Below are 60,948 nucleotides of genomic sequence, written 5' to 3' on the forward strand. Positions count from 1 at the left end.
TTGTTATACTCATTTCAGCCACAGGACTGCAGAAAAACTATCTAAATACTTAATCGCCTCCCATTGCTTATATACATAAACAACAAGTCGTGAATTTTTTTTTTCCTTTTTTTTTTCTTTTTTTTGAAAAACAATATTCATTCTAAAACAAGAAGTAAGAATGTGTAAATATAACAGAAACAAACCCTATTTATAAATATTACACCGAACAGCTCATTTTGCTTTTTTTTTTTTTTTTTTTTTTTTTTTTTAAATGCAAAACAGTTTGTGATATATATATATTTATATAATCATCTGTTGGCTAGAGGCACCATCTCCCCAATCGCAACATCGCAGAGGTCGAGCCGAATTAGCCAGCATTCTGCTACAACACTGCTACAAAAGCCACCCACACCAATGAAGCACGGACGACAACGACTGGCCGATCAGCTTGACGCCAATTTCGACTCCTTCGTGAGTACGTTTGAAAAAATGTACCGTAATTCGGACAAATGACGGTAGTTAAAAAGGATGTTTTGTTAGTGGAAGTTCATTTATTTAATGGGTTTACCTCCCTGTACTGGTGCTGATAGGCTGATGAGAATCTGTATTGTTTATTTTTACGGAACACAAACCGAGTTAAATGATGTTCGATGTATCGTAAACATCCAGATTTGATGAGCTGCTCTCGCTTAAAATATGTACAAATAGTTGTGTGTGTGTAGGCTAAAGTAGGGCTGCAGGTAACGCCCCCTGCTAAGAAAGGCCGTACGTTTTTGATTTGCAGAGAGGTAGGGAAGAGATTATTACGCTTTTTTTTTTGTTTGTTTGTTTTGTTTCGCGTTTGCATGACACTGTGTGTCGCTAAAAAATGAAAAAAAAAAAAAGCTACAAAAGAACAAAAAAAAAAAGATTCAATTATGAAAAAAAATATGAAAAATATATATGGATATATAAATGAATGATTCAGTCATGTATTCAAAATAATAAAAAAGAAAAAAAAATCTGAATTTTGAACACAAATGTCTGATTTCCACAAACCACTGTGTAAGTAGGGAGGTTAACTGGATAATACTTTTTTTTTTGTGTGTTTTTTTTTTGTCTCCTGACTACGCTCGAATATAATATCGAACTTTCTCCGAGGATATAATTGCGCCGGCTAAATTAATCACCAATTTAACGAAGGGACAATTTCTCCCATCCTGTTGTTCTACCCATGGTCAAGTCGTATTCTGCACAACTCGATGGCAAAAAACAGACCCAAAATAGAATGCGATCCTTATTTCAAATGCAAGAAATAAGGCATTTAAGGACTTTTCACACAGGAGGTAACATTCAGCTCTTATACCTGCATGTTCCGTTTATCACAAAAGAAAAAAAAAAAAAAAGCTCTGCACATATTGAGTCTTATCGATGGCAGGAAGCAGACATTTTGAAGGGACGGGGCCCGACTCGCCGCCACCGCCTGTCAGATCGCCTGCGCCGATCCGGTTCCCGTGGAAAACGAATTACAAATGTCAATCACCTTCCGTGTGAAAAGGCCTTAACACCTATATGAGTTGTTTTTTGTTATTTTTCTCTTTCCGCAAAAGCTTCAAGGAATGAGGATGTATGTGGACACCAGCAGGAGAAATTACAAATAAGTTTTTTTTTTTTTTGCAACTAAATAGCTGTTTATTCTGCTAGTGTAAAAGCACACGGTTTGTCACAGCCTTTCTAATTCGCTCACTATTTAATGTCATTTCATGCATGTTTGACGTCCAACACTTTTGACTGTTTTGCTTTCTCTTCTATGATGGATACATACAGTACCATCGCTGGAAGAAATTATGCTTGTGAGACTGATTTATCGACTCGGTTCTCCATTTCATTCCCCTTTTTTTTTTTTTTCCTCCATCCGCTTTTTTTTCCTAATTTCATTGGGTAACAAAGGTCTAACAAAGCGATCATTCCACTAAAACAAAGACTAAAAAAGGTATCACTGCGCCCTCAAAAAAATCCAAGAAAATTTAGACAAATACCATAAATTGCATTTTCCACAGCAGCATAACCAACATGTGTGGATATATTTCCGATAAAAATAAATATAGTATGAGAAGCCTTAATCTCAATTTTTGTAAGCAACTTCCATGATTGACCAAATATTGCTTTTCTGTCTTAGATCAGGGGCGACAAGCTGCATGACGTTAAAAGCGAAACCCCAAATTAATTACGTAATAATATTTTAAAATGAAGCTCAAGCCGTGACTCTTTATTTCCTGAAAGTCCCGCATGAGTAGAACAATCCCGTGTAAGTACACTACCGTAACTCATGAGTCCACATATAAGTAAAGGCTCGTTCTAAAACACACTGAAATAATACATCACTTAAAATTCTTGTGTAAACAAAGGCTCTGGCTCACTCACAATAATGTGCACTCCACCAAATGTTAAAAATACAGGTAATATGTCCAATAGAGAAGGTTGACCATGACAAAGGACAAAGGGAAGGTGACTCTTGAGTAGTTGTCTATGTGGTGGGGGTTCTCCACGTGACAGCAGCTTATGTAGCGCAGCACTTTCCGAAGGGTAGCCAGAACGGTGAGGCACCAGTTGGTGGGCTCTGGAGGGGTCGCCTCTGGCTTGGGCTCGCTGCCCGAGGGGCTGGAAGGGCTGACAGAATGTTCTGTGGAAGCGGGAGCCACCGAGGGAGAGTTGGCCCGTTCCTTGCGTCTCTTGGCTCGGGCGGAGTTGATGGAGACCGTGGTGACGATGCCGTTCATTTCGTCGTCGAAGTCGTGCATCGGATGGCCGTACTGCGGGGGGAGGGGGGACACACACACACACACGGAGGGCATAACGTTTTTGTGGAAAAAACGCCGCTTACGGGATGTTTAAACAGATAAAAAAACAAAAAAACAAAAACTGTGCAATATTTCATTTCATTGTGCAATATTCAGAAATGTGCAATATTTCATCTCATAACAGCTACACTACAAGTTTCTCTTCTATCATACTATTGTGCACTCCTTACCTCACTTGTTACTAAGACACTTATAGTTTTATCACTGTTTACTAAGACACTTAATAGTTTCACTGAGACACCTTATAGTTTATAGTTTATCTTTATTTCTAATTCTGCCTTTTCTTTTATTATTTATTACTGTTATATTTTCTGTAACTCTGGCATAGCAATTTCCTTCGGGATTAATAAAGTTGTTCTTATTCTTATTCTAAAAAAACAGAAGGGTTGGGAATGTCTCACCATCAGAGTGTGCGGGTCTGCATATGTGAGCGTGCAAAAGTGGGCCACGGCGTATTCGATCAGGGCGCCGAAGATGAAGCTGAAGCAGATTCCCAAGTAGACGTCGATAGCCTTGATGAAGCAGTTGGCGTTGGGCAGTGACGTGCGCGCCCCCATCATCAGGGTGGTCATGGTCAGCACCGTGGTCACGCCTAAACAAAACAGACATGCACAACACAAAGGCACCAGACAGACAGATTTGGCACCAAATAGACAGATTAATACCATATAATATAATCATATAAATGCTGAGGCTTTTTGTACCTGAAATTAATTGATATATATATATATATATAAATATATAAAAATTATATATATTAATTGATAATCATATAATTAATATATAATTATTAATTATTAATATATATTAATTGAAATAATTGATATATATATACACCTGTATTTTTAACATTTGATGGAGTGCACATCACTTTTTATACCTAAAATTAATCGGTATATATACATACCAATTAATTTTAGGTACAAAAAGCCTCAGCATTTTTATATATATATATTTCTTTTTTTTTTTTAATAATTTAATTTTATTTTTTACAATTTTAATTTTGATGCTGCTACACTTGTGCCCCAACCAGCGCCATTGCTTGAGTCCTACTTAGTGTTTTGCTAATGCTAACTTTCTTTTCCCAATGCAATTTTAGCACGCTGTTGTGAGGATTGCAATCACATCACTGGAGGCGTTGAGTTGTTTTTCTGTTTATTTTTGGCGCCCTGTCCTCTAGACATGGGGTTGATCTGTTTTAGAGACGCGGTTATTGGACCAAATAACATCAGGTGGACTGAAGTCAAATCAGAACTATATTTGCTTCAAAATATCCTTCCATCAGTGTGCTTTTTACTTTAAACTAACAGAATAGGGTTGTTAATGTTCAAGATACAAATGCATTTAAATAATATTTTGGAAAAAAAAAAAATTGTTACAAACTTTCATTTTTTTTTTTTTCTATCTAAAAATGTCATGAAATTGTACTGGATTGTAATCAATGCACAACCAATCACGGAATAATCAGCCTTACAGTTAGCCAGCGGATGTTATTTCTGTTATCAATAAGTGAACATCAACATGAAAGATAGTTTCACACCAGCAGGAGGGGATGAAATTCGAGCGTCACTTGTGTATTAATATACATTTGGCTGAGCGACTGGAGGCCATGTTTGAAGAAGCTGCATGTTATGGCGTAACTTGCCAAACTAACTGGGATACATACTGCTCTAATCCTTTACCAGGTTAATTATTTAGTGAGTTGAACACCCAGGGAGGCAGACAATTAAATTTGAAAAATGCATTTACATATGACAGTGCAGAATCCAATGAGAGGTTGAATCATTATTATGCATCAGATAATAAACTCTCCGGGCCTTAATGTGCAGTGACTATAAATTGAGACGTCAAGTTTTTTTTTTTTTTTTTTTCCATAACACATCCCTTCAGGTGCGAACTAGATTTCTAGGCAACCAGCTTTTTTTTTTTTGTTTTAATGAAAATTCCGGATGATGCATTTTACGTGTTTGGCGCAAGTGAGAGCTAGAAAATAAGCTTAAAATATAGCCTAAAAGGATCTATTGCAGGTAAACAATGTACGTTTTTGTTTATAAGGAGGGAACAATGTCCTCACTGACATTGCGCAGTTGCCTGGCAGCGTCACATCGATGACAAAACTCCAGAAGCTGACACAGAGCCCTTCCGAAACGCACCTCTCTCAAACGAATCGCCGCAGATCCGGCGTGTCATGAAAGTAGCACAGATTCAGGATCTGTTTGTTTAGCATTCGGGCCCCCCGGGCGTGCGGTGGATATAATTCGACAGAACAAAGCTATGCTGGGATAGATTTGCTAAATAACACTGTCACAGAGATTCTCTTCAACTTGTTTGACTCGGGACTCTCAAGAGGGAGGGACGGAAATCGGTTTAAAAGTGCGAACTATGATGCGACCGATGTGTAAATCGCCAGATGCGAGTCTGAGTATAACAGGAATCTAGGGATCTAATTACGTACAATATATGAAATGGCGAGAGGTGCGACGTGTCCCATTAAGAGGGACTTTTTCTGGCTGTACCTATACAAATACGAGCTGGAACAGAAGACAGGGAGATCCAGAAGGAGACCCAGGAGAGGACAACAAGCAGGCTGGAGGGGACGTATGTCTCCAGGATGAAGTACAAGATGCTCCTCTTAAGCTCAAAGTGGAAAACCAGCTTTGGGTAGTGACCTTTACCGGAAAGGAAGAGAACTCAGTCAGGTGTTTTTATGATGGAAATCATCGGCGAAAATGAAACGAGCATAATGACGGTGTTAGACAAATATTCGATAAATATTATGTTTTCTGTTGGTCCCCGCGACGATTGACCACGGTTGGTCACCGCGCGCCAAATAGCTCTGAGAAAATGCTTTTCTCGCTAGAAAATGCACTTTTCGACACAGCTAGCCTCTTGCCGTATAAACGGAACGGCGATCGAAATGGCATTTTGACGGACATCCCTCTCGTTTGACATTTTTTTTTTAAAGATAAAATGCGTGTCTTTCTTACCAGTTTCGTAGATGGCCTCTGACACGGAGGTGTAGTGGTCCTCGACCGTGTACTGAGCCAGCTGGAGGGTGTCCAGACCGCTGACCGACTCGTTCCCTCTCGTCCAGTAGAACATAACGTCGTTGATGTTGTAACCCCCTGCAGAAAAAAAAAAAAAAAAAAAAAAAAAAAAGGTAACGACAATGACTTTTGTAAGAGGAAAAACAAACGCGCCGACAAAATGCATATACAGAGACAAATTAAAAAGGAAATTCTCTGCTCTGGATTCGCGGTCCTCGGCTCTCCCTCCTTCTTCCTCCAACGAACCGGAACCGTGCTTGCAGATTAATTGCCGACCGGCGACTCCGAAATCGTCTGCAGGCTAGAGAGGGTGAACGTCGCGTCTCGGTACGTGACCCCGCGGCCCGACGGAAGCGGAGATCGCCTTGCGTGCAGGATTAGCCGCGGACGACGGGCCGACGACTTCTAATGCTACAATGTTGTTAATGAAAATTCTATTAATTATTTGGCTACAATAGTTTTACATTAGCAATAGCTGTGTCATCTTGGGATGCTAAATGGCATATTAATGTCTGGCTCTCTCATGGATGACTTGTTTGGGAATACAAGTCACGCTCATGCAAAATATTAGCGAAAGTTGTACGTTTGGCATGAGTGAATTGGAAAGCACAGAAGTAAAAGGTTATGTTGGGCGGTTAAATAAATAGCAGGCACATTTGAGTTGAATATGCGACGGTTTAGGCCTTTCGCTGCTAACGCGTCACTACGTTTGCCGTTAATAGGGCGACCGAAACCAGCGTGGCATGTCAGCACCAAAACACAGCTTTTAAAAAAAAACATGCTTAATCTTTAATGCATATACATATAGTCATAGTCCGAATAGAATATTCTCCCAGTGTTCACGTTGACATAGTTTGACTGGAGGAGAACCAACAGAAATCACAAATGGAAATGCATTTCTGGTGTTAACTTGATTCTTCAAAGGGCGAGGAAAAAAAAAAAAGAAGTCCTGATGAAAAGCTAAGCTAACTCTTGCCTCGTACCATGACGGGCTAATCATGCATATTGCACCGGGCCCTAGAGAGCCTAGATAACCCAAATAAAACTTGGAATGAGAGGGCATGCAGAATTAATCCTGTCAAATATGCCACGGCAAAGTGTTCTACGCTTCTGAATGTGCTATGTAATTACGCTGTAACCGTATCAACAAATAAGGAGTGCGGCGGTGGTTCTTCTCCAAGATCCAGGACTCGCGGCACGATCCGGAGATGAATGTCTCTGGTGCATTTTTGAAACACATCTGCAGAGGGAGCAAGAGAATAAGGAGTGTTTGCTGTTCCAACTTCGTAGTCTAACCGCCTCAGTTACATTTGCTTTCCGTCTGCACGTTTTATTATCGACGAGAAGGCGCCGACCAACTCCGAGCGCGGTCTGGTCTTCTTTCACCTGCAGGGAATCTTCAAATCTTTGCACTGAAGACATTATAACAATTTAAAGCCTTGACTTTGACACTTTATAGTTTTATTTGTATTTCTTATCCCCCCACCCCCCTTTTTTTTTTTTTTTTTTTTTTAACTATTTATACAATTTCCTACTATTATTTATTATTGTTAAGTTTTACTTGAAGCTCTGGCTCAACAATTTCCCTCTGGATAGATAAAGATATTCTTATTCTTATTGAAGAACATTAACGCCGATCGGTCATGAGAATCCATATTTCTCCATCACTTGCCAGAAGAACTCGTTATTTTCCTGACCCGAAGCCTTGACATCATCTAGAAAGTAAGGAAATATAACTGATTGCAGCTTTTAACCTTCTACTCTCTTTTGAGTCCTTGAATTAAAAACAATTTGACTCATTTACCCCTGATAAATTTGAAAAAAAAAAAAAAAAAAAAAAGCTCAAAACGGATCGTAACCGTCCACAAACTCAAAACGCACTCAATATTTCACCGCAAATGTGAGCTTTCCTCCTTCATAGATCCCCTCCTGTGCAAAAGGATCCACTTTTGGCACCGGTTTAAAAGAAATAAATCCTTGAATGCATCTTCACATGGAGACCGAGAGTAAAAACAAGGGGGGGGGGGGGAAAGAGGACTGGAGCAGAAAAGAAAGAGAGCGAGAGGAGAGTTTGATGAGAGCAACTGCGGGACGGATGGAAGAAAGAGACCGATATGCAGATATTTAGCTCGGAATAATGAAAGCGGCAGAGAAAGGATCCGTCATCCTTTCAGTTACCTAACGTCAACCTCCAGATGTCTTTTTGTCTGCTAAGTAGGGCTGGTGCTCCTGTTAAATGTTTTATTTTGGCACCGAGGTCCTGGTGGGCTTCTGTCAGGGATCAGAATTAGCTTAGCGTGGCGGGTTGTCATTAAAGAAAGGCTGAAAAGCAAAGATGGCAGATGAGCGAGGGAGGGAAGACGCAGAGACGGGAACCTCTTCGGCTTCACAATCCTTGCCTTCCTCGGCCAAAAAAAAAATCAATCGATATCGCCGAAATCATCATTAAACCGAATTGAGGTAAATCACTCAATATCGAGCTGAGAATTTTTAATTTTTTTTTTTTTTTTTTTTGAAGAAAGATTAAGCAGATCTCACGGCTTAGGAGCAGAGAAGTTTGCATTCTTAAAATATTCATTTGATTTTGAGGGATTTGTAGGATTGAGTGGGTTCCCTATCAGGAACAAGGCGAGTATTTAAATATCCTGCACTTTGAGAAGAACTTTGTAGGTCAACACACTGCAACCAAAGAGGGGTAGATACTCATAACCAACAGAAGAAGTCAATATATCCAACATGCACAATTTTGGGATAGAATAAAAACATGAAATTACAGGAAATCAAAATTGTACTTTTTTTCAAGAGAATTAGAGCAGTTTCCATTCAAAATGGTGGCGACGTTGATATTTTCCAATTAAATATTAGCCAAAAATATTGTTTTGTGTAGAGAAATCTAGCGGTTGTTTTCATTTGTTGTCCCATATATAGAACTGTCTCAGAAAATTAGAATATTGTACAGGAAATCAAAATTGTACTTTTTTTTCCAAGAGAATTAGAGCAGTTTCCATTCAAAATGGTGGCGACGTTGATATTTTCCAATTAAATATTAGCCAAAAATATTGTTTTGTGTAGAGAAATCTAGCGGTTGTTTTCATTTGTTGTCCCATATATAGGACTGTCTCAGAAAATTAGAATATTGTACAGGAAATCAAAATTGTACTTTTTTTTCCAAGAGAATTAGAGCAGTTTCCATTCAAAATGGTGGCGACGTTGATATTTCCCAATTAAATATTAGCCAAAAATATTGTTTTGTGTAGAGAAATCTAGCGGTTGTTTTCATTTGTTGTCCCGTACACAGGACTGTCTCAGAAAATTAGAATATTGTGATAAAGTTCTTTATCTTCTGTAATGCAATTACAAAAACAAAAATGTCATACATTCTGGATCCATTACAAAACAACTGAAATTTTGCGAGCCTTTATTATTTTAATATTGCTGATTATGGCTTACATCTTAAGAAAACTCAAAATATTAGAATATCATGAAAAAGTAATTTTTGGTTTTTAATTGCATGACAGAAGAACTTTATCACAATATTCTAATTTTCTGAGACAGTCCTGTATATATATTCTATAACTATTATTTATTTTTTCACTTTTTAGCAGTGTGATGTACTCACGGTGCATCTCATGACGCGCTCGGGATTATCTAATTAATCGGGTCATTTTGTTTCAGATGTGCTACCGCTAGTTCCATTTTTGATTTGCTACATTCATTAGTTTTGCAATTGTTTATTCCAGGCATGTCACAAAGCTAATTACGCTGATTCATTTGAAAACAAACGCAGGGACTGGAGTTTTACAGGTTCCTGTTTGTCTGAAAAATGTCCGGCTACCGCATTGCGGGGATTCCTGTGAATTCTTCTCCGGCCGGAGAGACCGGGAATTCATAGTTAATTAATTGTAAATAGATCAAATGTAAAAATGCAATCCCTCACAAATAACAACAACAAACTGAATTTCTTAAAGCCTATATTCCCCGGTTCAATATTGTTTAATAAATAACTGCAGCAGGCAGTTGTCAACCAGGGTTCCGATATAATAAAATGTATTTATTTACTTATTATTTTTAACCCATTTTGGTTGAAGCCGGAGTTATCGCAACTGAGGCTTATACTGTTGTAGCAAATGTCCTCTTCATATGCCTGTAGTCACTTTTCTGAATAGTCTAAACCCTGTATTGTTGTGTATCTTTGCGTAACAAACACAAACACAATGGACTCCTCCGAGTGTAAATCCCGGGAGCGAGACGAACAGTAGACGGGAACACGAGGAGGAGCGCGACATCATGCCCTGAATTGGCCCTTTTTTTTTTTTTTTTGTCCGCCTGTGTGACAGTAACATGTAGTCGTCTACGCACAAGCGCTTGCGAGCACTTGCGCGGACACAATTTTTTGGAAGATGAGAGAAAATGATCTTTTTTTTGATCCTTTAGTTTGATCAAATTCATTTGAAATCTCGCCCACCCACCAAGTCCGCTGCCACGGTTTCATAATCGAGTGTGAAGTGTCCTTACAGCTTTCCAATTGTAATGTACAGGTCTGCTTGTCCATCGGGTACTTGGTCAGGTCCATGTTGCAGGCCACGGTGGTGGTAATCCTGAAAGGCATACATGTATTGGTTATTGATCAACCTGAGTAGAACGGAGTAGCTAGAGCACGAGTTTGTAAAAAAAAAAAAAAAAATCGGGATTAATGGGGATTTCTAAAAACAGTCAGGTGATTGCTTTTATTTCATTTCCAGGACAGGATTAAATCGTGTTGCAAACTCTCCATGGCAACACCAGACCCTATGAGATAAAGACAAACAAAACTGTCTTGTTGCTATGCAGAGACAGATGACTGAAAGGACAATGCGCCTTTGCATTTGTGATTGCACGCGGCGAAAAAGAAAATATAAATGTGACACAATGGGCCAAGATATTTGTGCAGAAAATAAATGGATAAATAAGTAAATAAAAATACAAGATTAAAATAAATAATAAAAATACTCAGTGACAATGACCCAATAACTACCGAGGAAAACACATACAATATAAATAGGTAAAGACAAAAAAAAACAGGGCTAAAACAGCAATGTTACTTACGTAGTCTTTTGAACTTAAGACACTTTATAGCCTTGACTTGTTACTTTGACACTTTATAGTTTTATTTGTATTTCTTATTGCTCGCCCTTTTTTATACTGTTTATACAATTTCCTACCATTATTTATTATTGTTATGTTTTCCTTGAAACTCTGGCACGACAATTTCCTTCGGGATAAATAAAGTTATTCTTATTCTTACCTACCTGCATCTGAGAAGTTGATGGGATGGAGTTGCTTTTATATCATCTTGATGGAAAATGACACTCTCTATCATGTGTTATCATTAGAATTACTACTATCATATCGAATGTATTCTTTATTTACTTCAAATTGACTAAAGATGTGGGGGTTTTTCCAGTACATACATCCAGTATGTTTTGGAAAAGTGAAATGATAAATTGATGAAAAAGCTGTCCTAATGATCGCAGCATCTGGTAACAACAAAAAGGCCGTAAAACATGATGGATTTTAGCAAGACTACAACTAGACATGGTCCACTTGCTGCACCTGCCAGGGGTGTCTACCTAAAGTAGCACAATCATCCTCACACCATTATTCAACCGCCTCTCCTCGCTGCCCCTCTAATACAATAAAATGTCACGAGTCACAAAATCCATCAAGGGAAAGAACAAATATTGGAGATTTTGGGGAAAATCAATAACACAATATGGCTGCCGGAGGAAATGAAAGAAAATTTTTTTGATCATTTCCTGAATGAATCACCTTTTCTTTTTGAGGAATTGGCAAATCTATTTAGACACACGAGAGCCGTTAAGCCAAAATCGAAATTAATAATTCAGCGTGGCTGAAATGAAAAAGTATTGACGTTACCTAAAATTTTACGAACATGTTTTTAGAGCGAGTGAATAAAAGATAAACAAGATATAATCCATGAAATATACAATGTGTGGGTATTTAGTTTACATGCAACGTGTTACAAGAAATGGTACACTTACATATATTGTTTTGTTTTTATTTTTTATTAATATATTGCTGACGGGGTTTTTCACATCAAATTTTCATCATTATCAAAAATGTCATCAACACTTTACTTAACTAATGAACTTCTCATGATTTTCGCCAATCAACCATGACACCATCTTCAAATGCGTTACTTTTTGTTGATTCATTTGTTTATTTATGGTTAAATATTTACCTTACATAGCTAAATCATTTTTTATGTGATCCGCTGGTTTAAAATGTTTTTTATTAAGCGCCAATAAGTGCTTGAGGGAACTGTATTTTTAGCATTTGAAGCGTTCTTCTAACTTCTATTAGAATAATCAAGTCTCATCAAGATTCATACTATTGAACTATATTTCTGATTTTGTCAGGAAGATCAATAATTTAAAGTTGCCTTTTGGATAATTCTGGTAATATACACTATCCTTTTTCAATTCATTTTCAATCTTTAATGTGTTATTTGGAAAAACAGAAGCGATTATTCTAAACTACAAATGTCAAATGTGAATATTCTTGGAAGTGAATCTTCATTTTAAACTGCTCCTCCCACGGTCGTCTCAGTGCTTTCTCATGTATTCCCCCCCTGGCAGAGCACTGAAACATTTACCACAGCTGTCCTTTTCCTCAAACACTTCACATTTCTCACTTTATCCTGTCCCTTTCAACGGCCCAGAATTCCCCAAGCTGGCCATCTCTCTGCTGACCGTCCTTTTTGGCTTGTTTTACTCTCTCTAGTTTCTCAGAGATGACTTCACACCGCCCTCCCTCGCGTCCTCTCAGCCGTAGTAAAGCTTGTTTTGGTTGCAAAGGTTCAGCACGAACGCAAACCAAGAAAGAATAACAGATCAACGAATGGATACTGGAGGATGAGGCGATGTCGCGCAATAACAAAGACACCCAAAAGTCGTAGAGCTGCTTTCCGAAAAGTAAGGATGCGTCACGAGCCACATTTTCGTTGTTCTACTGTAAAGCTTATACAATCCATCCATGATCTGGGGCTTAAGAGTGTGAGCTGAACGTAATACAGGACTGTCTCAGAAAATTGGAATATTGTGATAAAGTTCTTTATCTTCTGTCATGCAATGACAAAAACGAAAATATCATACATTCTGGAGTCATTCCAAATCAACTGAAATATTGCAAGCCTTTTATTATTTTAATATTGCTGATTATGGCTTACATCTTAAGAAAACTCAAAAATCCTATCTCAAAATATTAGAATATCGTGAAAAAGTTTTTTTTTTTATTTTTTTTAATTGCATGACAGCAGATAAAGAACTTTATCACAATATTCTAATTTTCGGAGACAGTCCTGTAGCACAACAAATCCCATCATCATAAGCTTAAAACACCTGAACAAAACCCCTATTCAGATAAGCTTTCCATAAAACATGTGATCGGTGTGAATTCTCATCAAAATGTGCGTGTTATGCACGTTTCTGAAGCTTGCAAAGTATTTCTCAGATGTTAAACCCTAGCTCAGACAGCAATATACAAGACTATCTCAGAAAATTAGAATATTGTGATAAAGTTCTTTATCTTCTGTAATGCAATTATAAAAACAAAAATATCATACATTCTGGAGTCATTCCAAATCAACTGAAATATTGCAGACTATTATTTTAATATTGCTGATTATGGCTTACATCTTAAGAAAACTCAAAAATCCTATCGCAAAATATTAGAATATCATGAAAAAATATTTTTTGTTTTTTTAATTGTATTACAGAAGATAAAGAACTTTACACCTACACAATATATCCAGACTGTTATAATCCGCTGAGAAATCATTCATACCAAATATACCATTCACATTTTGTGCCTACATTTCCATGAAATGGTATATTGTGAATTTTGGTATTACTAATTCAGGGTCTTTTTTATACAGGACTGTCACAGAAAATTAGAATATTGTGATTAAGTTCTTTATCTTCTGTAATGCAATTACAAAAAAAAAACAAAAATGTCATACATTCTGGATTCATTACAAATCAACTGAAATATTGCAAGCCTTTTATTATTTTAATATTGCTGATTATGGCTTACATCTTAAGAAAACTCAAAAATTCTATCGCAAAATATTAGAATATCATGAAAAAGTTTTTTTTTTTTTTTCTTTTATCTTAGCTCTGCTGTGTTTGAGCTTCAGGCATGTTTGGAGAACTATAGCCTCTTTTTGACACTTGGTAAAAAAGGACATTTACTGTTTGATGCAGAAAAGGCCGACGCTGCCGCCATGACAAAGGAATGTGTTTCTGAAATTGTAGCGCTGCTTCCGCACGACTACTGCAACATATTTGCAACTAGTAGCATGTAGCAGATCAAAAATGTCTTGATTTTTTTACATTATGTTTCTCTATTTTTATTTTTTGCGATAAAGGGCAGCGTTTTTCGGTCGGTAGAAAGTCAACACCGGTAGTAACCTTGGTAAAAAGCTTGCATAAATAGTTAAAGATGAGTACCCAGATATACGGGACTGTCTCAGAAAATTAGAATATTGTGATAAAGTTCTTTATCTTCTGTAACGCAATTACAAAAACAAAAATATCATCCATTCTGGATTCATTGCAAATCAACTGAAATATTGCAAGCCTTTTATTATTGTAATATTGCTGATTACGGCTTACATCTTAAGAAAACTCAAAAATCCTATCGCAAAATATTAGAATATCATGAAAAAATATTTTTTTGTTTTTTAATTGCATTGAAAGTCCTGTAAGCTGCAAAAGTATTGACAAATGACTTCGTCCCTCTCTTCACTTCACGATCAATGAAGAGAATTTACCCGACCGTCTGCTTTTGCAGTCGTCCCATCTAAAGTTCAACCCTCTCTTTTATTCCTTTACCCCGCGGCCCACTTTTACGTCGAAATACAAAATGATCAAACGATACACCGACAGTCACGATCCTACCTCAGTGCGTAAAGGACGGTCCCGTTTGGGAAGATGCGAATCAGACGGTTTTCCACGGTGATGTCATGGAGAAAGGACTTCTTGGAGTCCACGATGAAGGTGTCGGGGACCCAAAGGAGCTCCACGAGCCGCCCATCCAGGCTCAGGCTCTTGTTGCCCTCAAACACCAGACGTTCGTCGGTCCAACGCTGGCGGAGGAAAATAGTAGCCGTGTAGTCCTGTAAGTTTTGGGGGTCAGAAGGTCACAACATTGTTAATGGAGTATTTAAACACCCAGGTCTGTAACATGCTGACACCCCATGTTGTTTTTTGCAAACCATGACAGTTCTATGTAATTGTATTTCATCAGTCAGTCAGTCAGCTTGGGGCATTTTTTTTTTTTTTTTGCATTGTTGTATATTGATGGCGTCAGGTTTCTGAGCCCTTCTGTGCCTGAAGCATAGTAATCCACGGTATTTATTCACATCAGCAAGGCAGTTCTCAATCTCAGGACACGGAACATATTTTGTGTGCGGGGAGCCCATTAAGGTCCCAATGTCATATCATATAAGGCCTATGTAATCAGTTTCTTCCATTGTGTGGCAACAAGCTGTGAGAGCAATTCCCTCACCTCACTCAAACATTTCCAGCTCAACAGCTAATAACCACCTTTTCAATCCATTAAAATGGCCTACAGAATGAACTACTTCCTGTCTTTTGGCCAAACATGTGATACTACTTTGCTATTAAAAATGAACGTGACTATTTTTTTTTTGCAGCTGAGATTTTACCCTGGTATATGATGTTGTCATGGAGATGCAAAACTGAACATTTTAACCTTTCGATAAAAATGGTGAAAAGGTGTTGCGCCGAGCTAAATCCGGAGTGAAAACATCATTAGCAGCGGCAGAGAAGCGGTGCGCTATGGTAAATAAATCGAAGTATGGGGGTACCAAATCATCCAAATGCACAGTGACAGAAATAACACAGTTGGTCGACAAATATTGAAAATAATGAAGGAGTGAATTTAAAGTAGCATCTCACTGATGGAGAACATTCGGCAGACTTATTGGGTAAGGAGAGAAGAGAATGGCTATGAGGCGGATGAGGTTTGATCATTTGAATACACCCATCTGAACAGCAGACGGGAAGTGCGACTAATAAATACGCACGAGGAAAGTGCACCTTAACAGAAAACAGCTCTATTTAAAAGATGGTTTTTCAAATATAAAGTGAACCAGGGGTAAACAAACAAAATAAATCAGGGATCAGCTAATCCAGTGTAGACCAGACCTAAGAGAATTGTACCATTTATCTATGACTCCTTGATTGTCATTCACTGATTATGCAAACCGGACCGGGCGAATGGAGATGGTAGGCAAATGGGAATCTTGGTCACTTGGCATTTTGCATTAAATTGGAAGTGGGCAGCATGAGATTACTGAGAACTGGGTGTGAAGTTACGAACGGGGAAAAATACAACCACAAGCGACCATTGCGATTAGAAGCCAAGGCAGGTGTGCTCTTATTAGAGTTTGTTCTCACCTAAAGTGTCAATGGTATTTGACCCTTTCAAGGGGAAGAAGCCAAACTGAGTCTGCGTTGAACGAGTGAGCAAACTCATTGTTTTGTTGTTGTTTTTTTTTTTTTTTTGTATATCTATTGCTCACATGACTCTTACAGGCCCTTTGACTCTTCTTTGAAGCCCAAGGTGTTTGTCTGATGAGTGTCTGCGTTTCACTACCCCTTTGTTGTCCTTGTTGTGGGTTAATGACTTGTATGCTTCTGGCTGTGTTTATGCAATTTCTTTTCTCATTAATCCTCGGTTCACTGTAAGATCAAATTAAACGACACACACAGTTTTCGTGCTCGAATGGTTCCCATGGCTGTGGTAGGGTAGCGAATTATTGGCGACAGTTTGTTTTCACGCCGTGATATAGCTGGCTGGTAAGGGAGGTCAGCAAGGAGCAGCATTGCCTGAGATCATATTGACCTCAGGTGATGGGTATGCATTGTGATGTTCCTCGTGCTCCTTGGAAAGCAACACATGGAGCATCCAAGAATTGAATTGCTACCGGGAGGGTTACATCAAAAATTCAATAATAAATAGGCTAAGAGATCTTCACTGCCACACCACTTCAGACGTGGGCTTCATGTAGAAAACATACTTTGGCCTCTTGAAATGTTTTGTGACACCTGTAACTGCAAACTCGAGAACCTACTAAAGCAATTACAGCAATAATATATACACTGTTTTAGCCACTATTCACAAAAGGCAAATATTAAATTCACCGCTTTAATCAGATCAGCCAGTTGCAGAAAATCTACGGGTTGCATTCGCTCTCCGTTGAGGAAAGTTGGTATGTCGACTCCTTGTATCGAGAGTTTAACTTTCGCGTTTGATACCGATGCTGCAGGGGATTGAAATGTTAAAGGTGGCATAGTCTCTTCAGCTTGTCCTGGGGCTTCTCTTGGACCTTCTCCCGGTTGGACATGCCTGGATCGCCTCACCGGGGAAACGTCCGGGAGGCATCCTAACCGGATGTCCGAGCCACCTCATCTAACTTCTCTCCCCGTGGAGGAGCAGCGACTCTACTCGGGAGTCTGTCACCTTGATCTTTTGGTCCCAACCCACAGCTCGTGACCATAAGTGAGGGTAGGACGGCTCCTTCTTCACCGGTCTGCCTGTCAATCTCCCGTTCCATCCTTCCGTCATTCGTGAATAAGACCTCAAGATACCTGATGTTCTCCACTTGGGGCAGGACCTCCTCCCCGACCAGGAGTGTCCACCCCACCTGTTTCCGGCTGAGAATCATGGAACCATTTGAAGGTGCTGATCCTCATCTGGACTGCTTCGCATTCAGCTGAATGCTCCTTCCAATACCTCCTTACCAGATCTTTCTTCCCACGGGAGCATCGAAGTCCTCCAGTAAGATGAGGGAGTCCCAGACAAGCGTGCTCTCAGGCAGTCCCTCTAGGAACCCCAAAGAGGGTGGGTAGTCTGAACCGCTGTTGGGTGCATTGGCACCCACAACAATCAGAACCTGTCCCCCAACATAGGGGTGGAGGTAGGCTACCCTCTTGTCCACCGGGTTGTACCCTAACATGCGGGTGGCAATCAATATGCCCAAATCTGCCCGGTGCCCTTCACTGGGGGCAACTCCAGAGTGGAAAAGTCAAACTTCCCCCAAGAGGCCTGGTTCCAGAGCCCAAGCCATGCGTTGAGGTGGGTCAGACTATATCTAGTCGGAACCTCTCAGCCTCTTGCACAAGCTCAGGCTCTTTACCCGCAAGTGAGGTAACGTTCCATGTTCCTAGAGCCAGCTTCTGCAGCCACGGATTGGACCGCCAAAGTTCGCCGCTCCGGCCACAAACCAGCTCACATAGCACCTGACCCCCTTACCCCTCCTGAGGATGTTCAGCCCAAGGGAAGGGGGACCCAGGTTGCTCTTTTCAACTCAGCCCGGCCCGACCACCAGGTGCTCGCCCCTGGGCTGGCTCCAGGGACGGGCCCTGGTGACCCACAACCAGGCAAGGATAACCAGGTCCATTTGTCTTTTTCATCATTTGGGAGTCTTCTTGACCCTACCAGGGGCATAAAGCCCCCGAAAACATAGCTCCTGGGGATCTCCGGGACACACAAACCCCTCCACCACGATAATGTGGCGGCACGAGAAGAGAAGAGGGTTTTTTTTAGGGCACTTTGTTGAAAGTTAGGATTTCATGATGAACAAAATGATGCAATTTATTTTTAACAAAAGATGTTGCGGTGCAATTTGTATTTAAATCATTTATTCACATACTCACGCCTAGCAATTGGAAAATTAATTTCCCTTCCAAAATACAGTTTCTCATTTTAATTTATTAGGGGAGGTTTTCCAAAGTAAAATGCTGCCAAATTGCTCATATTTTGCCAGTTATTTCAGACCAATGTTAGACACGGAAAATCAATTATTCCTGGCTGGTCTAAAAACAGTATTTGCCAACGGCAGCATGGCACAACTTCCTGTGTACGGTTGGTCTTTGAGTGGGGAAAAAAAAAAAAAAAGACTAAGTCATTCCAAGTGTGTAATCGTCAGACAGTCAAAACAGACTCATAACTTGAAAACCCCATGGTCGCTGCGAGGGCTACTAAATTAGGAAGTATTAGCTGAGTGCATGCACTTGTAAATTTAGAGATCCCATTTTCCCCTTCAGCACCAGAGACATGTCATCGTCAAGAATCACCGGTTCTGTATTTACGTGTTTTCTAAAAATGTCAGTGATGGGGTGAGGGCTTTGACGGGAATAAATATTAAGTTAAGTTGCGGCACCGCATCATCCTGATACTGGGTAATATTTACCGGGTAAATGTATCCTTGGGAATGACTTATCATCAGTTTACGCCATGGGGTAAAGGGCTTAATAAACAATATAAAGAGACACAACGCATTACAAAATAAAAATACAAAATATAACACCATCCTCTTACCATGTTGATCTCTGAAATGGTGTCGATGCTCGCGATATCCAGGCTCATGCCGACCGTCACGGGCCCATCTGAAACAGACGCTAATATGTTAATGCTAAACGTGTTAATGCTAAACGTTGAATTAGCTCAGGTTACATCGACGGCGCGCCGCGAATGACGACGAGCCGGGCGCAACGAACCGCGCGTCAAGGACAGCGTGTTTCAACTTCTCAAGACCGTGCATTGTCAGCACCGACGTCAGACAGTAGAGTGTGCAAGTCCTTGAAGGAATTAGCTCGCTGATTCCTCATCAAAGGGGACTAACTTTGCCATTTTCCTCTGTTTCATCTTTTCATGCGCCTTCCCTCTCATTTATCAATCTCCATTCCTCTGTGAGAGATTAATGAGCCTCTTCTCACAATGCAGATAAAGTACATGCCCGTGTGTGTGGATCCACCGTAGGCCATGCAGGAGAGCCGCTGGACCGTAGCAAGAATATGGGTACGTTATCGTGGATTTCTGCACATTTTTTTTTTTTTCCCCCCCTTTGAGAAGCCCGGCGCACTGCTGGACTTTGCTCCTGCTCTGTGTCGGTGACCTCAAGGAGGAAGGATTGCGGAACTTATAATCTCCCTTCGTCTTTTCAACCGATTTCTGCAGCGGCGACGTCACAGGGCACAGTGACCAGGTCTCATAGAATAAATTGTCCAATTGTCTGTTCCAAAGCGCCCTGTGCTTTAGACCGAGCTAAACTCAGCTTGAATTACCAATTATTAGTGAATTACCAATTATTAGAGATGAATTTCCATCTCAGATAGACTTTCCTGAGGAGAATAGATATGTATGTTTAGTAGAAAAATCTCTAAAAAAAAAAAAAATGTTAAAATTAGCGGCGTGGCACACGGGGCAGAGCGAATGTCCTTGGAACCGAAAATTCCTGTCGAACGGTTGTTAAACAAGACGCCGAACCCCTAATTGCTCCCTTGGCGCCGCTAGACGGCGGCCGACTGCTTGCGGTTGACCCGTGACGGGTTAAATGCAGAGAAGTAATTTCCCGCAAGGGATTAATAAAATATAGAGAAGTTCATCCTAAAAACACAAAGGACGGCAAAGCAGATATGATGTGACTTTTCTGTGATTCGTCTTAAGTTAAACAAACCTTGTATTACAACACTTTATAGCCTTGCCTTTAACACTTTATAGTTTTATTTGTATTTCTTATTCTCCCTCCTTCCTACTATTATTTATCATTGTTACGTTTTACTTGAAACTCTGACACAACAATTTCCTTCGGGATAAATAAAGTTGTTCTTATTCTTATATTTGGCACGAGAGTCCTAGAATAATGACAATTAAGCGCTCCGCTATTGTATATGTACTAATACTTGGGTTTATACGTTCTATCAGTATGTGACTCGTTCTTTTTTCCGATGCAGAAAGGCCAGTAATCACACTGAGCTGTGATAAAGTGCACGTTGGTATTAAGGATGAAACAGAGAGTAAATAAAACCATAATCAAATTGTGACGGGATCTCTGCTCTGCAGCGTTAAGCGGTAGCAGGGGGGGGGATTTTCAGGGGAGTTATATAACATCTTCCCTACCAAAGCCAGATAATCATTGTCTCATTGCCGCAAATAAATTGCGTTACCTGCAGACGACCGGGATCTAAATCGGCTCCGGTGTTGATTTTCACCATTAGCCTCATATACATATTAGCATTCAAAAAAAAATATTTTCACACCATAATGAGAGTCTATCCTAAAGTGCTGCCTCTGTTTTTTGTTTTTTTTTTTTACTCACTGTAAAATGAATAGTTATTCTAAAGACAAATCCACATCCTGTTTATATTAAATATCCATTCGCAGTACATTTCGCTGAATGCCAGACTACGTTACTCAGCCGGGACACGCAGGCAAGAAATTGCTACACGAGCCTCTCGCTCTCTTTCAAAGACACATTTCCCCCGAGTGTTTTGTCATTTCTGCATGTGACTGCAGTTTCCTTACTGTCAAAGAAAGGCCTGAGGTACTTGTTGTATCCTTTCATCAGCCGCTGTATGGTCGGAGGCAGAATCTCACCCTCTTTCATTTCGGCGTTGAACATGGAGCTCTCTAACAACCTGAGAAGATGGAAAGTATGGAAAAAAAAAAACAAATCAGAATTTTTTTTTTTTTTTTTTTTGCACACGAAACCCAAAACAACCTCACCGGTCAACGTTACAACTCGGTTCTGAAGCTTATCTGGCGAACACGTGCTGAGATGAATAAACGGGAGATTAAAATGGAAAACTTTGATGCGAGAAAATTAGAGAAAAGAAACAAACGTGAACGTTTTCTTTTTATAGATAAAAGGGACGGTCCGATTTCAGAACATTTTACATCCGCCACCGAATCTCTCCAAAAGGTCTGTTTACTCGTGCCTTCGGAATTACCGGTAGCATTGGAGAGACGTTATATCTTTCCCTCTGAAAGCTTTCCTTAAAGGCACATTCAAGTGTGGGAAGACAATTATATTGCTGGCAATTGCAGCAGGGAAAAAGAACGCTCATTGCGCCTTCCCAAGTGGTAAGTGTGTGTTTGTGTATAAATCAAACTCTAAATACAGAAAGCCTGCTTTGTAGAGAGAAAGCCCCAGGGCACATGCCATGATGTAAGAGAGGCTGAAGCAAGGAAGATCAAGCCATGTGCAGAGGCAGAACACGTTCTCCATACGCTGGCAGCATCAGAGTCCCCTCTGTCACTTGTACGCTGCTGTAGTCAAATGTGTGACAAGGAGAGCAAGAATATAGAAGGCTGATGCATTTGCCTTCTTTATCGCACACAGTCATCAAATATACACACGGTCATAAATCATTCATCGCTGGATCGGAAAAAAAAAAAAAAAAAATACGGGTGGAAAAAAAACAACCGAAAATCATCGCGTTTCATTCCGGGACGTTATTTTAGGTTAATTTAATTGGGTCAAGACAAATATACCCGATAGTGTACTAGTGTTGCTCTTGTCGTACTTGCCAGGTATCGTGTTTGTGTTCAACAATCGAACAAAATTAGGTAAAATAAAAAAAATTTAAAAAAAAAGTGCCGGTCGTTCGATTTGAAAAATAGCATACGATTGTCAGATCCGATGCCCTGAAGTTGGCGGGATAAAATAAAACCTAATTCCATGTGTTTACACACGCAACCACAGGCACGCTTTATTCAATTTTCTCTTTTTAGATGTTAAAAATTGGGATGATATTAATTTTAAGTAAACTGTTTATCCCTTTTAAATAGAAATCAAAGGATTAAAAAAAAAATAAATAAATGATCCATAATGATCATCCAATAGGAGCTGCTTGTGGCTGCACAGAAAGGATGTTTTAAACACTTTTCCGTCTCGGTGGTTTGCATAAGCTGCAGAGTTGCATGCGTCTTGATTTGTAAACAAGTAGAAGTCTAGTAGCAGAGCAGGTCGTAGCAGAGACGCCCTTGTTTGAACCAAAGAATCCCATGATAAAGCAATAATTTATTGATAATATGATGTAATATTTTGTAGTGGGGTCGCTGTTTTTTTTTTCTCTTTCTTGTACGTTAACAGCCGAGTACTGTTTTATGCAACTAGAGACTTAACAAAAGCGCTGTTAGCGTTTCTGCTGCACTTAGTTCGGAAGAGAAAAATTTACGGGAAGCCGTAGGAGACTCCGGCGGCCATGTTATGCGTGTATCCTGCTTAGTCAGAAGCGCGAGGGCGGCAAACGCCATCATTGGGGTGAAGCAGGTCCAACTTTTACTGTTTCCCCAACTTCTGCCAAGACTTATCTCTAAAACCAGACTTAAGTGTTGCACGGAGCTCCACGGGAGGTCCCTCCTCCCCATCGGCCGTTCACAAAAACAACCTTCTCTTCTTCTGTTGAAGATCAACTTTTTTTTTTTTTTTTTTTTTTTTCCCCCCAAAACACCCACATTCTGCAGCCGCTCCTGCTAAGTTGCCCTGAAGTTAGTGTAAATCCCTTTATTCTCGCTTTTAATATTTTACAATTAATTTTATAATTAACATGCAGCACCGGATGAAATTCCCACTGTATTTTTTTTTTTCGTTTTTTTGTCTTCCTTGCATAATGAAGTCCGGATCGTTGCGAGACTTCGGTTTTAACTATTTTGCACACTTCTATCATTTCTGTATTTGTTTACCTTGTTACAACCATATGTAGTGCATGCATTTATATATACAGTGTATGTTTGTGGGTGTCTTTTGTAATGCATTTCCTGAATGGAAAGGGAGAGTCATTTCAGAAAATAGTGAGGAGTAAGAAGAAAACTCAGTTGTTTTTCCAATAGAATATTAGTGATAATTACTTTATTATATTATGAAGAAGTTATTGGAATTCAATAGCAACAGTTACATAAAAATTATTTTCCCTTCGAGGGTTCATTGTGACAATACATTTGTAATCCCTGTTAATTATTTTTGGTAAGCACTTTTTCTTTTTTCCTTATTTGATTCATACTTCCTAATGGCATGTTAAGTAATTATTAACCAAGGTATTGCCTGCAGGGATTTTTTTTTTTTTTTTTTTTCTCTCTTTTTGGGTAAAAAGCGAAGTAAAATGCTTGGAAAATGTCTTCCCCGTGAAGATCTGCATTTGTTTCACCTGACTGTGTCAAATCAGTTCCATCACGGAGGATATGCGGCCCCAGAGCAAAGTCCCTGAGCAGGACGAAGTCTCACTCACATGGCTTGCAGCCTGTAGTTTCAGCTGGCATCGGCTTCGGATGGGAAAGCCGTGTTAGTGACAGCGGCGACAGCAGCCCACCTGCAGCGCTCTGCATTATCATCGCGGGCCGCCCCGCGTGACCCTCGTTACATTCACAAATGCTTCCGCATGAGTTTAACAGTGAACGCCGGCGACTGTGTGTGTGTGTGCATTTATGAACTACATTTTTTTTTTTTTTTTTTTTTTGTGAAACAGAAATGACGTTACAGGCGAGCGCATTTAAAAATTAAAAGAGCAGATTATTATAGGGAGACCGACTGGAGAGAATACAGGACTGTCTCAGAAAATTAGAATATTGTAGTAAAGTTCTTTATCTTCTGTAATGCAATTTACAATTGTAGCGCTGCTTCCGCACGACTACTGCAACATAGTTGCAACTAGTAGCATGTAGCAGATCAAAAATGTCTTGATTTTTTTATATTATTTTTTTTCTATTTTCATTTTTTTAAATCAAGGGCAGCCTTTTTCGATTGGTAGAAAGTCAACATCTGTAGTAATCTTGGTAAAAAGCTTGCATAAATAGATAAAGAAGAGTACCCAGATATACAGGACTGTCTCAGAAAATAAGATTGTTGTTATAAAGCTCTTTATTTTCTGTAATGCGATTACAAATGTCATACATTCTGGATTCATTGCAAATCAACTGAAATACTGCAAGCCTTTCATTATTTTGATATTGCCGATTATGGCTTACATCTTAAGACAACTCAAAAGTCCCATCTCAAAATATTAGAATATCATGAAAAAGTAATTTAGTTTTTTTTTTTTAATTGCATTACAGAAGATAAAGAACTTTATCACAATATTCTAATTTTCTGAGACAGTCCTGCAGGATGAAACCAGCATGGGAGATCATTTGGTTGAACAACCTGTAGGAAATGTATCTTAAACATAGAAAAAAGGTTGTTTTGGTTCTCTTTGTGGGAAAAATATACTAACAATAGTGGAAATGAATCACGTAACAGGACAATTAAAAAAAAACAATCCCTCAACATGAAGCTACTTAGTTCGATTCAAATTCTGGCCTTCCTGTGTGGAGTTTGCATGCTCTCCTCGTGGCTGCATGGTTTCCTCCGGGTTTTTGCGTCCTCCCACAATCCAAAAAACATCCAGCGAGATCATTTGAGATCCTAGGTTACCCAGTGAATGAGAGAGCCAAATGAGTGTGTCTCTATATGTTGCACCGTGATCAATTGTCGACCTTTCCTGCATATAGGATAACCTAGGATAACCTAGGATAACCTCCCACACACACACACACACACATACACACAATCACACACAAACTATAATCGATACTGCATGCTGTCACAATATGAAGGAATGCACATGAGGGATGCTCATTTATTCATTATCTGTACACTTAATAATGAATGAATAAACACCCATTTTATATAAGTTTGATTGTATGTAGAAACTGGTTGTTTCCTAGACAGACTCTTAACAGCAGCCGCCATTAGCTTTCTCTCTGAATCCACCCGAATACTGGAAATTTCAGGCACTAACACAAACAGTACACTATATTTATATGTATAGGTATATGTATATGTGTGTGCGTATGCATATGTGTGTGTGTGTATATATATAAAAATAGTAAGACAGCGAAAGCCCAAAACATACACTGCTCAAAAAAATAAAGGGAACACTTAAAAAACACATCCTAGATCTAAATGAATGAAATATTCTTATGAAATACTTTGCTCTTTACACAGTTGAATGTGCTGACAACAAAATCACACAAAAATGATCAATGGAAATCAATTGTATCAACCCATGGAGGTCTGGATAAGGAATCACACTCACCATTAAAGTGTAAAAACAAACTCCAGGCTGATCCAACTTTGATGTAATGTCCTTAAAACAAGTCAAAATGAATCTGTGTTGCTTCCTGAGTGGACACTATGATTTCACACAAGTGGGATTGACTTGGAGTTACATTGTGTTGTTCAAGTGTTCCCTTTATTTTTTTGAGCAGTATATTTTCATCTTTGAATGACCCAGGGTCAGAAGATACCAGGATGCAATTCACAAAAATAGAAAAAAATAATACATAGTTTAAGGATCCAAACTAGTATCTATTGGTGCCCGCTACAATAAGAAGCCATTGCTATCTTGAAGGTGCTTTATTGCACTAATAATGCTGCCTTCAGCTCTGATAAAGTACTGAATGGTTAATAGATTTGCAATATTTATGTTTTTGTTTTGTTTTTTTCACCGTCTGACAGGAACCCCTCCCCCCCCCCGTTGCTCTCCCCCCTTTTCCAGGTTAGCTCTGTCGAAAGAAGAGTAACCCGTACACTGACGTGAGACCTCGCTATCCACTCAGCCCTGTCAAAAAAAAAAAAAAAAAAAAAAGAAAAGAAAAAGGAAACATAAAACCCCCCGGATTCACATAGGCTACAATCACTGACAGCGTCTCATCTTTGTCTGCAGAGGAACAGGGGGGTGAGAACAATAACGTGTGATTTTACGGACGACAACACACGGGAACTCGCGGATTCAGTAAAAGCACGTTTGCAAAAAGGTTGATATCAATGTAGTTTAAGGTCTGTCTCTTCATAGATGAGAGCAGGATGTGCAGAGTGCACATTTTCCTAGTGCACGCTGACAAACTGACACACCGGCCCAGCGGGCTGCCTATCAAGAATAACAAGATGACACGTTGAATGCCCACATCTGTGGTGAAGTGTGCTTGACCATGACTTCAGTCTTAGCATAATATAAAAAAAAAAAAAAAAAAATGTTTTCAAGGTCAACGCATTCTTTGTACATTGTATTTTTTTTTTTTGTTATTATTTCAAATGTGTTATTTTAATTTTATAATGTACAGATGTGGTGGCGCTAAACAGAAAAACGTTGCTATTGGTCTTTTAATCATCATATATATTTAGATCCATTAACGGGAGAGCTTCTGCATGCGATGAAGTGTATGGAAGTAGATGAAGTAAAGTAAATGCATCATCAGCGTACGTTGTTTTATATGTTTTCAATTGTTTCAATTTGATATATCCGCACTGAGTATAAACATTGTAAACATACTTGGATGGCAGTGGGGAATTCTGAAGAAACTGAGAAATTTTTGCATAAAAATGACCTGAATCCAATTCAATTCCATGATTCTATTGTAGCCACTGTGTTTACATACAAGTCTACAGACCAGAATTGCAAGTTTAATAATAGATACTATTATCTAACTCTCCATTTGATAGAAGTAGACATTGAAATCCAGAATTCTACCGGTACTCAGATCAAGATCTACTTCCTTTTTCGTAATTGTAAGTTTAACTTTCAACCAAAGCAAACCAGATTGAAATTATTTATACCCGGTGCTGTGTAAAATTGCAAGGAGTAATCTCGCTTTCTGGGTTAATCAGCAGGTGGTCTGTTACTGCGGGTCTCCAATCCGTTTCATGTTTCAAAAGAACTCCAGAACCGAGATGTCGGGGGAAAAAAAAATAAAATAAAAATACCGATTTGACTGGCAAGCGATATCTGGGAAGTGCAGTCCAGTCACCGCGGTAAGGGATACGTGTGGTGACACGTCTGATATGCAAAACAAGCATCTAGCAGATTTCAACTTCAACAAACAGTTTACACGGCGAGCAGGAGTGCGAGCCACCGGCTGAAGGCTTGATCTGTCAGGGGAACGTTATCGGTAAAGACAGATGACACCGCGAATCTAAACAACACCTTCTAATATGCTAATCGCTCGGTCAGAAGTGATTGCTTCTCGGCCCCTCGTGGAGAGGAAGCAGCCAGCGGGAAGCAATGATCACTCCAATCCTACGTCAAGACCCGATTCTGCAACGGCGGCGCTGCTTTCTGTTCCGCTCCTCCTGTCCGAAACCCCGTTCTTTTTATCGTCGTCTTGTCATCGACTCGTCGACAGCGCAGTCGGACCTTCTCGGCGCACCGCTGTGCAAAAAAAGCCGTGAGGTTCCGGGGAACAGAGATGTAGACTTGAGCATTTCCCCCGATAGAAAAAAAAAAAAAAATGTTTGTTTTTGTGGATGACTTTATTTGTTTTGTGTTTATTTTCTTTTCCCTAGTTTGCCTCTTTTCATCGCCATCAAGATTATGCCAGTTCTTAATACAATACGCGAGGTTTAACTCTGACAACCGAGTCATCATAATAAAGGGTTTTTAGTTAAAAGAAAATCATCCGTTCATATCATTACGTATTCTGTTTCAGCTTTCACTCAGTGTGCCAGGCATTGAACTCAGCTTTGAATTTTGGCATTCACCCTTGAAAGTGACACATAACTGCTATAGAAATGCAGAAAGGCAAGAATCTTTTTGTTTTTTGTTTTTTTTTTTAGTCCCGTACAACCTGGTGCCGATTCAACAATATGGCAAATACTGACATTTAACAGGAGTCAAATTACGATGCTTTATCAAGCAAGCATCAATGTAATCCCATTAAATTACACTACAATACACATATTTTTCTTTCCTTTTCTTTTTTCTTTTTATCTCAATAATTGTGTTTCTATACCCAAGGCTAAATTCTTTGAGAATTTAACATTCCATTTATCCAATTATTTCTTTTTTTTTTTTTTTTTCCAAAACAAAGATAGCTAGGAACATGACATAGCAGCAGGGAGTTCATATTTTAGCAGCTCACCTTATACAAATATGTATGTATATATATATATATATATATATTCACATTTTATTTTATGCTGGTTACATATTTGCAAGTGGGTCCAATATATAGTCCAAATGAAGAGTTTCTATCAGAAGTACAGTTGTGCACTTTGATGATTTTTGAGAACTTGCACAGCAGCTGTACTATGAAAACTTTGAAAGTGTGCTGAATTTTTTTTTTTTTTTTTTCATTTAATCATTAACGTTTGTCATCACTTTTTGATCCATAGCAGTTCTTTTTTTTTTTTTTTTTTTATCTCAGCTCTGCTGTGTTTGAGCTTCAGGCATGTTTGGAGAACTGTAGCCTCTTTTTGACACTTGGTAAAAAAAGGACATTTACTGTTTGATGCAGAAAAGGCCGACGCTGCCGCCATGACAAAGGAATGTGTTGCTGAAATTGTAGCGCTGCTTCCGCACGACTACTGCAACATATTTGCAACTAGTAGCATGTAGCAGATCAAAAATGTTTTGATTTTTTTTACATTATTTTTCTATTTTTTTTATTTTTTGCAACAAAGGGCAGCCTTTTTCGGTCAGTAGAAAGTCAACACCGGTAGTAACCTTGGTAAAAAGCTTGCATAAATAGTTAAAGATGAGTACCCAGATATAAGGGACTGTCTCAGAAAATAAGAATATTGTGATAAAGTTCTTTATCTTCTGTAATGCAATTACAAAAACAAAAATATCATACATTCTGGATTCATTGCAAATCAACTGAAATATCGCAAGCCTTTTATTATTGTAATATTGCTGATTATGGCTTACATCTTAAGAAAACTCAAAAATCCTATCTCAAAATATTAGAATATCATGAAAAATTAATTTTGTTTTTTTAATTGCATTACAGAAGATAAAGAACTTTATCACAATATTCTAATTTTCTGAGACAGTCATGTAATTATACTTGCAAGAGCTGTAAAAAAAAAAACAAAAAAAAAACAGTTATTCAATTTTTATTCTTTAATACTGCATTTATCTGTAAATACTGCACATTATGTGCATTTGCACATCTGCTTTTGTACTTCTGATGAGATGCGATTTCATTACTCTGTATCCTCACATGTGTAAATTGAATCTAATCTCAAATCTTAATTTAAAAAGGAAGGGATGCAACACCTTTGACGCATAATCCTGTGTGTTTGTATATATAAAATATATGCGTGAAGCCAGATTTTATTTATTTACTCACAAACCAAGTTGGCTCACGCACTTTCCATTTAGTGCAGACATGAAACACGCTCCTTAAATTGGGTTAAAAAGACCCCAATTTCCCCCACGAGCAAGGATTTGCCCCCAAAAACTATAGTGTGTATATATATATATATAAACTATAGTGTGTGTATATATATATATATACTATAGTTTTGGGGGGGACTATATATACTATAGTATATATACTGCTCAAAAAAATAAAGGGAACACTTGAACAACACAATGTAACTCCAAGTCATAGTGTCCACTCAGGAAGCAACACAGATTCATTTTGACTTGTTTTAAGGACATTACATCAAAGTTGGATCAGCCTGGAGTTTGTTTTTACACTTTAATTTTGAGTGTGATTCCTAATCCAGACCTCCATGGGTTGATACAATTGATTTCCATTGATCATTTTTGTGTGATTTTGTTGTCAGCACATTCAACTGTGTAAAGAGCAAAGTATTTCATAAGAATATTTCATTCATTTAGATCTAGGATGTGTTTTTTAAGTGTTCCCTTTATTTTTTTTGAGCAGTGTATATATTTATATATACACACACACAACTCCAAGTCAATCACACTTGTAGTTAGCTAGTCATCATTCTATCCGGATTTTCATTCCAGCCTTTCTTATATTTGACTCGTTCTTTGCAGACGCTCCTTCAAGGTTCTCGCCCGCTGCTCAATGTTACACAGAACGTATACGACATCTGGCAAGCTGCAGCGGTGCAGCTATAAGCACCTTCTGCCCACCACTCCATGGCCCGGATGCCTCCGTAGATTCCGCATGCTAAAGGCTACACCGTGCACGGTGTTTCGATGCTGGACGTGTGGGCGGAGGAATCGGTTCAGGCAGAGAAATACCGGGGTGACGGCAAGGCTAGGAATGAAGGACTCAACCCCTGTGGGAAAATTTGTCTTTTCAGATCCTGTTTCATGACACAACCTCCCCGCGGATTTCCCTATACTAACCCTTACGCTTCTCCCCCCGATCTCCCATGCAAATCCGGCGTGGGTCCGCGCGAGCACTTGCACATTTCACAACAGATTAATTTGGTTGAACGTATCCCCTGCAGAGAGCTGAGTAACGCTCTCTAAGGTCCCCCCCACTTTCTCCCCACTTCCTCCCGCTCAGCTGTACATTCAAGTCTAGCAGCTTCCAACTCCTCCGCCATTGATTCATGCCAGTCTTGCTTCTCCGAGAGCTGTAAGTTAGCCTCTTCTCTTTAGAGAAATCCCCGCAGCATTTGGCATGACATTATGCGCATTCTTCGCGAAGTTCAACATGTGTTCTTTATACACGCGGGGAGCAATTTGATTGAATATTCAGCATTCAGAAGTGCGTAGCTGCGGGGTGCAGTTCTGCCAAAGATGGTATTTATTAATTCATACATTTATTTTGTTAGTTACTCGCCAGAAAAAAAAATCACTGCACGGTTTGGAGCAACTTATGAATTTTAATGAGCTAAGAATCATGATTTAGCCCAACAGTCATTAAATCACAAAGAGGCACTTTATATCGCATTACCATTCAGTTTGCACTGGCTTTCTTACACAATCAATCAAATTAATAATGTAAAGTGTCTGTTATCACTTGATATGCTAAATGGTTAAACTCCCTGTTGAAGTGATTTAAAAAAAAAATGATATGGATCAATTCATTATGATAAAGTTACCGGACTCTCGCATGTCCTCAGCTGACTTTCACGTTAAAGCGTAATTCATATTCAAATGGCGTTCGCGGGATTCAAATCGGTGGAGAAATCAGATATCAAGTCATTTTCTCTCCGCTGATATTTGCCAGCCTTCAGGCACGTTGACCCTCAACGTTCCTTCGATTTAGTTGTTCCTGTCAGTAGAGCCCTCCATTGTCTAGTGACAGGCTTCAGTGGAGAACCAGGTAAAACATTTTGTATTAACTCGCTCCTCAAGGTGGGCTCGAAGCGTGAGCTGCCTCACTTGTCAAGTTGCATTAAATGTCTTTTTTTTTTTTTTTTTTTTCCGAGAATATTCTTTTTTTTTTTTTTTTTTTGGGCTGTGTGAAATGGGATTTTAGGAAAGTAGCTGCTGCTCTCATATGCAGAGATTATTCTTTCACTCATGAGACGGAAAGCGCTCAGCCACTCCAGTCTTGAGGATGCATAGGCTGGCAACCAGGCGTACCGACAAAAAAAAAAAAAAAAAAGAAAAAAAAAGAAAGAAAAAAAAAAAAAGTCCTCCTGAGTTCATGTTTCAGGCTTTGTGGATAAAAGCAGCTGTTTCTCCCTTTCATGCTTTCCCAGGCAAGCGGCTCCCTAAGCCCCTCCACATAGGACAATAGAAGAAGCCCCTTCTGCCAAACACAGAACATTTACTGTCTTCATAAGCCAAGCGAAGTCTGAATCTCATAAAAAATATGACTCCGGCCGTAACGATGTGACTTTCTTTCAAGAGCACGTTTTATACAGTATGTGCACTATTTTTATGGCTTGGGCTGATTTGGCCCTTTATAGAGTCGAAGGATGGCCAGTGTAGTGGTAATTATCCAGATTTTTCATTTTTTATTTTTTGCCTCAGTGAAAACTCCACTGAGGCACCCATTTTTTTTTTTGGATGGAAAAAAAAAAAAAAAATTCAAAAAGTAGATTTAAAGCGCTCTTCTTCTCCTTCCACTGTTTTAAATGTGAAGGCGCAGTTTGAAGCTCATCAATAAAAGGCTGTTTTCAATCATCCCCCGACCGATTACACTCAAGTATTGCTCACTTTGCAGTATTAGCTTGTCATGGCCCCGTTACGCCCAGACAGCTTCAGATCCCTTACAGCGCCCACACAATCAAAAATTAACCAGCGGTTATTCTAAATAATCAGATTTAGTCATGCAAGATTTCATTCAATCGTATTTATTGTTTTAGGTGCCGTCAAATCAAAGTTGACAGGAAGAGCTGTCGAAAGTTTACGCCACATTTCTGAAAATCCATGTGTGTTTTTATGTGAACGAGAAAAAAAAAAAGAAAATATCACTTTACTGATAACATTCATCTTGACAAAAGAGAAAGTAGAGGCACTTACGGTTGTCTGGACCCTAAACGTTACACGATTTGACAAGCGGGATTCAGCAAAACAATATCATTCTTGGATGAGACTTTCAGAGTGATTAAGCATGACTTTTACGAGCATGCAAGGAGACGAACCAGCTCTCTTCCTGATGTTTATGGATCCCCGCCTTCCCTCGCTAACCTCACTTTGGAAAAGCGAGACACCGATTCGGAGAGAATCGACCGTGACTAATTGTTCGACGGTACGCTCCGACTCCTCGTGCAGTCGGACCGGTCCTTTTCGAATATTCAAACAAATCCGGCCGCTGTCGGCCGCGCGACGGGATGTCCACCGATTGCTAAACATCAGCGCGAATGTGATCTAATCTTGGATGATTGATTTAACCGACAAGGAGAAATACTCACTTATTGGAGTCGCGGTGTGGAATCATGCTGTTTGACTTGACTAATCCCTTACCTGCTGACTCTTTTTGGGGGGTGTTTCTAAGTCGATCAGTTTGTAGACGATCCGAAAGCTCACGAGCATTAATATCGCCTTACAAAAATAAGTAATCAGGCTTGAAATCCCAGTGTACCACTGACAGCGCACCAAATTGTTTTGATTGTCTACAAATCCGATATACAGATTGTCTACAAATCCCGTATAACTGCTGACAAGCAGGGTTAGCATAATCATGGGATTTGAAATCCTTCAAATGTGAGGTGTGAGTTATGTTTTTGCTATACATATTTTTTTTTTGACATAGCCCACTTGAAGGTATTAAGTCACTATATTCTGCAGTCATTTTTACCCCCAAAAATTAACACCAGTATCACAGAGGATATTCTAGTGTTCTTTGTCTCCATTAGAGTTATTGTATTCCAAGAGTCCCCATTCACAGGAGATAAGATTTGTCTTTCACTGAGAAAACAATGAATTTGAGCATTGAGATCGAGTGGAAATGGGATATAAAAATACATATTGAGGTACAAATATATATATATATAAACTTTGAACACAAATTTCTTATGAGGCTGAATATCCACACAAATGATAATGTGTTTTATTATCAAAAATGAATAGATGCTGAAATGCTACATTTAAGCAGGTGGACAGTAAACTATCAAATTCTTTAAAATGGAATTTGGATGCACCTTGCAAATAGTAGGAGACCAACTAATACAATCAGAAATTAAAAGCAAACAGAAAAGCAAACAGGACTTCTGCATATTATAATGCCTTTCCAGCAGGACTTTGGGGCGGCAAGATAGCACAGCAGTTAGCACTTCTAACCCAGGATAAGCGGAATAAATAGTGATGAAATGGTCGCACACCTTCCTTTTCATCGCAACAAGAGGCCAATCATTAAATTACAGCCTTTTGGCAAACACTTTTATCCAAAGCAACTTAAAAGAAGTGCAATTCAATCACCGAAGATCCGAAGTACCGGTTGGAAATCAGAAGTGACCGCTCAAGCGATTAGCCATGTCAGAACCATATACATACATACATACATACAGTCAATTCATCGTTCATTATTTTTTTTAATTTTTTTCGGTTGGAGGCTAAGTGCGATTAGTAGGGTAGTGCTTAGTGAAGATGTATGTTTTCGGCTCTCGGCAAAAGATGGGCGGTTCGTTCCACCATTGAGGAGCCAAGACAGAGAAGAGCCGAGACCGGTTCGATCGGCAGCCGGGGGCTCGGAGCGAAAATATCGCGAAAATACAGGTGGCAGATCGGAGGGGACGGGTAGGGACATGTGGCTCGACCATAAACTGGAGATAAGACGGGGCCGTCCCATTCACCGCCCGGTACTTGATGCGGGCGGCTACCGGGAGCAAGTGAATGAACATAAGATTTGGGTGCCACTTTCTGGGTAAGCTCCAGAGGCCTGATGGTCACCGCTAGGGCACCAGCAAGGAGGGAGTTGCAGTCGTCCAAACGAAAGATGACTAGAGCCTTCTACATCTTCCTGATGTTGTACAGGAGGAATCTGCAGGATCGTGAGACGTCTGCTGAGAATGACAGCGTCCGTCTTTCAATGGACACATGGTACACGCAGTCACTCTTCGTTTAACTACGATGATCCGTCACAACGACCACGTCGTGAAGCGAATTTGTCTTTAAGAGAAGCATCGCCTTTATGTCAACTCAAATTGTCATATATAAGTAGTATACCGTATAGCCTTACGGTAGGCTAGCCTACTGTAGCCTAAAAGTTAACCTACTGTCGGTGAAAAATGACAAGTTTGCCAAGCGTAATGTTGACGATAGAGTTGGTGTTATCGCTATAGATCTTTTATTATAACCATTTTTGCTTTTCCTTTCTTATACCTGTACTGTACTCATGCTCCCTCAAGAATGTTATCAACAACTGCTACCAAAATGTAAACAATCAAACTCTCGACGGCGCTACCACTGTATTTAAATTGACGTTGAGATATTTTTGTCTAATAAACATCGGTCAAAGTTGTAACGCCCGTTTGAGTTGTCATAAAGTGAGGAGTGACTGCTTAAGTAAGTTGCACTGAATTACCAGCTAATATTTAACACGAAGCCAAATGGCTGGACTTACTCCACATTCATGAGTCAGGGTGTAGTTTTCAGAGAATAAATTTTAAATCAAAATTACAAAAAAACCCTTTCAGCAATAGTTATTGCCAAATTGTTGTCGCAATTGCAATATCATGATCATTTGGATTACAATTCAAATGAATCCAAAAGTACCATCAAGACATTAATGAATGGTAAGTTTTTGAATGTGTTTTCACAAAAAACAAACTTGACAACAGAACAACTGTCTTTCTCAAATTGGGAAAAACATCCAATATATATATGGATCACAATGTTGTTGGGAGGAAGGAATGGAAAAAAAAAAAGGAAAAATGAAGCAATGCCTCATGGAGACACTGTTGTCTTTTCAAAACATCTTCACCAACATTAATTTCCATCAAGGGAAATCATTTTTTTTTATACCTCTGAGAATGCTCTATGTTAAGTTTTTCATTTTAATTTTTAGCGATTTCCCTAAAGTCAGTCGAATATGATTACTAAAAAAAAAATAAAATAAATAACCACAGGGAAAATCAGAATAATTAACTGTTTAAAATACCAGATGAAAGAATTGCATGTTGTATCAACCTGCCAAACTGCATGTAACTGACAGACCAGATGCAAATTTATGTTTGAGTCACCAAGCTGAAAAAAAAAAAAAAGCGTCTCCTCTGACAGCATCTGAGCTTAAAATAGTCAGAAAGACAAAATACCTACAGCTGTGAACGCTATATATGTCAGTACATAAAATCGATTAAAAAAAAAAACAGTTAATTAAAGCTTGCCTTGCATAATGATGATTCACATATTGCACTGTAGATCAACAGCAAATTTACACGCTTACTATTAGACCGAATGGTCGATCCAGACTTATCTAAATGTTAACAACCCACCGAAACCGCAGTTTTAAGTATCCTCGTCGCTGTACCGGCCAACAAGCGCTTCCTCCACCACCCCCAAGTCTCAAATTAAAGGGTGTTAAAAGACTGTTAAGCTGCTGGCAGAAAACAGAGGAATTAAAAATTGCTGGCAGAAGTACTGTCACATCCATATGATGGCAAATTAAATCAAGTCTCTGGAGGATCTCAGGGTTTGTCAAGCAGTTCTTAATGGAGTTTTTTTTTCTCAGTGCAGAGTCGCAGAATCACAGGTGTGAGGATGTCTGCGGGGCTTTGGAGGTTAATTGTATTCTTAAAAGGCCACTAAACCTGTTGTCAGTGGGAACACTAAAAAAAAAAAAAAAGGGGCAATTTTGTTCGTTTTTTTTTTTTTTTTTTTTGCGGACGTTTTTATTATGAAGGAGGGCATATCATTACAGTTACATGCTTCATTAAGCCTCCATTCAGCGCTAAAATACTCGTATTTTGTGAAGAACAATGCGCACCTGCATGTTTTATAAGGAGCTGGTACTTTATTTTATTTGATTTTTTTTTTTTTTTTTTCCATTACACACTGAATACACCTAAGCTACATTCCTGCAAAATAATCCAGAAACTGGGATTTGCTTCATGGTGGCCAGAACCCTCACCAAGGGAGATTACATTACAGCTTACCAGCATTGCAGTGAAAAATCACTGCCTCCGCCAGGAGAGGTAATTAGCTGCTCAAAAGGAACATGATCAGAGTTTGGCTTGAAAGAAATCTGCAGACTGCGAACTAGAGGGGGAACTCACACTTTGGATGACATCAGGTAAAAAGTTTATGAATACCCCTGAAGGTACTGCACAATGCATAAAAGTGAGTGGGGTTTTATGGATACCAGACGATGAAATACTGTTATAAAAATGAAAATACGGAAATCAGAGAAAGCGATGGAATATTCTCTATTTATTCCCGTCATTGCCGTAAAGCTTTACTAATGCATATAGTAATTAAGTCTACACTAATCACTGTTCACAATGAATATTTTCTGCTAAAACTTTTTGAATTAAAATGTGTTTCTTGTACCATAGAATTAGTTTGGATGCCAAAACGTTAAAAGCTTGTATAAGAAACATATCATAAATCAATGGTAATACAGGACTGTCTCAGAAAATTTGAATATTGTGATGAAGTTCTTTATCTTCGATAATGCAATTAAAAAAACAAAAATTACTTTTTCATGATATTCTAATATTTTGAGATAGGATTTTTGAGTTTTCTTAAGATGTAAGCCATAATCAGCAATATTAAAATAATAAAAGGCTTGCAATATTTAAGTTGATTTGTAATGAATCCAGAATGTATGATATTTTTGTTTTTGCTATTGCATTACAGAAGATAAAGAACTTTATCACAATATTCTAATTTTCTGAGACAGTCCTGTATATATATATATATGGCAAATTTAATAGCCCAGAAGTTTATTTGAGCTACTTACTTCTGTTGAGTGTTTTATTAGAATGTTGACCAGTGTTGCTGATAGTAATAATAATAACAATAAAAATACATAGGTTCTCTATAGCGCTTTTCATGATACTCAAAGATGCTTTACAAGTGAGATTCAGATGATAGTGCTTTTTTTCACTCATTTCGGTGGAAATTTATCCAAAGGTAGTTCACAACTAGCTGGGATAATTAGTTGTATTGCATGCAGTGTGTTTGCAGGTTGCATATTAAAATGCAGTGCGTCAGAGAAAGCAGGAAAAAGCAGTATATTAGCATGTAGTACGTTAGTCTTGCAATATTTCAATATTTGATTTGTGATGAATCCAGAATGTATGACATTATTGTTTTTGTAATTGCATCACAGAAGATAAAGAACTTTATCACAATATTCTAATTTTCTGAGACAGTCCTGCAAATGCATTTGATCAGGAAGAAGCAGGAACAGCCTAAAGGTGCTTAAATGGCTGATAAGTATTTGCTGCCACTCGCAATTGGGGTTAATATTCGGGAATAAAAAGCATTTTCTGGAGCTCAGGGGGTTTTAATTGTGTAAAAAGCACTTTTTTTTTTTTTTTTTTTTATCATAATCATCATGTTTTTAACCTTTTTTTTTTTTTTTCACAATTTCATCAGTCCAACTACCTCAAGAGAATAAATCAATTACGCTGATACCCTGAACTGTTATTTTGTTTTGTTCACGCGGAGGTGGTTTGAACACGGCTTTTAGCCCAGAGTTACGCGTTCAAGCAGCGAGGCAGCTGGAGAATACGCCTCTGTGATGTGAAGTTTAGGGGTCATGATGGAATAAGCTATCCGCTGGTGTGATACCTCTCAAGGCAAGCATACACTTCTTAATTAATTTACGTAGTTCTGAGGTTTTCAAAGCTCAAAGGAAGACTAAATAAGATCTCTGGGTAGTATTAATTAAAATGACACTACAAAGCATTGTCGTATGCACCTTCAGCTCATGTACTTTAAATTGGACCTCAGAGGGGTTTCACGGCATTATATCTTAAATGAATTAATTGAAAAATGTATCACGTCCAGATAGTGGAAGAATTGTTTATGCGTTGTAAGTGACACCTTTCCTGATTATGTGGCAGGAATGAGTGAGTCTAACCAGCGCAGAAAACATGATAACCTTTCCGATCATAATATAATGGTTATATGAAGATATATATGATATTATCAATGTGTTTATATTTAGCGTGTGAGTCTACTGACCTGCACCTCATTTCATAACTATGATCAAAAATGTTAAAATGTATGAAATGCATGACACATTTGTGATCTCCAGCAAGGAAACAGCTATTTTGAAAAAATGAAATACCGGGATCCATTTTGATTTTCAAAACTATCTGTCCAAAGAGGCTGTTTTTTTTTTCTTTTTTGGCCTTAATTATGTCAAGGCCAAATCACTTTGGGCTATTTTGAATTTTTTAGATGATCCAAAAGAGTTGTCCTTTATTAATTCATGAGTTGTATTTTGACTGTGTTTTGAGCAAAACACTGATAAAATCAATCAATATTTAAGCTCCCGTACCCTGAAAGCACCTGTTGTCCCAGAAATGTAGTTTAAGTGAGGAAGATGTGAGCCTCCCCAAAGAGCTATGATTGTCTTTCAGGTTTTAATAACTCAACCAAAATACTACAACTGCCCCAAAACACACATGAAAATGAAAGAAAATTGACATTGTTATCTGTGTTTTTTAGTTGTAATTTTATACGCACACAGATATACAAACATAAATATGCAATAAAAAAACATGTGTGATATATATATATATATATATATATATATATCTATATATATATATTCTTTTATTGTTTGATTTATATATATATATATATATATATATATATATAAATATACTGTATATTGTATATATTTTTATTGCATATTTGTATTTATATATCTGTGTGTGTGTGTAATTTATATTTTTTTGTTTGTTTGTTTTTTTGTTTTTTTGCCAAGATGGAAATGTCATGATTAATCATTTTTTTACTTTCAATAATCAAGATCTTTCTTTTAATTAACTTCATTTTTTGTCTGCTTCAAGCTTTCAAAGAATTAAAAAATAATATCCATTTGTCATGATTATGTTTGATAACATGTCCATGAAAGCTGGTCAGATGTCAGTCCATTTTGCGTGTCTGGTAATGCGTGATATTAAGTGTGTCATCTTCCTTAGCAGCTGGGTTTGGGGTCTCAAGTTGCTCCAAAGTAAACTATAAATTATGATGCAATACGATAAAAAACATGCAAAGCAGGAGGGGCAAGAATTAACAAGAACAAAATATGTTTTGTTTGATAATGTAGATGAATGTGTGTGTGTTTTTTCGTCTCTGTGAGCATGTATAAATCCAACTTCATTTAAGTATGTGCTTTGGACTTTGCAATTCAAAACAGTGCCACCTTGTTTATTCTCAAAGTCCCCTGTTTCATCATGAATATTCTCAGAAACCTACTGAATCAGGGTTTTTCCTAAATGCATGCACTTTATAGAAAAAAACAAAACAAATGGTGGAAAATGGTTTGAACTAACACTGATCAAACGGATCAATACTGTACCTACTACGCTGCATATAATTCCATGTGGCTTTTTACCATTTAACTCGCATCAGACTAAACATCATTCGACCGAAGTGATCGAAATGCAATTTTTCAAAAAATTATTACACATTAGCATGAATACAAACTAGTCCCCACTTGACATCGGGACAACCTTCAACATTTGTTTGCAGAAATGCAAAAAATAATTTGGGGAAAACTACGTTGAATTCATGCTTATTCTTGTTTCGTATTTTCATTGAAACACAAAAAAAATGTGTGTTTTCTGAGTTTATACCCAATCATCAGAACACTGGCCAAGGAAAATAAAATGAAATAAAATAGAATAAAATAAAATAAATGGATGGATAAATAAACAAATAAATGGATATAATACAATAAAACTAAATTAAATTAAATTAAATAAGTAAAACCCTTATAAGTATGCTGTGGCCGCTGCTTAAACCAGGAACTTCAAGCAAGCAATGCGTCATAGCTTGAAAAAAATATTTTCATATATTCTATATCATTGTGAGGGAAAATATAGGGTTCTCTAAAAGTCTGGAAGGGAGTAAACACTACTTCGGTACTTCCTGAAAAGGTCCCCTGCAGTGGAAGTGTGCAGAAACTGCTTTAAATACATTAACCTTCTCATTCATACACCTTATCTTATCTCGGTGCTGGGATGGTGACAAGCTTCTCTTGCAACAGATAAACAGGCCATTGAATATACATGAAGCCTCTTGTTCAAAATGAGTAGCATTACAGAAAAATAGGCAGAGCAGCATGAAAATCCCATGCTGGGGAAACAGATTAATAACAATGGTGCCACACTGTGAAAAGTAAAATTGCAGGGAAATAGAAGACTATAAAAAAAAAACAAAAAAAAAAAACATGGGGCCAACAATTAAATATAATGAATGTTATTTGTTGGCTCTGCGGCAGCAAAGAAATATATAAATTATAAATGATGAAGCTTTCAAATTGGCGAGACACAGCAATTACTTATAGCTGTAGGAATAAAAACAGGAAGAGGGTTTGACAAATAAAAGAATCTCAAAAGGCTCCATGGTTAAACTTTGAAGAAACTGTTTTTTGAGAAAAGAATAAAATTATCATCCGTGCGAGAGACATTTTCCAGTTCATTTACTAGATTATTTCAAATGATTTGGGAAGATTTAAGAAATGTCAAATCTGACCTCAAATGGTGTTGTAATTAAAAAAATAACAAAAAAAAAAAAAAAAACTGGTGCATCGTTTCAGCGCTGAATGTCTCTAACTGCTATTTTTAACACATCCGTCACATAAAACTCATGGAAAGTCTGGTGAAATCACAAAAAAGCAAATGGGAACGTCAATGGAGGTCCTCTTTGTGTTTCTATGGCAACAAGGATTGCAGTTTTAAGGCACTTCGCTGAATTCGGACCTAATGTTTTTAGTCCTCAGAAGATTTTTAAGACTTCAGCTCTTCACCATTCGCTTAGTAATCCTTGACAAGTCAACCGCCTCGAGCGTTAGCGTGTCAAAGGCACAAACTGCTAACCGTTGTTCTTGTAAATCAATGCGCAGCCCGAACACTGTTGCCTCTATAGAAATAATAAAAAGATTGTAGACGCTCACATCGAATTATAGGATACATCCCCGAGGCTCAACTCCCAGCTCCTCATGTACATAATATATACGATCCATTTCATCGAGGGATCTATCACAGGCACCTTTGAAATGTTCCCTTTTTCTGGTATAATGGAGACAATCCAGCTTTTCAAGCGTGTGAACTTGGGGATACACTAATCTCTCCAGCGACAATCAATAAAAAAAAAAGAAGAAAAAAAGCTGACAAGAAACACGATTTCCATACTTGAGCAAGTCGTGCCACTCCATTAACAGCAAGGAAAGCGTAGTGTAAGCCTCTAATCTGCCTGTAATAGGCTTCGGTAAAATATGTATCCATGCTTTCAGTATCCAGCGGTTTAAAAATCATCGGTTCACGTATAAAATATCATGGTGCTACTTTGTATCATTAAGCCTCTATTGAGAGAGGTTACATAAAAAAAAAAAAAAATCAATCCTGACTGCTTTGGCATTGAAGGCTGTGTTTGAAAATGTGTGTTTGAACATGTTTCACAACATCGGTGCAAATAAAATAACCAGGAAAAAAAAAAAAAAACAGGCGTAAAGCTAAAATTGACATTGATAGTGAATGTGATTGAAAAAATAATAATACTCATGAGTAGCACTCACTGCAATAAATAACATCGTATTTGAATATTTCTCCCATGTTGAAAGTAAATTCATTTTATCAATAAATTAATATGGTTGACGCCCGAACTGTAGAAAAATTATATGTTAATATCATTGGCTATGTTTTATACCAGACCAACACCAGTGGCTAAATAGGTGAAAGGATTCTTGAAGTGATCCAATAAACTAAAGTCAATCCAAAACAACCAATAATCTTTCTAAAACACAAGTCGTCACTGGTCACGGATCAATAAAGACACGTGAAGGCAGATCCGCGCAAGAAATGATCTATATTTGCTCAAACCCAGGTTCTTTTCCCCCAAATGCCAAACATTGCTATATTTCTGTTAACATCCCGTCATTTGGTTGGTAAATGTGGTCACGTGGAGGTCTTTTAATATGAACTAAACAAACTATTAAAAAGTAAAAAAGGTGGTTCGATAGGATGCGATAGATAGAATGATGTGCTCGATTATCACCCGTCTCTCTGTTCACGCTCTCGTGCCCAGCAGGGTGCACGCTAGCGTGCAGCCTGTTAAGCCGCGAGTTTAGTCTAATTAAATACAACAAAAAGCCTCAAGAAACCGATGCAGCTTGTTAACATTCATCCGCGTTTTAGCTGTCGATTAACATCGAAATAAGGAATAACACAATCAGAATGAAATAATTTAATGCAGAGCATGAGTGCGATAATTCCTAAATTAAAAATATGATCCTCATCAGCTATTTATTAACTTTAGCTGCATTATATCTGTACATATGTATATGTGTGTGTGTTTATATGATGTTTTCTATGCTGTATGGTGATGTTGCAGCTGTTGGTAAATGCATTTCTGCAGCCTTATTGTGCAACATTACTCAGTTAAAGAGGTTAGAGACAGCCATTAAAATAAAAAAAATAAAAAAACGACGGCTCAGCTGAGATGCTCAGCCTCTCCTATTTAATATCTGGCTTTTGGTCTTTTGACAATGCTTCAATGCTAACCGGGTATTCGAAATCATGGGAACATAAGAGGAGGAGGTTATGTAATACTGGATTAACACTTAAGCACTCGCCAATGTGTCTCTCATGAATTTATACCCATTGTTGGTGCTTTTCTCAACATGAGGCAAAACGTCAGCCCTTCCACAAGTCATGCATGTTCCCGTGAGCCTTTAATACCAGATGAAAACATTAATTAAATGACCCTCATCGCGCACGGCGTGTTCACACGATGTACAGTTCAACAACCTGAAATCCCTCCTGATCGCAAACTTAAAAAAAAAAAAATGATACGGACTCTCACGGAGAAAAGAGCCGTCGGGTACACATCAAAAGCAAAGTCAAAGCGAGACAGACATAAATATGAAGAAAACATCAATCGAGCGGCAGCATTATGCTCTTTCAGGAGCAGTGATTTACTGTTAGCACACACACTAAGGTATTATCTTTCCCGCTTCCTATCCTCGCATGACTTGGCTATTGTTGTGTCGCTTCTAAATAACATAATTCCTAAAAATGGATTCATTTAGGTTTTTCAAAAAACAAACAAAGATGTAACATGTCACGACAAAAAAAAAAACAAACTCTTAGTTACAGAACGCTAGGACAGTAATGCATAGGTATCGGGAGAAATATTGATGACACTATTATAATGCACAGAATTATTTTACTAAAAATTGCATGATCAGTTGTGTATCTTTTCTTCTGTGAATAAATATGCAAAAAAAAAAAAAAAAAAAAAAACAAATCATGAACATGGACAAGAAACAATAATTCTCACCACAACAAAAAAAAACCTTTAGTTACAGAACACTTGGATAATAATGCATAGGTATCAGGTTTGAGAATGCGAAGGATGGAGTAATATTAATGGCACTATTATAATGAGCTGATGAATACATGGAAATAATTTTACAAAAAATTGCATGGTCAGTTGTGTATCTTTTCTTTTGTGAATAAATATGAACAAAAAAAAATTTCAAGTCATGGACATGGACAAAAAAATAATAATTCTCACCACAACAAAAAAAACTCCTACTTACAGAACACTTGGAAAATAATGCATAGGTACCTGGGTGGAGAATGCGAAAGCTAGAGAAATATTAATCAATGGCACTATCATAATGAGCTGATGGATATAAGGAATTATTTTACAAAAAAAATTGCATAATCAGTTGTGTATCTTTTCTTCTGTGAATGAATACGAACAAAAAAAAAATCTTAGTCCGCGGCATGGACAAAAAAAAAAATTCACACCACAACCAAAAACTCTTAGTCACAGAATGCTAGGACAATAATGCATTGGTACCAGGGTGGAGAATGTTAAGGTTGGAGAAATATTAATGGAACTATTATAATGAGCTGATGGATATACAAAATTATTTTACTAAAAATTGCATGATCAGCTGTGTATCTTCTGTGAATAAATATGAAAAAAAAAAAAAAAATCTCAGTCAAAAAAAAAAAAAACATGATCGATGTAAAACGAATCAGCATGTGATCTTCAAAAACCCACAGATTCATGAAATTAATTTATGCTTGAGCGATCCAAGTCTGGCATATGGCGTTTATACTCATAGCAGATGCATTTGGCAACATACTAGTGTAGCAGACAACCTGCTACAGCACATTAATTCCAGAAGTGATTGTACCAAGAAATGCAGCACCACACAGAGAATATCCTAGAGCAGAAATTCAGCAAAACCCAAAGGGATATGGCATATCTAAAATGTATTGCTTTCTTAGCTTTGAAAATAAACTAAAAAGAGAAAGGGCTCTTCTTCATGGTAACAGACAAACGTGGACCAAAACATCCCATCAGTCTCTCTGTGTGACCTCTGCAGGAATCACCACACCGACGACAGATACATGTGGCGCCGGATCCCGGCACATGGCGTTTGCTCTGTGGCTTCACGAATGCGTCAGAGGATTTTCCGTGCGTGTCGCTCTTCCTCGAGCGCCGACGGTTTCGCACGAAAATTACACAACCGAGTTTCTCCCGAATCTCCTTTCGTAGCTGGCAAATTAGAATCTGACATGAATTGATTATGTTCCCCGCCTTTCCAGATAGCTTTGCGGCTCCGCGGCCCTGTGGTTGTATTTCTTCTGCCATAAACATTCTTACCTGCTAATGAGGAGGATGGTGAATAGGGTCCCTCCAGAAGCAAAAGGACCCATGGCTGCCAACGGGGGCGGAAAAGGTGGGATGAAGTTTATCTGCGGCGAAAGAACACGGAGAAAATTCAGGAAAAAATACGATGAATTAATCGATAAAGACGGGCGATGAGATTATATGAGAAAATTAAGAATATATTGGATTGGGCAGCAATGTTCTTCATTGTTGATGCATTTTTGCATAGCATTTTCTCTGAGTAGTTTGAGAAAATTAAGAGAAAAAATCAAATTTAGGAGATTAGGAATAATTCAGAAAATTAAGAGAGAAAATATGAGAAAATTAAGAATTTATCCAATTGGGCAGCAATATTCTTTATTGTTCGATGCATCTTTGCAAAACATTTTGTCTCAGTAATTTGAGAAAATTAAGAGAGAAAATTAAAAATTAGGAGATTAGGAAAAATTAAGAAAATTAAGAGAGAAAATATGAGAAAAATAAGAATATATTCAATTTGGCAGCACTTTTCTTAATTGTTCGATGCATCATTGCAAAACATTTTGTCTTAGTAGTTTGAGAAAATTAAGAGGGAAAATTAAAAATTAGGATATTAAGAAAGATTAAGAAAATTAAGAGAAAATATAAGAAAAATTTGAATATATTCAATTTGGCAGAAATAGTCTTCATTGTTCGATGCATCTTTGCAAACTATTCTGTCTCAGTAGTTTGAAAAAAAATTAAGAGAGAAATTTAAAAATTAGGAGATTAAGACATATTAAGAAAATTAAGAGACAAAATATGACAAAATGACAAATATATTCCATGGGGTATCGATATTCTTAATTGTTCAATGCATCTTTGCAAAACATTTTGTCTCAGCAGTTTGAGAAAATTCAGAGAGAAAATTTAAAATTAAGGGATTAAGAAATATCAAACAAATTAAGAAAATTAAGAGAGAAAAAATGAGAAAATTAAGAATATATTCAAATAGGCAGAAATAGTCGTCATTGTTTGATGCATCTTTGCAAAACATTTAATCTTAGTAGTTTGAAAAAATTAAAGAGAGAAAGTTCAAAAATTAGGAGATTAAGAAAATTAAGAGAAAAAATGAGAAAATTAAGAATATATTCAAATAGGCAGAAATAGTCGTCATTGTTTGATGCATCTTTGCAAAACATTTAATCTCAGTAGTTTGAAAAAATTAAAGAGAGAAAGTTCAAAAATTAGAAGATTAAGAAAATTAAGAGAGAAAAAATGAGAAAATTAAGAATATATTCAATTTGGCTGCAATATTCATCATTGTTCGATGCATCTTTGCAAAACATTCCGTCTCAGTAGTTTCTTCAAAAGTCATATTCCTGTTCCTTGCCTGAAAATCCATCAGATGGTGAGCATCACAGATGGTCCTTGCCCTCCTTCTTATTTTTAATCTTTACAGTCTGTTGTTTTAAATATACCGAAGCAAAGACCGTAGCTATTGGAGCGGTAACTACAGTTTTTTTTTTTTTTTTTTCCTGATGTACAGTACTTTCATAGACCATCTCATCGGAAACGATACCGGACGCATTTCTAAATCGCACGGTTGCGTGACGCATTGCCGAAATGCCTCGGGGACGGCCTCTAAATGGTATAATGACATCTTTTTTAATGACTTCCCTCCGAGTCCGGGTCCGCCACAGAGCTCCTGAGTTGTTTGAAAGAGAAATAAAAGATATTGCGGTGTTGCCCGGATCTCCCCGCACTCTCTGCCACTCTGAAGATGAAAGCTGACAGAAAACCTTCAGAGACCAGAATCACCAATGAGACCAACTACTGCGGACAGCGAGCGGGGCTAAGGAAATATTTAAAGTGAAGTTGAAAGCAAACGTGGGGTCTGAGTTTGAAATACGGTAGGGTGCGTTGACGTTACGTCACATCGTCTTAGATAACGCACAATGGGGCTTTCTTTTTCGGTTAAGAATTTTTCAGTTCTGAGATTGATACCCTCACCTGCTATACGATTTAACGCCGAGAATATAAGCCGTTCATTCAGTCGTTCTATACGCTTTACAATGCGCCGGGGGTTGCGAGGAAGTCAGCGCCGATTAACACCGGACGGGTCCGCAGCCGATCACAGAAGCAGATAAAAAGACAAATACAACCACTCGCTTCTTGGTTCAGGGTCTGTGGGAAGAAACTGTGAAAAAAAACAAAAAACCCATGCGGACGTGGAGTGAATATCGCATCGGTAAGTCAGCATCTGAATGCGGTAGAAAATTGTTTACGAATGTTTTACCCCCCTAATCACTCTTAAATGGATATCTTAGGATGTTGCAATGTTATTTGGAAACATTACCGAATCATTAAAATCATAAGATAAGATAAAGCAAGATAAGGTGTGATAAAATGAGATAAGATAAGATAGAGTAAGATGAGATAAGATAAGATGAGGTAAGATAAAGCAAGATAAGGTAAAATAAAATAAGATAAGATAAGGTAAGATAAAGCAAGATAAGGTAAGATAAAATAAGATAATATAAGATAAGATATGATGAGGTAAGATAAGGTCAGACAGGGGTGTCAAACTCATTTCTCATGGTGGGCCACATGCGGCCTAGGCAGATGTCAAGTGGGCCGGACCATTAAAATAATAGCATACTCAGCAATAAATAACCAAAATATCAAGTCTTTCCTCTGTTTTGGTGTAAAGAAGTACAAGGACATAAGGAAAATGTTGGAATTTACAAAACATTTATGAAACACCTCATATTTCCTTAGACAAAAGTGCAATTTACTTTTATCATTCACATGTATGCATTGCAATCATGTGATCATGCGGTCCCACTGATCTTACAAAGGCACAAAACTTTAACAAGTAAATGGTATTGAAAAATATAGTAATGCACTTTAAGATTAAATGAGACATATAAAGAAAGGGATTTTTAAACTATTTACACATGTGCATATAAAATCTAAATTGAATCCCTGCCTACACCCTCCAAACTAAAATGAGTGCTATTAAATGAGTAAGGAAGACAGTATTTACCTGTCCTGGAAATGTGTAAACTTCATCCATGAAACATGCAAACACATACAATACAAACTGAAAACGCATGGAGTTGCATGAACAGTAGAATTCCAACATACTCGTTTGTAGTGAAGCTGGTGACTAACGTTAAATTGCACAAGCAGCAGGTGGTGCATTGATAACGTCTGCTGATTGGTCCGTCTCAGTGACGCGGATTGTCGTCTATTCTGACCAAAATAGTGCGCCCCCTAGCGGAAGATTCTTGAATTGCATTTAATTTAAAAAATTAAATCCTTGTCTTTTGTGCATTTTTTCACTTTCAAATTATGGTATCTTTGGTAAGATAAAATCAGTTATAATGTCAAAAAATAAAAAATGTTAAATAAATATGAATATAAAAGTAAATATAAATAGAGACACAGAAGATAGCGACAACAACAACGGCAACAATATCGGGGATAATAATGGACAACATTAAGGAACAGTAAAGGTGAAAAATACTCAAGCGGAACAAAATGAAAATGTAAATAGAGTGACAATAGCGATGACAAGAATAAGATGAATAAACAAAAATTGTGAATAGGGTAAGGTAGCGAGATTGCACAAGTAATGTAATGGAATTAGTCATTTAGGGCTTTTAATACCGACTTGTTTGTCATTATTTCTGGATTACTACTTTACTCAAGTCAATGACGGACAGTTTTAAGCTTTTTCTTTTCTTTGCTTTTCTCTTTGGGGTTTTCTTTCATCATGGTGGGCAAATGAAATCACTGGTTTGGCATGATGCAACAGGAGGCAGCCAATGTTGATTTTAAGTTTAGAAAAGAAAAATTACCATATCATTACAAAGAATTTCTTCAACTGACAAACCTGCTTATATATATATATATATATATATATTTTTTTTTTTTTTTTTTTTTTTTGATGCATGTAACACATGCAAGATTGGATTTGGTCTCGGCAAAATACTGCACCCAGGCTGAGGTTTTGAAAACCCAAAGGTTTAAATTAAAGCTGTGAAACACCAGTGAAATCATCACAACTCAAACAAATTCAAACACCCATCTCTCACTGCAATGTGATGGTTAGAGAAAGAAAAACTCCTACAAAACTATGAAAACCATGTGTTATGTACAAAATCTACACGGACTTGAACCCCCGTCTCCCTCTGCAAGTTCTGGCGCCTCAACCTTTCGCTCGGATGCAGACTTTCTTGTACTTTTCGTCTTTTCTATCGATAAAAATCTTCACCTTGACTTGAAATTACTTTCGTTCACGTCTCAACTTCTATCAAATTTCTATTTATCGGTATCGGTATTTTACGTCATCTGCCAATTCATTAATTCATATGAATACAGTGTACGGTGGAGATATAATGAGATAATAAATACCATATTTAACAAGATAAAAATTGATTTTTACCAGCAGTGTGTGAGAGGCGAAATAAAGTACTTGCTGACGTATAGAAAGAAAAAAAGGGAAGAAATTCCCTGCTGTGTTATAGGAGGAAGCTTTATAACTGCAAAGAGTATGTTTTGAGTTTTCTACTGTTTATTTTATCAGGGACAATGAGAGACAGATATTAATCCCCATTAATCGGGGGAGATGCATCATGCAGGAATTTAGCCACAAGCTAGTTTCCATCTGCAGCCCCTGGGCAGACATACAAAACACAAAACACAATTAAGCTATAATAAAACCACCTTATATCCACATTACTAAAGGCTCCCTGCTTTTCCAACACATAAAAGATTGCTGCCATTTGTTTACAGCCGTACACAAGCAGACAGGGATAAACACACTTGAAATGTAAATTTGTGATATTAACAGCTGTTTTGAGGGCAATATATCCTACAATGGGTTTGGAAAAATAATATGGAAAGTCATTAATTTTTTTTTTTTTTTTTTAGTACTTTATTCCCAGTCTTACTGACCTCCAAGTCACAGAAGACTGACTTGAAACTTTTTTTCTGCTCCAGAGGAGCAGGGAAAAGGAGGTCTTTCTCTGAGAAAGGGGAAAAGAAATAAGAAAAAAAAAAAAAAAAAAAATCAGTAGCAGCAAAGCTGGAAATTGGAGGAGATGCGTTTGGGGAAGGTACAAGCGAATAATTGGATAATTCGATGCAGTGTCACCACTATATTTAAGACTTAACCTTCTACATAAGTGATGCCTGTCTTTCTGCTGTGACTTCAATAGCGGGCGTTTTGATTTAAAGCCGACTTGAAAAGGGCAACAACAAATATAAAAAGATATGTCAGCCACAACTGAGTCACTTCATTTAAGTCCCTGGCTTTTCTGCTCTTTTCTCCAATTTCCAAGCTTGGATGAGTCACATCAATATAGCATCTCGACCTTTATGGCCTCATTGTTGTTGGTCCGTTCTCGACCCCTCATACCCAAGATTTATTCTTCTTGCTATCCTTCTGACTGAATGACGCCAGCGTTTGCTCATATTTCGCCAACCTACAGTACGTCACACCGCAAGACAATTTTTTTTTTTTTTTTCCCTGCAGGGATGATGTTGAAATGATGCTAAGATACTAATGGCCGACAAATGTAATGACAAAAAAAAAGAAAAAAACATGTAAAAAAGGGAACACTAAAATAACACATCCTAGATTTAAATGAATGAAATATTCTTTTTAAATACTTTGTACTACTCTTTATAAAAATAATCAATGGATACCAAATTGATTGGAAAATTGATTGAAAGTGGAAAAATACACTCCAACTTTGATTTAATGTCCTTAAAACAAGTCAAAATGAATCAGTGGACACTTTAATTTCACACAAGTGTAATTGACTTGGAGTTACATGCTGCTGTTTAAGTGTTCCCTTTATTTTTTTGAGCAGTATATATATTTATATATACATATATATATATATATATATATATATACTATAGTTTGGGGGGCAAATCCTTGCTCATGGGGGAATTTGGGGCCTTTTAACTCAATTTAAGGAGCGTGTTTCATGTCTGCACTACATGGACAGTGCAGACAACTTGGTTGTGAGTAAATAAATTAAATCTGGCTACAAACACACATGATTATGCCTCAAAGGTGTTGCATCCCTTAATTTTTTTTAAATTAAGATTTGAGATTAGTTTCAACTTACACATGTAAGGATACAGAGTAATGAAATCACATCCAATCAGAAGTGCAAAAAGCAGAAGTGCATATGCACAGAATGTGCAGTATTTACAAAATAAATGCAGTATTAAAGAATGAAAATGGCATAAATGTTGTTTTTTTTTTACAGCTCATGCAAGTATTGTGGATAATTACAGGACTGTCTCAGAAAATTAGAATATTGTGATAAATTTCTTTATCTTCTGTAATGCAATTAAAAAAACAAAAATTACTTTTTCATGATATCCTAATATTTTGAGATACCATTTTTGAGTTTCTTAAGAGGTAAACCATAATCAGCAATATTAAAATAATAAAAGGCTTGCAATATTTCAGTTGATTTGTAATGAATCCAGAATGTATGACATTTTTGTTTTTGTAATTGCATTACAGAAGATAAAGAACTTTATCACAATATTCTAATTTTCTGAGACAATCCTGTATATAAATATTTGGCAAATGTAATAGCCCAGAAGTTTATTTGAGCTATTTTTGTTGAGTGTTTTATTAGAATGTTGACTGGTGTTGCTGATAGTGCTTTTTTTCACTTGTTTCGGTGAAAATATATTCAAAGGTAGTTCAGAATAAGTGGCTTAATTAGTTGTATCGCATGCAGCACGTTTATAGGTTGCATATTAAAATGCAGTGCATCGGAGAAAGCAGGAAAAAGCAGTATATTAGCATGTAGTATGTTAGAAGAATGTACAAAGTGGAATACTTCTAGCAAGTATAATTGGAAGCGATATCTCAGGAACATGAAAAAAAGTTGGATTTTACTTGATGTATCAACACTGATTAGTTTAATTTTTGTTAGAAGCCATTCAGATGCTTCTAAGAATATTTCTAAGTGTTTCTGAGCTTTAAAATAGTAAGATATTACAAAGCCAGGCTCTATTTCTAAGACAGCCACGTGGTCACGCTGACTCACCGCATTGCTCACATCTTTAATTCTGGCTTTTGTTGTGTCCTTTTTTTAATTAAATCAGCTTCGAGGTGACGTTTCTGTGCAGACAGGACATTTATTCTAGTGTTTTCCACTCTGCTGCTTTCAATGTAGGTGGTATTTGTTGATATGATATGAATGACTCGGTTATTTTGTACACAACCTTTAGCTGCCGTTTACTGGGCGTACTCTTTGGGCATATTATGTCGAAAAAAAAGATTTGCATGCTAACTTCTGCACCTTTTTCAACGTATTTATATATATTATCACTACTTGTTTCCGTTCCGTAACTCCCAACTACCGTGCATTTGATGCGCTAACATCTCATCTGGATACAGAGGCTAAAAGCAAGCCGTGATTATTGAGTATCATATTTCATTTTTCTGTTTTAGATATTTGACCCCGCTTAACTGTTTTCACACTCTGCGATAAATTGAGATTATTTTTTTTTTTTTTTCATTTCTCTATTTTTTTTTTTTTTTTTGCTGAGATGAGAAGGAATTTACTGCGCAGCATTTCAAAATTCAAACACATCCACTTAGATTTTACTCAGAATGAACAGCATTACATCTTGGAAACAACTAAAATCGGGAAGAGAGAGAAATTCGTAAAACTCACATTTTTGTCAGGTAGGGTAGAAGAACTACTATATAAAAATTGAAATAAAATTGAAATTGCTCATAATTAATTTACCGTCAATTGTTAATTTTTCTTAAATTAACCCATTCAAATAAATCAGTGCTCAACACTTTAAGTCCAAAAGCAACACTAAAACCCGGGACAACACGGGAAACACATCAATTGTGTTTGTTTTGTTTTTTTTTTGTTTTTCTCCAAAGAATTGCTAATGTGAAATTGACTGAGCGAAATGAAGTAATAGAGATTGTCGGTGCCAGAAGACAAAATAGCTCTTGCGAAAAAAAAAAAAAACAACAAAACAAAAACAAAATCATTCATCGCCTCAAAGCAGCTTCGACCGATGCACTAAGTTTATCTCCGTCGTTTTCTCCGGTGATGAAACGGAGTCTCACGGCAACGAAGGCAAAGACTCAGTGGACTTCACTTAGGTGTAGATCTCCCATTTCTTTGCCTGGTTTAGAAATGTAAATTCAGGCTCTTGAGAGACTTCCATTCCTCATCATCCCGGCCCGATTCTCCTGCGTCTCAAAGCTTTATTACGGGGATGATTTAGCAGCCCTGCTCACCCCGTATGGAGAGGAGATCTGCAGTCGCTGGACGATTTCTCTGTCGGAAGCCGTAATTTTTTCTACCCTGGCGAGGGAGGTTTACGCTGAGGTTTTACGCCGGGTGGAAACATTTGTAACTGAGACTTATATACTTTCCACTATTTCAAATATTGTTATCTAAAGGCTAAAGGGGTTACAAAAAAAAACTAATAATGATAATATCGGCGGTCCAAGCAAAATCAAATTTGCCATGTGAACATTTTTAAACAGATTATAACAGCTTATTTTTTCTTTTCTTTTTTCAGATTTTTTTAGAAGAGCCAAGAATTATAAACAGCTGATTTTCTCTTTTTTCTTTTTCTTTTTTTTTTTTTTTGACTAAAAGATGGATGTTGCTTTTTTTTTAAGAAGAGCCAAAAATCAGATCGTAAATTGCCTCACTATTTTTAAAAATGCAATCAGAAATATTGCACTATGACAGTTAGATCATGTGTTCATAAAACTAAAATAAAAAGAGCCAAGAATTACAACAGCTGACTTTCTCTTTTTTCTTTTTTTTTTTTTTTTTTTGACTAAAAGATGGGCGTTGTTGTTTTTTTTTTTAAGAAGAGCCAAAAATCAGATTGTAAATAACCTCACTAATTTAAAAATGCAATCAGAAATATTGCCCCTTGACAGTTAGATCATGTGGTCATAAAACTAAAATAATGACTGTCAGTGTCTCCCTGCAGCCCATTAAAATAAACTTACAATAAAGTACAAATATATTCAACGCTGTGCTCGAAATGAAATAAATACTAAATAAATAACACATGTTTACACATCAACCCGTCACATTTAATAACATCAATCTAATCATTGGCACATTTCTGTCAGTTTGCATCAAATATAGACCTAACGTGATGGAATTATAAGGTCAATTCGTTGAGCGTCTAATTGAAGCAGTATCTGAAGACTATGTGTCGTTATTGTAACACTGACATTTTCTAACTTAAAGCTAAACCAAGTAAGTCACAGACACTTTTGCCCCAGGAACAACTGAAACATCACTAAAACTACTACTTAGGAAAAAAAAAAAAAAAAGATAATATAATACAGCGATACCATCAGCAGGTTGTAGTACACTGGTTTAAAAGCCTGCAATGCTTGAGTACAGCTTGAAGTCAACATTATCAATGTTCTCATTTAAAAAATGAGACAATGTCCTACATGTCACATGTCCACTCACTGAATGCAGTATCCTTGAGGAACCATAAGGACGCAACAGGGAAATGTTCACCATCCAAGATCATCACCTCACTGATCATTGATTAGAAAGCGTTGCCGAGTCGAGCCGTGATTAAAAGATACCGCTCGGGGCCTCGTACATCCCATGGTAATGGGATAGCTTTCCAGCGCCATGTTTCCGTCTATTAAACCCTGTGGAGTTTCTTTACTGAGGTGCCGGAATAAGAATTATCAATCAGCCTGGTTTCTGAAGCCATTTAATGGGTTTATGGTTCATCTCTGTCTGTTTGAGTATAATCATTTTTTTGGTTGTCTATTCTCACCCTTGCTGTTTTTTTAATATTTTTTATTTTTCTGTTGTCTATTCTTATCATTGCTGTTGTTTGGGTTGTCTATTCTCTTGCCCTTGCTGTTTTTTTGTTGTTTTTCTTTTTATTATTATTCTGTTGTCTATTCTTATCCGTGTTGTTTTGGTTGTCTATTCTCACCCTTGTCACCCTTGCTGTTTTTTTTTTAATATTAATCTATTTCTATTCTTATACTTGTTGTCATTTTGGTTATCTATTCTCACCCGTGCTGTTGTTGTTTTTTTTTTTTTTTATTATTATTCTGTTGTCTATTCTTATCATTGTTGTTATTGTTTTGGTTGTCTATTCTCACCCTTGCTGTTTTTTTTTTTTTTTTTGTTTGTTTTTTTTATTCTGTTGTCTATTCTTATCCTTGTTGTTTTGGTTGTCTATTCTCACCTATGTCACCCTTGCTGTTTTTTTTTTTTAATCTTTTTTTTTTTTTTTATTCTGGTGTCTATTCTTATCCTTGTTATTGTTTTGATTGTCTATTCACACCCTTGCTGTTTTTTTTTTTTTTCTTTTTTTATTATTATTCTGGTGTCTATTCTTATCCTTGTTGTTTTGATTGTCTATTCTCACCCTTGTGACCCTTGCTATTTTTTTTTTAATATATATATATTTTATTATACTGGTGTCTATTCTCATCCTTGTTATTGTTTTCGTTGTCTATTCACACCCTTGCTGTATTTTTTTTTTTTTTTTTACTATTCTGTTTACTATTCTTATCCCTATTTTTGTTTACTCTGCTGTCTCTTCATTTGAGGACGTCTTTTGCTATTGTAATCATCACTTTATTTATATTTATACCCATATTTATCAATACCGTCATTATTGCACTGTTGTGACAAAAGAATTTCCCTTATGGGGATTAATAAAGAATATCTTATCTTAATATAATGTGATATTATGATGAATAGAATAGTTTTATTATTACTATTGTTATTGTAATTGTTATTGTTATTGTTATTGTTATTGTTATTGTTATTGTTATTGTTATTAGAGCCTGGTAATTACCATGAATATGGGTGAAATGTTTATTGTCATGTCAGAAACGGGGTCTGATCCAGAAGTAAACCGAGCTGCTACTCCAATCCTGGCTTATTATCATCTCACTTTTTTATACTGTGGGAAGCAGAAGGCTGAGATGAATCCGGCAATATAAATCATTTGTGGTTTGACATAAATACAGTGAGTCACAAAAAAGTTTCACTGCATAAAATCCCGCTCTTTCTTGGACTGTGTGCGGCAGCGGGGAATTGTGTCGATCTACTTAGAAGGTTAAAATGTGAGCTTCATCATTCATCTAGGATCAATTCTGCATATTTCCTTCTTGGCAGAGGTAAAAAATATATATATTTTTTTATTATTCTACCTCATATGCAGATGTCAGTGTCATAGATTACTTCCCCAACATCAAAATACAGGGAGGCGTTGAAAAAAAAAGGCCGGATTGTCTGCGATTGTAGTTTTTTGTACCAATTCCCCGTTAGCTTAATGGACTGTGATTGTGTAAAACAGGTAGAAAAAGCAGATGAAATTTTGTTTTTCAACCATTTCTATTTTTGTCCTCAACTGGGGCACAACATTCGCTTCAAACATGTTCCGGTTTCTACGAGTTTGATTCAAGTTCATCCCGAAACGAGGGGACCGTGAACGACGGCAAAACATTGGAAAAGCTTTTATCGGCGAAACCAGGTGTAATTGATTACATTTTGATCACACGCCTGTTCCAGTTTCACAAAACCGCGGGTCTGCTATCGTGCACGTACGACTGCAAAATGAACACTGCCGTTGAGCTGCAAAAAAAACGTCATCCTCGATCTAACCGGAGGAAATTCTTGTAACGTGTGCGCTCATCACTAATTTGAACAATCCATTCCCGTAAATACAACTAGAATAGTCGCAACTGTTTTCATTTACATGCTTGCGAGGACATTCTGGCTTCAGCTTGAATATATAGCAAGGATTGGTCTTGTTAAGCTGTGAGGATTAAGCATCAACATTGGGTTTTTAGGTTTTAAAATGCAGTCAATGCGAAGAAACAAATGGAAAAGTCGATTTGACACCGGAACGACCGCTTCATTCCGAACCTCATTTCATCCTTCGTTCCCTTCAACCTCCGGCACAAACTCCCAAACAAACATGAAATTATATGTTTTCTCTGATGACGCACAGCTGAAATGGGAAAAAAAACAAAACAAAAAAAAAACGCATGGGTTAATAGTCTTGAAACTAGGCTAGATCAATTATACATGAGTAAAAAGTATGGTGGCAAACCCGTTGTTTTGAACTGATATAACACATAATTTCTAAACCATAGCCCATCCCTCATTTCTCTGCAATGTCGACAAAAAAACAGGATTTTTGTTCGTTCAATTTTACCCACGCTTTTTGGATTCACGTGATCGTGGCCGGCGGGATCCCATTTCGGTTGACCTCAGACAAAGTACGGCCATTCATTGTCTTATTTCCAAATATTGACATTTTAGCTACTGCATTCTGTTGGACGGTGGAAGGAAATGATGAGACAACCTGAATTGCGAAAATGATGCTAACCGTTGCACTTCCATGATTCTTTGCCATAAAATGAAAATAAATTCTCTGATAATTTGCATTGAGGGCAGATAAAAGCAATTACAGTCAGCATTTACAGTATAGATGGGCACATTTTCTGACAAAATCAATATGATGAATATCAAACACAAAGTCATGTTGACTATTTTTCGTAACAAAAAAAAAATTTTTTTTTTTTCTTTATCCAAAGAGAAATCCTGCTTACTGTAATTCATTGGTTACCAACATTAATGTTAAATATTGGTTCACCTTTTATATGAGACTGAGTTGAATTGATAGAATACTTTATCAGTTAAATGACTTCTACAATATTTAAAGGAATTGTCAAAAACCATCAGTGGGAATGTCAATGGAGAAAAACATCAACAAAAAACTAAATAATATAACAGCCTTGTGATGGTTTGAATGCTTTTTCTCCGCTAATGCGCCCCCTCGGACTATACCCGCACTTCTATTTCATATAATCATTGAAACGTAGAGCGCCTGAGGGGGACCATTTGATCTAAAGAAGCATCTGGACACCGTGACAGCTTGGGAATGGACAATACCAGAAGGATTTATGCCTCAGACTATATTACCTCTGACAGATGACACTGTACAACTGAGTCAAGGCAAAGTCCCATAAGGCAAAAAAAAAAAAAATCAGAGTGACACAACTTGCCAAATGGCCCCCATTGCTATGATGCACCTGCTCTGCAAACAAACCTGGTGAGTCTGAAACGTTCGGCGCAACAAATTCAATTTGCAAAAAAAAAAAAAAAAAAAAAAAAAAAAGAGCATAGAGCGAGGTCATAAATCTCCCCCACCTGATATGACTCATGTGCTCCAGAAAATCTACTTCAAAAGGCAGAGATGAAGCATTAACTGCTCATTCCTGGTGACAAGAGGGCAACGGTGCGTTTTTAGCTTACGTGACTATAAAAAAAAAAAAAAAAAAAAAAAAACAGTCAATAACCAAGTAAATAGATGAAACGGAGGAGGGGTGCAAAAAAAAAAAAAAAAAAAAAAAAAAAAGGATTGAAAACTGAAAACAAAAGCCGAAGCTGTCTCCAGTGCGTTCAATTAATGTAAGGCTGCGGTTTGGTGTTTGAGAAAATAAAATATCACTCCCAGCTCTGGAGTTTTGATGATAACAGAGGCTTCCCATATCTCTACACAACTCCATTTATGTAAATCTCATCCCTCTCCCCTCCAGTGCCTTTTTGTGATGGCTGGCCTGATCTGAGAGAGCTAAATCTGAAAGGCAGCTGGCAGTTTCTACCCAATGAGTGAACAAAATCTGCGCTAATTAAGTATGCCTTACAATCTGTGCTTTGTTCCACTGATTACAAGCATTATAACTCTAGTAAATATAGTTGTGGTACTAAAGACCGATCCAGGGGTGAACGCCCCGCGGCGGGTTGGTTTATTTATTTTTTTTTTCATTTTGAATCACTTCTTTAATCGCCGTGAAATTACACTATCGCACATGTCTTTTTTTTTTTTTTTTTTCATTTACAGCCTGATTGAACTGCTTGGTTCGAACAAACCAACTGGAGAATAAACTACCGTTGATGAGAACCAACTCACAGGGTGAGGCTTGTAAATGTCCTCAGGCTCTAGCAGTTAGCCTCGATAAATTTTCCACCTATATACCCCGGTAACACCCACCTCCTATAAATACATGGCTTTACAACAGAATACACATCACCCTTAGGGGTCTCAATCCCTGACCTTCACCTTTATTCCGCTTTCATAACCATAATCTTTAAATTCACCCTTTGCGCCCAATTAAATGTTACCTCTCGCCTGATGAGCTCAACAGCAAATTGAATTCCTTCAATTCTAAACAGAGCAAAATTGTTCAACAATTATTGCCTTGAGGAGAAAAAAAAAAAAAAAAAAGAATAAATAAATCAATCAGCGATATTTGCATGGTTAAGCAAAGACTTGTTAACCCCTAACCGCTCACCTACGCACCGGTGCACCAGCAGCTTCCTCCGGCAGGAATAATTGATGCATGTAGAATTAGGAAAGGTTCACAAATAATCATGCACCCACAGTATCATGCACACTCACACGCACACCGCGAAAAAAAAAAAAAAAAAAAAAAAAAAAAAAACACGCGTTATATCACCGAGCAGTGCGCGTAATGGTGCGGGAAAGGCGCATTTAACTTTTTTTTTTTTTTTTTTTTTAACGCGTAGGCGACAGTCTACATTGAAAATGATGATGATTTGCCTGGGGGTTTGGTTATATAATGATGAAAAAAAAAACAAGATCAAACATGGAATAATAAATAAAAAAGACGCTTGAATGAATAAAATAATACATGTCCGACTATAAACGTCTTAGGAGATTCAACTCAGAAACCATCGACATTTGGAAAACACATGAACGAACCGAAAAAACGAAGCTCAGGCATCAAAGTTGAGAAGATTAACTTTACCTGGAGGCGCCAATCGCCGTTATCGTATAAAAAAATAATAATAATAATAAAAATCTCAGCGCATCTTGGAGCCCGGAAGTTGTTTTTCCTCAATTAGGTGCGACTGCAACCTTGACCGCCATCCGGTTTTGGAGAGAGACCGCACCTGCTGCTCCGCGCGCACATATGGCTGCAGACACACACACACACCCTCTCTCTCTCTCTCTCTCTCTCACACACACACACAGAAAGAGAGAGAGAGAGCGATGTGGTTGTGCTCCGTCAGCGGATTCCCATCAACGCCGCCTTTTGGGTTGGACGCGCCGCTGCGCAATGACGCACGCCTCGGTCTTGCAGCTGATTTGGAGTCTCCAAAGCCGTGCACCATAAACGCCCAGGGCGTTCGTCATGGTGATTCCTTCCGTATCTTTACATTTCTGCTC

General features: G+C 37.6%; 1 protein-coding gene across 3 annotated transcripts; it reads right to left on the reverse strand.

The window, feature by feature from the left end:
- Positions 1 to 1,623: 1,623 nt before the first annotated feature.
- Positions 1,624 to 60,725, reverse strand: LOC147236161 (gamma-aminobutyric acid receptor subunit pi). 3 transcript variants are annotated; one of them, XM_086164582.1, is made up of 10 exons: positions 60,527 to 60,725; positions 45,691 to 45,782; positions 21,266 to 21,378; positions 19,280 to 19,347; positions 14,830 to 15,047; positions 10,385 to 10,467; positions 5,810 to 5,947; positions 5,339 to 5,491; positions 3,224 to 3,414; positions 1,624 to 2,774 (listed from the first exon to the last, which is right to left on the reverse strand). In XM_086164582.1, exons 2-10 carry the CDS (start codon positions 45,741 to 45,743, stop codon positions 2,409 to 2,411), a joined length of 1,383 nt encoding a protein of 460 aa, XP_086020708.1. In that variant the 5' UTR covers positions 45,744 to 45,782; positions 60,527 to 60,725; the 3' UTR covers positions 1,624 to 2,408. The 3 variants fall into 3 exon arrangements, with proteins under 3 accessions (XP_086020708.1, XP_086020724.1, XP_086020717.1); XM_086164598.1 differs by having other exon boundaries at positions 14,830 to 15,017; positions 60,527 to 60,647; XM_086164591.1 differs by lacking the exon at positions 60,527 to 60,725 and adding an exon at positions 60,050 to 60,214.
- Positions 60,726 to 60,948: the final 223 nt, after the last annotated feature.

Source organism: Fistularia commersonii, chromosome 2 (assembly GCF_037954325.1).
Source record: "Fistularia commersonii isolate RoL2024-O1a breed Wild chromosome 2, RoL_Fcom_v1.0, whole genome shotgun sequence".
Lineage (NCBI taxonomy): Eukaryota > Metazoa > Chordata > Actinopteri > Syngnathiformes > Fistulariidae > Fistularia > Fistularia commersonii.

Excerpts from the sequence above, each read along its gene's own strand:
- LOC147236161 (XM_086164582.1), bottom strand. The coding sequence starts at position 45,743 with ATGGGTCCTTTTGCTTCTGGAGGGACCCTATTCACCATCCTCCTCATT. Across the intron at positions 10,468-14,829 it reads ACCGTCCTTTACGCACTGAG|GATTACCACCACCGTGGCCT; the intron begins GTAGGATCGTGA and ends TATGCCTTTCAG. Across the intron at positions 5,492-5,809 it reads AGAGGCCATCTACGAAACTG|GTCACTACCCAAAGCTGGTT; the intron begins GTAAGAAAGACA and ends TTTCCGGTAAAG.